General features: G+C 35.0%; 4 protein-coding genes and 1 long non-coding RNA gene across 6 annotated transcripts in view; 1 reads left to right on the forward strand and 4 right to left on the reverse strand.

Moving 5' to 3' along the window:
• Nucleotides 1–1,307: 1,307 nt before the first annotated feature.
• Nucleotides 1,308–4,733, reverse strand: LOC134256671 (endoglucanase-like). Its single transcript, XM_062739351.1, has 3 exons — nucleotides 4,657–4,733; nucleotides 2,274–2,522; nucleotides 1,308–1,726 (listed from the first exon to the last, which is right to left on the reverse strand). Exons 1-3 carry the CDS (start codon nucleotides 4,685–4,687, stop codon nucleotides 1,383–1,385), a joined length of 624 nt encoding a protein of 207 aa, XP_062595335.1. The 5' UTR covers nucleotides 4,688–4,733; the 3' UTR covers nucleotides 1,308–1,382.
• A 21,793-nt stretch (nucleotides 4,734–26,526) lies between these two features.
• Nucleotides 26,527–35,528, reverse strand: LOC134256672 (pro-neuropeptide Y-like). Of its 2 annotated transcripts, none has more exons than XM_062739352.1 (3): nucleotides 35,415–35,528; nucleotides 28,805–28,999; nucleotides 26,527–26,748 (listed from the first exon to the last, which is right to left on the reverse strand). In XM_062739352.1, the coding sequence occupies exons 1-3, from the start codon at nucleotides 35,456–35,458 to the stop codon at nucleotides 26,664–26,666; spliced, it is 324 nt and encodes a 107-aa protein (XP_062595336.1). In that variant the 5' UTR covers nucleotides 35,459–35,528; the 3' UTR covers nucleotides 26,527–26,663. The 2 variants fall into 2 exon arrangements, with proteins under 2 accessions (XP_062595336.1, XP_062595337.1); XM_062739353.1 differs by lacking the exon at nucleotides 35,415–35,528 and adding an exon at nucleotides 34,578–34,677.
• Nucleotides 35,529–39,482: 3,954 nt separating this feature from the next.
• Nucleotides 39,483–43,532, forward strand: LOC134256668 (tripartite motif-containing protein 2-like). The gene is made up of 3 exons (XM_062739350.1): nucleotides 39,483–39,514; nucleotides 42,008–42,520; nucleotides 42,802–43,532. Exons 2-3 carry the CDS (start codon nucleotides 42,018–42,020, stop codon nucleotides 43,286–43,288), a joined length of 990 nt encoding a protein of 329 aa, XP_062595334.1. The 5' UTR covers nucleotides 39,483–39,514; nucleotides 42,008–42,017; the 3' UTR covers nucleotides 43,289–43,532.
• A 4,111-nt stretch (nucleotides 43,533–47,643) lies between these two features.
• Nucleotides 47,644–59,334, reverse strand: LOC134256666 (SAP domain-containing ribonucleoprotein-like). Its single transcript, XM_062739349.1, has 11 exons — nucleotides 59,188–59,334; nucleotides 58,967–59,066; nucleotides 56,052–56,074; nucleotides 55,041–55,108; nucleotides 53,840–53,930; nucleotides 53,413–53,483; nucleotides 52,816–52,861; nucleotides 51,900–51,971; nucleotides 48,718–48,789; nucleotides 48,294–48,374; nucleotides 47,644–47,975 (listed from the first exon to the last, which is right to left on the reverse strand). The coding sequence occupies exons 1-11, from the start codon at nucleotides 59,221–59,223 to the stop codon at nucleotides 47,934–47,936; spliced, it is 702 nt and encodes a 233-aa protein (XP_062595333.1). The 5' UTR covers nucleotides 59,224–59,334; the 3' UTR covers nucleotides 47,644–47,933.
• Nucleotides 59,335–67,646: 8,312 nt separating this feature from the next.
• LOC134256667 (uncharacterized) overlaps nucleotides 67,647–70,871 on the reverse strand; it is a 5,674-nt gene continuing 2,449 nt past the window's right edge. Inside the window, exons 1-2 of the long non-coding RNA XR_009989765.1 lie at nucleotides 70,712–70,871; nucleotides 67,647–69,129 (exon numbers count right to left, since the gene is read on the reverse strand). The exon at nucleotides 70,712–70,871 is cut by the window's right edge and continues 2,449 nt beyond it. This is a non-coding gene — a long non-coding RNA (uncharacterized LOC134256667). The remainder of the gene's footprint in view (nucleotides 69,130–70,711) is intronic.

The raw sequence follows: 70,871 nt of genomic DNA on the forward strand, positions 1-70,871 counted from the left end.
GCCGAAGGCTCAAGTGAGCTTTTCTGATCAACATTTGTCCGTTGTCTGTCGTTGTTGTCGTTGTCGTTGTAGTTGTCGTCGTTGGCGTCGGCATAAACTTTTCACATTTTAATCTTCTCCTTGAGAACCACTGGGCCAATTTCAACCAAACTTGCCACAAAGTATCCTTAGGTAAAGGGGATTCAAGTTTGTTCAAATGAAGGGTCACACCCTCTTTCAAGGGGAGATAATTATGAATTAGTGAAAAATTCGGGTTTACCTGTTGTTCTTGTAGCTCACTTATTATATTTTTAATTCCTTTTTAGCTCACCTGAGCCGAAGGCTCAAGTGAGCTTTTCTGATCAACATTTGTCCGTTGTCTGTCGTTGTTGTCGTTGTCCTTGTAGTTGTCGTCGTTGGCGTCGGCATAAACTTTTCACATTTTAATCTTCTCCTTGAGAACCACTGGGCCAATTTCAACCAAACTTGCCACAAAGTATCCTTAGGTGAAGGGGATTCAAGTTTGTTCAAATGAAGGGTCACACCCTCTTTCAAGGGGAGATAATTATGAATTAGTGAAAAATTAATGTCATCTTTTAAAAATCTTCTTCTCCAGAACCAATGGGCCAGGAAAAATGAAAGTCATGTGGAATCATCCTCAGGTAGTGTAGATTCAAGTTTGTTCAAATCATGACCCCCAGGGCAAGGGTGGGGCCAAAATGGCCGACCCAAGTTTTACATAGGGATATATAGGGAAACCTTTTAAAATCTTCTTTTCAAGTACTTCAAAGCTATGATTAGTGATATTTACTGTAGATCACTAAATTTTTGCGACACCTTATTTTCGCGAGATAATAATTGACTCTTGATTAGCGAGACAAAATTTTCGCGAATTGTGGTAATTTCTCTATATAATCTTTAGAAATACTATTGTACGCGAGAATTAAATTTTCGCGAGCACACTGTCTCACGTAATTACGCGAAAATAAAGGAAGTATATGGAATCATCCTCAGGTAGTGTAGATTCTAGTTTGTTCAAATGATGAACGCCTGGAGGGGGGGGGGTAAATTCAAGCCTGATGTGCTCAGGTGAGCGCTGTGGCCCCTGGGCCTCTTGTTTATATTCTACATCAGTTAAATGGGAATTGTTTAATTTCCAGTACCCACTCCCTTGTGTTTTCTCATCTTATTTAAATGATATTTTTAAAACCCTATGATTGGACATTCTTTTTCCGTTTATTTGTTATCTTTTCTGTAAAATTTTCTTCTCTTTGAAACCATTTGTAACCAGATTAGACAAGTTTTATATATGTCGTTAAAGTGCACGTAAAACGTCCACGCAATATTTTTTTCAGATTTAATTCTTAAAACAAATAACTTATAACAAATTTGATCACTGTGGATTAGTTTTCACTTCCATTGGTAGTTCCATTTAGAGAGCGTTTACCGTGATGTGCACACTCACATGAGTTATACATGCTGTCGCTGGGGGTGTTATATCCATTACATGAAACAATCTCCCACGTCACTTCCGGGTTGTTCCAACCTAAATTTGAAATTTGATTGGCGCCATTTTCCAAGTCGAAATGGGCCACATATCCGTAGTCGTTGTGTCCGTTACCATAGGGACCAGTTCCCTGGTTACACCAGTTCTGGTTGGGGTAAACATTGGGACACAGGTTGGTTACCATGAAAACCTGAGATTGCCCTGAAGGACCTGGTCCTCCCTGGCCGGGCACCCAGCCCCCTTTAAAAATAAAATACACCCCATTATTCAGAGATAGTTCCGCCTCCATAGATTCTCTTTAAATACAAGTGGAGGTATTCTACATTTTAACAGAACTAACTGCTTTTATTTTGATGCCAGGTGTTAAAGTCCACAAATGCACACGAAAAAAATGAAAACAGATTAAATTAAACGAAAAAAGTTTAAGATGGTAATTTAGATTATTAACTGATTTAATTATGGTGCAGTTTTCAACCACCCTTATGATAGATGCATTTGGCGCATTTACTTGTGTTTGTCCTTTTAACCTATGTACCTGTGATTTCAGTTTTGAATTTGAATTACCATATGGATGTCAAACTTGTGGTTGTCAGTTTACCCCAGGTTTGCGATTTGAAGCAATATGTTGAGTTTGTCATTTTGACGCATTTACCTGTGTTTGTCATTTTGATGCATTTACCTGTGTTTGCTATTTTGACGCATTTATCTGTGTTTGTCTTTTTGATGCATTAACCTGTGTTTGTCTTTTTGACGCATTAACCTGTGTTTGCCATTTTGACGCATTTACCTGTGGTTGTAAGTTTTACACATTTTCCACATCTCTGACCACACCATCCGCCGTATCCTTCATCAAAGAACATCTGGTTAGGGGCGGTGACGAAGTGGTCATGGTTCCAGCCAAACTGGCTGTCTCCGTGGCCGCACCCACACGCCCCCTTGTGGTAGTCAGCGTAGCGCGTTGTGGAGGCACACCGCTTCCCATTGTACATTCTGGGAGAACCCTGACATTTCTGGTCACAGCTCACATATGCCAACCCTGAATGATTGAGAAAGTCATTGTATATGATAAGTCAAAAAATATTATGAGATCTTTTGAAAAAAATTGATGAAAGGGATCAAAATTGTTATAATTATTTTAAAAAAAATGTCATTTGAACCGATCAATTTCTGTTACATCAAAATATTTCAAGTACAATTTAAGGGAAATGAATCACCATATGCTAGTAGCTGGTTGCAACCAGCTTGTTTATAAAAGACACACGAATTGGTGCTCCTTCAAACAATATGACATATCTAAAGTAAGTAAGATAACCTGTATATAAGTATCGTTTTTACATGTTGTATATTGAATGTGAAAGTCTATTCTACATTTTACCCTAATATTTAAGATTTATGTATATATTTATTTATTCTAGCATAGCTTTCGATCTTAAGTTAAAAGTACGTGAATATGAATGATTAGATCAAAAAGCGACAAATAAAAAAAAGAGACAAATAAATGGATTGAAACAAAAAAAAAGAAAGAAGAAAATATACAACTGTGATGAAATAGAGTTAAATAAGTAGTTACATGAAATTAAGTAAAATTTTCATTAGTTTTTTGGGAGTTGAACTATGTTCAATCTCCCATGGTTATCACGTATTTTAAAACATGCGCAGTAATTTGTGTTGATTATATAGAGCCGAAAGCGAGGCTACTGTGTCGGCTGATTTACTCCGATGATTCTCAACAGAAAACATGCATAAACATCCGCCACAAATAGTTCATGTCATTTTCTCCTGAATTGATCTAATTTTCATAATTTGAAATGTAAGTGAATGTAATAATGATAAAGTAATCTTATTCTGAATATTAGATTTCGTTCAAAGTAAAACTAAATTATAAAGAACCTCAAAAGTTTTTCGTTATGGAACTCATTTTTTGTGTGGCGTCATACACTGAAAAAGATAAGATCGACAACTCTACATACTAACGGCAAGCGGTAAATCTAGTCGTCCCGACGCCCGACGGTGCAGGATTTTTAGCAATTTCTTTTTTACCCGTGCACAAAATTTATTCAAACTTTTCATGAACATTTTCTTGGTTTAAATGAATTCATTAATGCATAAAAACTTTAGGAAACATGCGTATTTATTACTAAATCAGCAGTATACCTGCCAAAAGCGGTAAATCTAGTACTCTGTTATAAATGTTAAAACCAAACGGACACTGATGTTTTCGTAAAATCATTTCGTAAAAACAACAAAATGATTTTTTTTTAAAGGAAAACCACATTTACATACCAGATAACTCGTACGCGCACAAACTCTCACATATACCACTGTTTTTGTGTTTGATCATTAAATATTTGTTTTAAACTTGGTATTGCTTTTTTCTTCACAATATTAAAAAAGATAAAGTTCTGACGTACTTCATGTATAAAGTTCGTGTAATTGAAATACATTTATATTCACAGAGAAGTTTTACATAACAAACCTGTTAGCTCTTAAAAGGATGCTGTGTTAAAATCCATATTTTATCAACATTGACACTATTCCTGCGAAACTGAAATTTTCATATCTTACAAATTTGAAGACTGTGAGCAGTGAATTATATAAATGATCAACCGCCTCTAATATGAATATAATGCCAATGTCCATGTTTTGCAATGGGAAACCCAAAATATGTGTAGGATGGAAAGTAATAGAAGGTGCACAACGGCAATATGTAATAAAGATTCTATGAAAATTTCTTTCAGTGGTGTAAGAGGAGTTGCTGATAAGAGATGGGTACACCTAAAGCGTTATAAACAGATAGACGGAAATCCAGATTAATAAATACCCTCCCGCTTTTCAAGCAGGGGGTATAAAAAAGGACTAATGTAGGCAGGCAACAATATGGCCCCTGCATTTTTTTGCTATTCAATGTCTCTGAATGTCTTTCTCAAGATTTTTGCAATTCAAAAAATCTGAAACAGTTGTCTGTATTTGAAATAATAATATTGTTCACTCACTTAACCTCCCGATCAAAGATTTTATTTAACACCACGTTCAACTCCCATGAGTGCTTTCAGTACTTTGATTATGTAATTAGCGGTGATATTAACCAAAAATAATTTTAAAAAAAACTGCCATGGGAATTGATCTTTAAAATAATAATTGCAAATTAATATTTCTCTTATTAGACTCACCAAATATTAAAAGGCAGATCAAAGCTCTCATGATGGAAGATAGCGTCGATCAGAATTAAGTAATAGATAATATTTCCTCTAGTGTTCCTTATATATAGAAGTTTTGAATATAGGGCATGACAATAGAATGTCGGTCTTCCAAAAATATATTCGTCCGTTATCTACGACGCCCAGAGAAACAGGCAGAAATACTGAGATTTTAAATCTAAAGAAACATTTACATGTATATTACAATTTGTTAATCACATTTTTTTTCTATTCAGAGAGCAAAATACTGTTAATATCGCATTTAAAATCAAAAATATGTTATCAGGTCATTATGCAAGATACATGTGACACAACATTACAAAAGCAATTGTAAGTACTTCTGAAATATGGCCGAGCATAGGCCTAAATTTGCAGCCCTTCACCGGCAATGGTGAAATATTCTGGAGAGGGATGTTAAACAGTATACAATCAATCAATGTATTGTAAATTGATAAACTGTCTTTGATATATCTGTTAGACTGATGAGTTGAAGACCTCTACAGATCGTGCATTAGGGTATCACGTGACACAGACGGGTACCTGATAGGGAAAACTTTAGGAAAGTAAATGCAAGGCCTGTTTGATCTAATAATATTGGAGTATATTGATTCCATAATATTAGTGAAAAAAATATTAAGGTTCATTGATACTCTGATAAGAGAGATAACTCTTAATGACATTATCCCTTGGTTTATAAATATTGGCCATCTATGTTATAATTATTTGTATTTTACTTATAAATCACATTTCTTTTTCGAAATCATTTCGTTTCAAGCAACATATGAGTGAGCAGAGGGTTTATGAACCTTAATTTAATTCAATTCAATAGTTTATCTGTAGTTTATTCAACGCTTTTGCTGTAAAGTAGGTCAATGTTAGCAGCGTTCAGAACGTATATCTTTATGTTCTATATTTCAGGGGTTAATATATAAAATGTTACCATTCACTGTACAGATAAGTAATACAGAACAATACTCATGCAGAGCGGCGATAAATTTATACTTCTGTCGATCGTCCACGTGTGTCTTTTATGGTGAAAGTTTCTAGTAATAATACATTATAAAGACTTCTTCAATAAATATTGCTGAGTATTTAAATACTACATGTACTAGTATCAAAAACTTTTCGACTACAAGGATGTATAAGAAAGAAAAAATATTAATACGACTTCTCAAGTTATAATTTTTCAAATACAAATATCTCAAAGTCCATAGAACAATACAAAATAAGAGCAGAGCAAACACGAACCCCCTAAACATCAGAGGTGGGATCAGGTGCCATGGAGGAGTGAACATTCCCTGCCCACCGGTCACACCCACCGTGCACTGAAAATTTAAGTTAGTCACAATGACCTAAAAAAATAATCAGATTGATTGTCCTCCAGATGAGGGTGCCTTTAGTCAATTAGACGATGTGTTGAGCTCATTTTGACGACTCGAGAAAAATCATACTGACTGACTCGATAGTGTACCTTGACTAATTGAAAGTCACCATGAGTACACTATAGCGATTTTATTTGACTGTATTCTTGTCATAATGATAGATTCCGATATTCAAAGTGATTATCATTTCATATCAAAATGACTGTAAATTAGTTATATTTCTAGGCATTTTGACGATATTGGAAATCATGATGAAGATCACGCATCAATGCCCTTCAAATAAAAAATATAACAACTATACAACTAAAATTTGAAATATTTATTATAAAATTTCATAAATATGGTTATTTCATGCACCAAATAAACACAAATAATAAACTGATCATCTTAAAAAACATAAGATTTGCATAAAGACATTGTAAAAATTTAAAAGAGACAGACACCTACATATATAGCACACATAGATATTTATATATTTTGAAGCAAATTAGTTTTACTGTTTGTAAATGATTTCTAATCAATCAAAGAAATAACTTCAGGAAACAGTCTCTCGTTGCACCCTTTCAGTTGTTGCTTTGTTTTCCTACCTCAAATATATTTACTGGTTGTTTTCTTCTTTGATCATTTCAAATTCTTTTTCACAGGTCCTGCAATGAAGAATAGTCTTTATAATTTACTAAATTTGCGTATTTAAGTTGCTTGATGGCAAAAGTAAAGTATATGAAAACAAAATTTATTTATAATGAAAGGAAATCAAGATATAAATTTAGTTAAATACTAGTAGCTATTTATGCAGTATTAAGATGAAAATAACGGGTACCTTTAGTCGTTTAATTAAAATGACTAAAAATTACGTTTACCTTAGCAAACATGGCACAAGTGAATGAAATCATCATCAGTTCTGTTTTCTTCTTGTTTGGCTGTTTTTGTCAGAAATGGGTTAACTACAAACCATTGTGATTTTATTTTAAATGCTTTTAACATATACATGTATTATGAATAAAAAAAATGGAATAATACGAATAATATTTGGTGAAGCAGGCCAGTATAGTAAGTGGAGAGTTAGTACATGTACATAAGGGACTAGTCGATTTGTATTTTCTTTTATAAAATAGAATGTTAAAAAATAACAAGTTCTATGTAAATCACCATTATACTGAAAATATAAGCTATCAGTACGTGTAATCCTACCTTATTTCTTTTATTCATGGTAACTTCTTCGTGTACCTAATGTGGTTTTCATCTTGTCTGTATTCCTAACAATGCATTGTATTTTGATATTTTTGTCCATTCAGTGGTAGTTGAGAGTCCATGCCATACTGTGAGTTGTAAAAGAATAATACTTATGTAATAATCGTTGAATTTTAGACCAAGTTCGATTTGAGCTGTTTGCATTACCGTAAATCTGGAAATTTTTACGTCGATTTATTTTTGCGAATTTGGGTCAAGAAGCTATTGATTAATTTTTACGCTTCAAATTTTTGCGAATTGTCACTGGCGCTTAAAATAAAAATCACATAAGATTTTCATATCAGTTTATATATCTATGTTTCAATTTAGTATGCACAGTTAGGATCCCACCAATATATACTCGCAACGTGGCAAGAAATTGCAGAATCGCTCCAAAACAATTTTGAAGATAAAAATACAAAAGGATGTGCAATGAAAATAACTTTTTAATCAATGATTAACACCATTTAGGATTTTGTGTATGCCTTTTTACCTAAAATATAATTTAAATAAAGAAAAAAAATATATTATTAATTTTCTCAACGTTTGGTTTTTTTTCACCTAAAATTTACACGCCGTGTTTACATTTGGAACTCTCTAGTAAGAGCACTGAGTTCGAGTTATCGTCCGTTTTGATACATGGTTGGATAAAATAACTGTCTCAGTGCTTGTCAAATCATCGGACGATATAATGAGGGCAATTTACACGCACGGGTAATTAGCTTGTAGGTACAGTAGAAAAATAAAGAGGTTTCTATTTAAAAATGACCAGTGCTTACCGACACCTTTTCAATGAGTTAAAAATAGATACCAACTTTCAGAAAAAAATCTTTGCATGTTGATTTATTTTTAAGAAATATATTTTTGCGAATGCATTGCACACGCAAATTTGCTAAAAATTTATCTACAGTAAAAATTTCCAGATTTACGGTAATTGAATATGCAAAAATCTGCTTGAACACAATCAACCCATATCCTAACCTACATGTATCATAATAATGTAAAATACAACAATTAGAGGGGGAAATATCGAGTACTTTGTTTATTACAACATCATTTCTCTGTAGAACATTTTTTGAATAAGCTTTCTTTAGAATTATTTGTCTAAAACAAGAAAACAACAAAAAATGACTTACCATCACTTCGTGTTTTCCTGGGAGGAAAATGGCGACCGACGCTATTGTTTCTTCCCGCCAATAAATATAAACAAAATGACCAGTCACAAGTCAAAGTTGACCAGAGACTGGTAATGTTGAGGAAACAGATAGTCAAATTATGTATTGACTAACTGGACGGAAGAAAATGACTTCAAATCTGGTCAACGTGACAAATTTATGTTTTCAGTGTGTGCTTCTTGTCATGATCATGATCGGGAAATAACGGAAAAATCCGTCGTCAATTTAGTGTTTAAATAAGGGACTAACAATTGGGTATGAAAAACGCCAGTCAGCATTTGACTTAATGATAAATTGTATTTGCTGACAAGGTCATTGTATCGAATATAGAACTTACGAAATGATGACTTTAAACGAGACTTTTAGAGTAATGAATCACGTTAATTTTATCAAAGAGCTTGTTTGAGAGATTACCATCAACATCAAATAAAATATCTAAAAATGAAACCGATGTGTCAAACTCTGGTTTAAATAATGATCTCGAGTTATAGCGTTTCCAGTCAGTATTTTTGAAAATCTAAGAACAGAAAATAAACATAAGGGGGATATGAAGAGCTTGCAGGCTAAGGGAGGGAAATATTCTCTTATTTGAACTTTTGGGTTGGGGCATTATCTCTCAACATTGAGAGATCCAAAATATAAGGTTTTACGATTTTTTTTTGTATTGCTGTTTAGATTTCTGCAAACATTTACATATGTTATCTTTTCAGTAACATTTTTTTCTTGAAGACAATTACAAAATGAATTCTTACAGCCCAACTCATTTTTTTGTACTTTGCAAATGCGTGAACTAGATACATTTACTAGAAGGCCATAATAAAAATATTCCTAGATTCTCATCCCCGCCCGCCCCGATTTTAAACCCCCGCCTCGATTTTTTTTATTTCTGTTTTTCTTCGTCTTAATTCTGATCGGGATCGGTATTCATCTATCATTCTACTTTCGTTTTAAATCCCGCGAATGTCAACATGATTTTGACAGCTGAAAAGATGGTAATTGCTGTATTACACGCGTATATATTTTAAACAAGTGTAGTGGTCCTGGAGGAGCTGGGAACGATTTCTCTAGTAACCTCCAGACCACGTGCCCGGCAGTGATGCGGGCTGTGACGTAATCGTCACTCTCTCTGATTGCTGATTGTCGACCCGTTCAGACGTGTTTACCAATCCTCTGTAAGTCACTGTATTATTGTTGATATATTATTGGCGACCACTAATAAACGTGCGGAATTTTACCATAGTGTTTCTGTATCCGCCATCACAGACATGTAAACATAGCAGAAATACTATATTGGCGCTGTGATCCAGGGTTTTATTGTCTGGGCAGCGGGGTGCCGGCCTAACCGGGACATACTAAAACAAGTCCCACGGAGAAAATAAGTCCCACATGAGTCCCACCAAGGAAAATGAGTCCCACCGGTAACTATGATATATTGATGGTATTAAAAATCATTTATTTATAGGATATCACTTTGTATACATAGTTTGTAGAAAAAAAAGGGGGAAAAAATGTTTTAAAGGCATGTTTTGACGGGTTATAAAACCAAGGAAAGATAACTCTTACTTCTGCGTATCACGCGTGAAAGCTCTAAGTCCTGCAAAGAATATTGTAACATTTCAGCTGTTTTAATAAATATTTAAAAAAAAAAAATGTATATATTTTGATTATATTTTAGATTATGTTTGTTGGAATATATATTATGATTAACAAAATATGTTTATAGGAGTAAATTTAGATCCTGAAAATATTGATATTAGGGAGCATATTAAACCATTGTATTATTTTTAGAATTTTGTTTTTAATATATATACTAGTATTTAATATATATTTATAAATATATAAACCATTGTTTTATTTCAGACTTTTTTAAAAAAAAATTTTTTAGTATAAATTTCTTTTAGTATCTATTAATAATTTTTTTTAAAAGTATATATATATATATATATATATATATACAAAAAAAAGGTATCAAAAATTTTAAAAGGATATTTAAATCTTAGTTTCATAAATTGATGAAGTAAAAATTTATAATTTATATTTATTTCCAAAAAATAATTGTATATCAGTAACTTACGAGAACAAATAATGATAATTAAAAAGTAATTTTATAAAAATGATTTTTTTAATTTTGTAGAACTTTTAGCCACATAAATGTGTTTCCAGGACCTACGACGTGGACGTGGTTCTACTTAAGGCCCCCTTTTTTTTTTTTTTTTTTTGATAATAAATAAATAAATTATTTTTAAAGAAACTTACATATTGTTTATAGCATATATAACATAGCATGATTCTAAGTTCTAACCTAACACAACACCAAACAGTATTCACTGGTCTGCACCCGTCTAGCAGGGGAGGAATACTGCCTGATACTAACCCTATTCTAAGTTCTAACCTAACACAACACCAAACAGTATTCACTGGTCTGCACCCGTCTGGCGGGGGAGGAATACTGCCTGATACTAACCCTATTCTAAGTTCTAACCTAACGCAACACCAAACAGTATTCACTGGTCTGCACCCGTCTGGCGGGGGAGGAATACTGCCTGATACTAACCCTATTCTAAGTTCTAACCTAACACAACACCAAACAGTATTCACTGGTCTGCACCCGTCTGGCGGGGGAGGAATACTGCCTGATACTAACCCTATTCTAATTGAGTTTTAACCTAACACAACACCAAACAGTATTCACTGGTCTGCACCCGTCTGGCGGGGGAGGAATACTGCCTGATACTAACCCTATTCTAAGTTCTAACCTAACACAACACCAAACAGTATTCACTGGTCTGCACCCGTCTGGCGGGGGAGGAATACTGCCTGATACTAACCCTATTCTAAGTTCTAACCTAACACAACACCAAACAGTATTCACTGGTCTGCTGCCCGTCTGGCGGGGGAGGAATACTGCCTGATACTAACCCTATTCTAAGTTCTAACCTAACATATAATATAAGAATTCTCAGAAGTTTATCATTAGGATGAGGCTGCAGGAATTTTTGGTTTTTTGTTTGGAATGGAAGTTGTTTTAGCATTTCTGACTCTTTTTACTTGACCGGGTTTTTTTGCAATGCGGGCAGTGGAAGGTATGGTAAGTGTTCCATCTGTTGATGATTCTGTGTTTGAGGGTGGATGAAATTTAAAAAAATTATTCATCCATTTCTTTCTCTGGTCCTCGCTCATTGCAAGCCAAGCCTCATGGGGAACAAAAAGATGTTTGGCTTCAGATGCGAGTTCAAAATTTCCTCTGCCATGGAGTGCCCCTCTGACATCCATTAGTTGACACTCCTGGATTTCCTTTAGGCGTTCAATTAACTGTGGCAATTTTGAAATACGCCAGTCCCCAATTAGCTTTATTTTGCTGTTCATTGCCTCACAGAAATTATTTTTCCAAAGAAGAGGAATTTTTGAATTTTTCAGTCTTGGATGAAAAACTTTCTCTGACAAGGTTGGAAGTAATTTATCTGCCAAGTATTGAAAAGCTGAATTGTCTTGATATTTGTCAAGAATTTCTTGCTCCTTTTCCATGTACATGATTTTTGAATTGGAACAAAGCAGACCAGAACTTGCAAAAATGGAGTTTACGATGGCATTTTTCTGGGTTTCAGGAAGATTAAACTTTGTGAGGTTTCTCACAGCATTCTCTTGCAAGTGTCTTGTACAAAGAATGTGATTTGAGCCTGGAAATGTGGTTTTTATTGCATTTATCAATGCAAGTTCCTCATCAGTACCAAATGTCAAGTTTTCAACTTTCAGATCAAAACCCAAAGCAGAGCGAATTTTTGAAAGGAAGTCACAATAAGTTGTAAATGTTCCGTCCCAATGTAAAAATACTGGCCCTAACATGACAGGGGGGGTATTTTTTCCTTTCCTTACCAAATTTGGGTTTGTGTAAACCATTGTAGTCACATAGCAAGCACCTAAATTAAAAGTTCTGTCTATCCCAATCACTGATCCATTTGAGGCACATTCCTTCATCTCTATCAATTGCTCATCTGAAAAGCAGATAATATTTGGTGGTTTTTGATCATTGTTTGCAATTATTGATCTAATAAATTTCTCTGACTGCAATTGATTTATCAAAACTTGGAAGTCATCTGCATTGTTTTTTTGATGAGCAAATTTTGGTTTTTGACTTCTTTCATACCGATATTTCTCGTTTTGAATGACCTTTAGGTCAACAGGGTTTTCTGGGTCATTTTTATTCACATGCTTGAGAATTTGAATGGGTAGTTTGCCATGCTTAACACCTTCCCTTATAATTTTCTGCTGTTCAACAGTTGTTCGTTTGTAAGGTTGTTGTGTGTTTTTTGCATTGCCATGTGGCAAACAACCTGTCCATTCTCCCAGATATTCTACAATGGCAACATTTTTAAAATTTTGCTCTTCCCCTGGAATATTTGTGAACCATGTTATGCGTCTTTGGTAATCGGGTGACTTTGTTGATTTTGAATAGTACCTCTTCATAACAAAGATATCTGAGGGATGGGGTTGGGGTTCTAGAGGAACTTGCTTTCTCTTTTCACTCTTACAGTAAACTCCTTCCTTTTTGTATAATTTTTCAAAGAAATTGCCTTTCAAAACATACTCTACTGTTTTTAGTGAATTTCCTGACCATGCCCCACAATCATCAACAAACTTTCTCTTTGGGTTTTCACTACCATCCATATTAAAATTGGTTGCCAGAATGAAGAAAACATTTTCCTTCAGTCCATCTGGAATTTTTGATAAGTATTCTGAGTTTTCGGCAGATACCAACTCTAAAAGCTTTTCATTGGAGAGGAATTTCCCTTGCAGAGAATTCTGCTCAGGATTACTGTATGGGGCATCTAAAAGCATGTCACTATCATTCTGATGAATATCAGGCTGATCATTGGGTGAACTGTTGTTGATATCAGAAGAGTCTATTACTTCTGTCTCAATATTGGTTTCGAATGTGTCAGAAGTAGAGATTTTGTTCAAATCTATCCCTGAATGAGCGCTACTATCAAGAGAGGGGAGTGAGTCAGATAATCCAGAAACAATGTATGTCTGGTTAAACTTAGACTCAGGCTTGGTTGGGGACAATTCAGGAGTGGCTTGTGAGTTTTTTTCAGATATAAGTGTTGAAGACAACATCTGTATTGGTTCTGTCTCATTATTTGTGTCAAATGGTTCAATGGAATTATTGAGCAAGGGAAGTGAGTCAGATAATCCAGCGGCAATGTCTGACAATGAGTAATTGTGGTCAAGCTGAGATGCATGATTGGCTGAAGACAAATCTAGTACATTTGTTTGATATGAGTTTGAAAGTGGTGGGAAGTCAGAGTCAGAGGACAAGTCAATAACTTGGGCATTAGAGGAAAGCAACAAGGGAACAAAATGATTTGCCTCAAAATACCTCTTGTTTATTGACATGCAAGACCACAGTATGTGCATGGTGTGTTTGCTCTTCAGAGCACGGGGTTGAAATTCACAGTTTAGGATTGCTATTGAGGGATCTGTAAGCCCTTTGCTGAGGGGTAAAGAGATCTGATGGCTCGTGAGATTACAGTAGCTGCAGCATGCATAGTCCAGGCAGAAGCAAAGTGGTAATTGCGACAGCAGTCTCGAATAGCTTCATCATAAGTTGGGCACACACAAGCTAACTTATCACCCTTGTGATTGTTGATATAGAAGTCCTTATTATAAAACATTTCAATGCAAGTCCTGGCCCTAATTTCTGGCGCAAGCCTTTCATCCCCCTGAATGGCGACTGAAAGGGAATTGAACAGGCAATTCCCATTTCCGCGAACAGAAACTGGAATATAGTCAGACCTACCCAACAATTGAGTGGCTACACTGTCCCTAACCATTGTACCCTTAAAGTTTTGGGATTTCCCTGTCTTAAGTCTTTTGGGTAACTGACGCATGAATATGGTTTCTAACTTTATGCCATTTTCTATGTTACCAGACTTGCTAGCGTTGCCCAACCTTTCTACTGATTTTTCGAAATCGAACACACCATCAGCATTTTCGCAACATTTTAAGCAAACATATGACAAGGGACTCTTTTGTAAATACTTAAAGTCAGCCCTGCTTAATCCTTCACAACTTTGGTGATACCACTTATCACACACATCACAAGCTATGTTTTTGTCACCGTTGCAATTTTGGTGGCAACCACCACAAGGATAATCACCAGACATCTTTAAATAATATTGTACAAAAAAAAAATAAACAAATAAATAAATAAAAAAAAAAAAGGAAAAGATAAAAAAAAAAAAAAATAGCTAGCGACTATTGAATTTTATCTACTATTCAGCTACTATTAAGTTTAGCTACTATTGACTTCTGAGCTACTATTGAAAAAAATATAGATACTTTAATCAAAAAGAAAAAAGGGAATACAATTGTGGGGAAAAAGCACCGTCCATGTTGTACCAATACCTGAAAATAAAAATAAAAATATTAGATTAACAAAGAACAAGGAATAGTTAAACAAAAAACAAGGGACAGTAAAAGAAAACTTTTATAAAAAAAATTAAAAATATTTTAGTTTGTATCCAAAAATGAATTTTAAAGATGTTTAATTTTTGAATTTCTCTTAATGTGTATAATAAATTCTGTCCAGGAAGTACCCTTCAATGAAGTCAAATCAGTGTACTTCAAATAAACTATGCTAGGTCAGGGAAGGGGGCAAGTATGTAATATTACATAAAATTACGCCATAATAGACAGGTAATCAACACAGCAAAACTTGCAAACGCGTGGTTTATATACACACACAAAGATTTAACTGGCCTATTACGATACGTTTGGCTAAAGAATATATTCATGATTTATAATGTAAAGATTACCTATGTAGATAGAAATATTTTAACTTGAGATATGTTAATCAAGTGACAATAATTACATTTTATTTGTTAGCACCCCGAGGGCCTATCAAGTTAGTCTCCTTTCTTTGTAATATCTGGCTGGGAGTTAGGACGTGCAATGGGTGAAAACTTCATATAACATATACAGTTATATTGCAGTTAACCCCGTGTCCAGCATTATCTCCTCCCAGAAGCTCCCGAAGGAACTCAGACACAGATATGAAAGGAGGTGTATGTACATGTAAAAATAAATAAAAACATGTACTTAGTTGTCACCGTTAGGTATCCGTACATGTTATACTATACCTGAGCATATGATTGTTGTTATAGTAATTATTTCATTAAACCAAAATATATTCATTTATTTATCATTCAAACAACAATCAAATGCTTTTTTCCAGAACGATGATATTAAAAAAAAACCTTTTTATACATATCTAATTTATTTATTACCTTTCGCGAAATATGGGTACGCGTGACATAGAGTCTGCTGGAATTAGTTTTTTGGTGATCGATACTCCGAAAAAAGGGTTTTTTAAAGGTAAAAAATAATTATGAGCAAATAATTGACCAGAAATCCCACCCTCTAATAAATGAAAGTACCAACAGAAATTCATTTTCCATCTCATATTACAGATATATCCAATAAAATTTCAGATCACATCTTGACCATAAATTAATTACATTCCACTCGCGCATCTTAATGATAGGTTTCGAGATCCTGGGCATTAAATTAATTATTGAAATTATGTATGTATGAACAAGCAGTTTAAAACAACATGCTAATTAATCAAAGTATGCTTAAAATAGCATGTGGAAGCCAATTACGTGCTCACCCCAAGCCAGCGACGTTTCAAAAAACAAAAGATAAATAAATAAATATATAGAATATACTGACTTTATTTTTGTAAGTTCATTTTTATTTATTTATTTGCATTTTTTTATCATTCGTGTAAAAAACATCAAAAACATAAAAATGTGTTTTTTTGAATTTATTTTAGTGCATGTTGCACGCTTATACAATATGACATGTACGGACATATATTATAAGTATCTATTAATATAAAATTAAAATAAATACATGTACAAATATTTGTAAATACAATTTCGTCAAATTTTAATGTACACTACACAGCCACATGCAGCTAACTTCAATACGTTCACAAAATTTGTACTTGATTGTACGAGACATCTGACAGTGAACCCCGCACCTGTAACAAAAAAATTATTCGATAAAATATGATCTAGAATTGTGTTATTTTGACATTTGATATAACTTTTAAATAACCTCAAGGAAAAAAAAAATTCTATTATTAATTTGTATGAACGAACTTAGATTATTTCCCGATATTACATGTATGCATTTTATAGGACACATAAAAAAGAGGTTAATTATTGTAATGGTACTATTTAATATCATAGTTATAGTGAAATGTAATTTTCTATCTTTAATAATGTGAAATAACCACTATTAATATTATTCTTTTCAATACCCATCTTTTTAAAAATGTTTTATCATGTTTATATAGACGATTAATTGTATACCATTGCCGAGAACAAGCGATTTAGTTGGAGTTATCGTTCTTGAGCGTGGTCTAACATTTAAAATCGTCTATTTATCGTATCAAAGTATTTTTTTTTGAAATTTTTTTGCTAGATGGTAATATAATATCATTATCTTTCATAATATACAACTTTAATATACATTTATATGCCCATTTGCCGTGGGACTCATGTAGGACTCATGTGGGACTTATTTTCCCCGTGGGACTTGTTTTAGTATCAGCGGGCCTAACCACGTGCGTTAGTGCCGTCGCCATCTTGGATTTTTGTAACTTTGTATTTTATTATGTAAGTTTATAGGCTTTAACCTTATAAAAGTCTTTGTGTTTCTAGTTTATTGTTTTGTATACTCTTAGCGGATTAGCCGCGAGAGGTTTTTATGCATTTTGAATAAAGTTTAGTGTACTTTTGAGTGATCCAAGGACCGGTGTTATGGACCGGGAGGTTAGCTCGTTCGGTCTTGGTAGGGGGGCTTTGAGACCCGAGGGGGGTTGGTACGCTCGTTCGCTGGGGGGAGACCGGAGTGGTCTATTAGGTGCCCCGTTAGAGTGCAGCCCAGGGAAAGTCCCGCCTACTAAGAGTGTGAAGTTTGTCCCAGGTGTTGCTAGTACACCTGTGCCCCAGGGGGGAGTGCCCCGGATAATGTCACTCAGTATGGGGAGGGGGACATGTCACTCACACAGGGAGCTATTTCGGAGGGTCCAGGGGAAACACCCGGATGGTCCGCTTTCTATTCCCTTATCCAGGAGCGTCAACAGATATTAGAGGGAGCGGTTGACCGGATGCAGGGGGAAATGGGTCAGATCCACGGTGACCTTGACACTGTTAATAAGAGGGTCGACACCCTAGGTCGGGATATAGGCATGGTGAATGACAGAATGGATGTTTTTGGTCAAGATATGGGGGCCCTGAGAGGGGATATAGATGCCCTGGGGACCAGTGTGTCAAAACAGCTGGGGTCGATGGGATCTAACATAGGTGCCATGGAGACAAGTATGGGGGGCCAGTTAGGTAACATTACTCAGATGTTGGCTGGGTTAATGAAGACCAGTCAGCCCCAGTCACCCCCACCCACGCAGGATAATAGGGTCAGTCAGCCAGTAGTGACTAGTAGCCAGGGGAGTCCTTGGGTCCCTAGCGCACTACCCGGACAGCAGGTGCCTATTAGTAATCCTGTAGTGACCGCACATAGCGGGGGGTATATGCCTGTCTCTGTGGGGGGCCCTAGTGTAACCATGTATCAAGGTCAGTCCCTATCCTCACTTGGCAATGACAGTTTAGTCTCGGGATTGCCGAGCACTATTACTTTGGGTTCATTCGCGTCAGGGGAGACCGATTGCCCAGTGCCTCCTAGCACGGGCCCACCGGTTCCGGGTCAGGTTGCATGGTGCACCCGAGCGGGTACTTCCGCGACATTGCCCTTAGCGTCCGCGCATCCTAGTGTTGCTAACTCGAGTGGTCAGGGCGCTGGCCACTATGGTAGGTTGGTTGGGGAGTCAGTAGCATTAGGGGGTAGTCCGTCGTTTATGCCCAGTCAGGGGGGTCTGCATAATGCAGGACAGGGACATTCCCTGATGACCACCGCGTACCAGAGCCTATTGCCTAGCTTACTTCCCGCGGGTACCCGTAGCTGCATTAGTCGAAATATTCCAGCCGAGGTCAAAGGGGTTAGATATAACGGGGACGTAGAATGGGGTCCGTTTTACTCGAAGTTTTCTACCATTGCCGAGTACCATCAGTGGAGCGACCCCGACTCTCTGTTTGCCCTAAGTCTCACGTTAGAGGGGGCAGCCCTTAAATACTTTGACATCCTCAGGCGACGAGGCGCGCTATTAAGTTTCCGTGAGGTCGTTCTCCGGATGGAGGAGCGATTCGGTAAGACTTCTCTTAGAGCCGCCTCACAGCTGGAATTTAATTCGATCAACCAGCGGGCGGACGAAGCTATTGAGCAATGGGGAGATAGGGTGATGGACACCGCCCAGAAAGCGTTCGGTGGCGGCACCTCGCCAGAGGTCTTCCAGGAGCAAATTATTGTCCGTTTTGCTCTTGGGTGTAATGATGGGGAGGCGGGGCAACAGTTGATCAATAATCCCCCGGGAACTCTCGAGGAGGCAATTAAAAGGGTAAAGACGTATCAACTTAGCCGTAGAGCTTTAGCCCGCCGTCCGCGGGCAGTCAGATCGCTTTCTAGAGACCGGAGTAAGTCACCAAGTTCAGGCTTTTATCGCGCCAGGTCAGACTCTGAGAACCAAGACTTTTTCGTGGCACGCAGAGAGCGCTCGGAATCTAGGGACCGCTCTAATCGTGCCAGCGGAGACCGTCCTTATCGTGCCAGCAGGGACCGTCCTTATCGTGCCAGCGAGGACCGTTCCCCAGATCGTGCCAGCGGAGAGTCCGTCCGCTGAGGGGGGTAGTTGTGGTTCATCTACCCTTCGTCAGGCCATTGTTTCTAGTCCTTGGGAGGATACCCCTTTGTCTGTAAGTGCGTCTGCACTACCCAGTTTCCAGATTAATGTCAGTGGGGTGTCGAGTTTAGATCCCAAGATTGAGACAGTTAGTCCTCAAGTCTGTCAGGTAACAGGTGACACTGCGGGAATTTCCTTATCTTCATACAGTCCCGCAGACCTAGCTCAGAAACAGAAGCATGACAAAGCTATAGTGTACCTAAGACAGTACTTAGAGTCTGGGGACCTACCTACCGAAAGTGACTTAATTATCTGTAGTCCGGAAGAGAAGTGCTATCTTCTGGAGCGAGACTGCTTTTATCTCGACGAGACAGCAGTTGTTTGGCGAGAACCGGATGACTCGGATGCGCCCCGTCGGCTCCTAGTGCCGCGGAGTCTCAGATCCGAGATTATGCACTTATGTCATGACATACCGTCCTCTGGTCACCAGGGAATCCAGAGAACTAAAGAACGCCTTAAACAACAGTTCTACTGGTGGCGGATGACAAAAGACATTAAATTATATGTCAAGACCTGCGACGTATGTGCCAGGAATAAGCGTGGTTCGTTGCCAAACAGGTCAGAGCTCAAGAGCTACCAAGCTGGAAGCCCGATGGAGAGGGTACATTTAGACTTTCTCGGGCCGCTTCCCCGAACTGATAGCGGGAACGAATACATACTCATGATGGTAGATAACTTTACCAAGTGGGTAGAGTGTATTCCGCTTCCGTCTCAGACAGCGGAAGTCACCGCCCGTTCCGCTATCAATGACTTCTTTTCTCGATTTGGCTATCCTTACGAAATCTTTACAGATCAGGGCCGCAATTTTGAGAGCGAGCTGTTCTGTAAGATTTGTGCCATGTTAGGGATCCATAAAGCCAGGACCACACCCTACCGTCCGTCAGGGAATGGCCAGGTAGAGCGCTACAACCGCACTCTAATGGACGCGGTTCGTTGCTACGTAGATGGCCAGCCCAAGTCATGGGATAAGTACTTAGGCCCATTGGCTGGAGCGTTGCGGTCCGCGGTAAACCACCATACTGGATACACTCCAAATCGTCTCATGCTGGGTAGAGAAGTAAATATACCAGCAACCTTGATGTTCGCCCCACCGCCTTCCACGTCTTTTCAAAATGGGGAGGAGGGTGAGGTAGACAAGTATGTACGTGATCTAGAAGAAAATGTTCAGAGCGCGCACGACATTGCCCGCGGTAAATTAAAAGTCGCGCAAAAGGCAATGAAAAGGTCTCATGACATTAAGGTCCGTACCAGTAAGTTCAAGGTCGGAGACTTGGTCTACTGGCGCCGCAATGCGGGAAAAAAGGTAGAATCAGTATGGAGGGGTCCTGGGATAATAACCGAAGCCAAATCGGACACAATATTTGTGGTTAAATCTCGGCGCGAGGTCAAGGTCATGCACCATGACAAACTGAAAAGGTGCGAGTCCAGGCAACTCCCCAAATGGTTAGTAAACTATAGGAATAAGTTGCCCGGACAGTCAGTAGCCCGAGATGGGGATAGTTCTCCTATACATGAAGTGGTTGCACCGCTGGGCACCGTAGACCCAGGAATTAGTCCTGAGAGCCCGGGGAGTGGGGGTCACTCAAAAGTTAGCCCCAAACCAGCGGAGTCATTAGGTCCATATATGGGTACTCGTAAACGGGTTAGGGAAAGAGTAGAGCAATCTAAACAACCCCCATCGCCCAAAAGACCTAAAGCCACTAGGGGGACTAGAGCCAAGAAATATTGTGTTTGTCTACAGTCTAATCCCAAGGGGATGATGGTGCAGTGCGACAACTGTCGGGACTGGTTTCACCCAGGGTGTGTGGGTATAAGGGAGGATTATGCCAAATCTGTACCTCAATATATCTGCCCCGAATGTAGTCCCGTCGGAGTCGACACTGGGTAGTTAGAGTAGTTAGGTTTCCGCAATGATGTGGAAGCGTGTGCAAGTTTTAGTAGGTTAACATCAGGTTTAGGTAGACTTGTACATGAATTAGTTAGTAAACCTATGTCTAACGGGTTTGATAAACTTACATGTCTTTGTAGGTTCGTAAGTGATGTCTAAGGAAGTTGATGAGTTTGTCTTCGAGGGCGGAAGCTCCGCCGAGGAAGAGATGCGGGACCGCAGTGACGCGGATTCCGAAGTGGCCGCACCGGCGAGCGACGCAGAGACGCCGGAGGGAGACAACGGGAGGCCCAGAGGTCGAGGAATCATTACAGGGATTCCAGATGTGCCGCCTCCATTGCCGCCGGCTGGACGCGGAGCGCCTATCCGACCAGAGCCCTCTTGGTCGGAGATTGTTGAGCTGAGCCTTGGGAGTCAGGAGCCTGCGAAGGCGCAGGAACCCAGCGCACCCCGACCCCTGGGAGTTGGGCGTGCGGGGTTGACCAGTTATGCCAGGTTAAGGTTATTACCCGCAGGTGCGGAGGGGGCGGGAGCCCGCCGTATCAGAGCCAGAGGTACCCGCAGGTGTGCGGTCCATGCTTGTGGAATGAAGTTTTCGGGGGCAACCCCGATGTTGGCTCACATTTGGGAGTACCACACTAGGGGGGTGGATGACCCCCAGGTGTTCAGGGATTTTCTCCTGCAGTTAGCTCGTTTGCTCAGGGTGTCCCCTGAGGGTACCAGCGACTTTGGGATGCTGGGTCATCTCCGCCAGTGGGCGGTCTGGCGAATGGGAGAAGTCGAATGGGGGTTTTCCGGTAGTGTCAGAGATCTGATGATCCGTTTCTCTGCTCATCTGGGTATTGTGCCGCCCCTAGAGTCGGAGATCCGCAGGGTGCGGATGGGGGAGTTGCCCCATGTTGCAATGCTCATACACCCCCGGGTGATAGCTATTATGTTAAACGGTGCCAACATTATGGGGACTTGGAACTGTATGGAACGATCCCGCTCTAATATAGCGGAGTCTTGGGAAGACGAGTTATTGCCGGAGGCCCTTGGTCAGCAGCGAGGTGGTTCTTGTACCGGACAGCCTTCCGAGCTCCAGGGAGAGCTTGGTGACCACGACTGTGGTAGCGGAGAGCCCGCAACCACCAGTTGTTGTTGTGGTTCCGCCGGAGGAAGGCGCCAGCGGCGGAGCGCCGCGGCCTTCTTGGTCAGCGGACCCCCAGGTCCCTCTGATACAGGTTGTTGACTGTTTGTGGTTCCCCCGGAGGATCCCGGGTGGTGAGGGACAGTCGGTGGGGGAGTTGTTGCGCGCAGACCACCGCCCCGTCGATGTACGAGTGGAGCTGGTGGGTGGTTGCGTAGCGTATGGTTTCCGAGAGGAGCCCCTCTCGGACTTAGGCAATCCGCAGTGGGTGGTAGCTCAGGGGATTTCCCCTGGGTCTGCGGACTTTGTTCTGCAGTCCGATGTAGCCCGCGTTGTGGGAGTGTGTAGAAGCAGGAACTTTGTGTTAGGAGAGATTGGACTGGATTATTCCGGTCCAGCCACTCAGAGGTGCCAGAGGTTTGTGCTGGCGGAGTTCTTCCGCCAGGCCACGTTCAGTACCGGGATGATACTGGTTTTGAGGGGGACAGCGGACGACCCTTTGGGCCGCGTTCCTACTCAAGATTGCCTTACTCTTATGGACGGGATGTTTGTTCCCATCCTAGTACCTATCTTTATCCGTGGTTTCACTGGTGGACAGAGCAGGTGAAGCTCTGGGTGGAGTCTGGCAGACCCGTATTCTTTGGAATCGGAGGTCAGATCGCGGATATGTCCGCGACCCAGTTGTCGGGAGTCAGAGCTATTCCTACCGACCGACTGCTAGTCGAGTCGGATAGTCCTGAGTTTCCTTGTGGAGTTGAAGCGCCGATGGGCCCCGGGCACATCGGAGAAGTGTACCGCAGAGTAGCCGCAGCGAGAGGACAGGACGTCGCCTTGCTAGCGGGCCTGGTTTTTAGGAACTTCAGGGTGTTCTTTGGGCCTCAGTTGAGGGGGTCGTTATAAATACTTGCGCTGTAGCCGGGAAATGATGCCCGGATGTACTTACCTGAGTTTGCCTGCATCGGGAGCAGATAGTCCTGATGGCCGGAACCAGCCGCACTATAGATGTCGCCTTTGATGTACTGAGCAGAGCCTATCCAGATGTATCAGCGATGGACCACTTGGTGGATGTTAACAACGATGGACCTCGTGGTGTTCCGAGACGACGCGGAGGATGAGTGACTGTGTGATAGGAACTGTTAAATCTGTGATTTTTATTATTATAGAGACATTAATGTTTAAAGTTTCATTATTGTGTGAATGCATGTGTATGTATGTAAGATAGGCCCTGCTAGGTGTTAATTATTACTATTGTTTGTATATTATAGTTTGTCCCATTGTAATTACTTTGCGGGCTGGGACGCCCTCTTTCAAAATGGGGAGGAGTGTAGTGGTCCTGGAGGAGCTGGGAACGATTTCTCTAGTAACCTCCAGACCACGTGCCCGGCAGTGATGCGGGCTGTGACGTAATCGTCACTCTCTCTGATTGCTGATTGTCGACCCGTTCAGACGTGTTTACCAATCCTCTGTAAGTCACTGTATTATTGTTGATATATTATTGGCGACCACTAATAAACGTGCGGAATTTTACCATAGTGTTTCTGTATCCGCCATCACAGACATGTAAACATAGCAGAAATACTATACAAGGGTCATTGGTTGAAAAGATTGGTGATGATGTGAAGTAAGAGATAATGGAACCTTTACTATGTCTTTTATTCTGGTATTGTAGATAAAATTTCACCGATTGACTAGGTCAATAAAAAATCTGCAAAAATAAAAAATATAAAATAAAATCCGCCCGCCCGCCCCGATTTTTAAAAAAATTCGGATGAGAATCTAGCAATTTATTTATTATGGCCTAATGTTATCTACACTAAACTTTCCTTCGGCTAACATTAATGCATACATGCTTTATCGCCTTAGACTGTGTTTGAAAATAATTTTATCTCCTCTTTTTGAGTAGCTTGATCAATTTATTCTGAGTATGTCGTATAGTTAATCTTATTGCTCCTCATTCAGTAAATATGGTATTCTATATTCTAGCACTCGTCTTGAATCTTAGGTCTCTAGTTGGAGTTAATTTATGTACTATATTAAAGCGAAATACCATTCTTCTCTCTTAATCAATCCTTCGATTTTAGCAAGATTCTTCTGCATTGATAACTGTTTTAGGTCTCCAAGATCTTGCATCATCTTACACACAAGGTACTTTATTTACCATCTTTCAATATATCAAATTTCTGGGCATTGCTATGGTTGCTGGTCTTTCTCTTTTTATGACGACTTCCTTGAACGTTTTTGCTTTTTTTTTTTGTTGATTTTGTTTAGAGTTAAACACAACTTTTTTGTCGTTTCTCATTTTTCCTGTTAACTTTGGACTTATTTCATAACGAAAAGAATGTAGGGCATAATTTTGTTAAGTGCCTCCTTAAATCTAAAATTTCGATCAAACCTTTTTGTTCTGCAAAGAGAAATCAGTAGCCCAGTAAATAAGAAATTCAATGTACTGTAACAAGTATATTTAAAGTGATCTACAATCAATGGACAATAGCAGGTGTATTTGAAGTGATCTACATTCAATGAGCCATAAGAAGTGTGTTCGAAGTGATCTACATTCAATGAACCATATCAAGGGTATTTAAATAAATTAATCTACATTCAATGAACCATAACAAATATTTGAAATTATCCACATTCAATGAGCCATAACAAATATATTTGAAGTGATCCACATTCAATGAACCATAACTTGTGTGTTTGAAGTCATCTACTTTCAATGAACCATAAAAAGTGTGTTTGAAGTGATCTGCACTCAATTTACCAAAATTAGTGGGTTGGAAGCTATCTGCATTCAATTTTTAATCGTGGATAGGGGATGACAATATCATTTGAATAACCTTTGAGTGAAGTTTGTACATGAATTGTATCCAACTTAGAAATCGCCTTATGTTAGGCAAGCTTTTTTATAAAAATTTAGTTGCCCTCACCCTATCGACAATTCAAAAGTTATTTAATCCTCCGAAAAGCAATGCAATTTATACATTCCGGAACAATTTTTTTTTTTTTAGAAAATTCGACATTTAATTTTAAATTTTATCGATAGAAATATTCTCACCTATCTTTTGACTTCTTTTTTCATCCTGGGGTGGACGAAGCCAAATATGATTGATTGTATTATGTTTTACGCCGAGTCGGCAATTTTTCAGCCATGTTTCGGCGGAAGTAGCCAAATATACATTTACCTGTTTAAATAACTTGCAAATGCAAATCCTTGCCACAAGGTCAACTTTAAAATAATGTTTATAAAGAAGCCAAATAAACATTATTTTAAACTTGGCCTTGTGGCAGGGATTTGAATTTGAAAGTTATTTTAACATGTATCTTTACCCGTTTTTTTAAATATGAACCATGCAGAAAAAGTGAATCAAATTCATTTAGATACTTGATATATCCAAATGTCCAGTTTTATACACAGTATGGTGGGGAGTGGGCTGTTCGTGAAATTTGCTATGTAATAAATTATCTTTTCTTGTCTTTTTCTTTTTAAAATTTCTTTGAATACAATAAAAATTTGAATTTATGAATTTATTTTATGATGTTTTTATTCATTTAGATACTAACTTACATAATAATATATCAATATTATTTTATACGGCCAACCGATTAATTGGTCTGAGAGTAGTGCGCTTTTTGCATTGGATGGTCACATGATGCCTTATATTTTATCTGATTAAGGTCACGTTGTGTGCCTTTTCCACTTATCTTCATTTCAAAGGTTGATAAATGGCACATTTCAAGTATTGTGGGATCTATCTAGAGTAATTACAGAATGGTATAAATAGCATAACATGTGAACGTAAGCGACTGACAACCTTCTAGTTGTATGTATCTTTCCTGAAGGATATGGGAAAGAGATCGACTTGTTTAAAGACTTTTGGTTCATCCAAAAACTTTCATTAAATTTAACTATCGAAATATACGATACTGTACTTTCATTTTTTTCTGGTAAAGTAAAATTATTTGTGAATAATCATACAGCACCAAAGATAAGCTGAGGTTAAGACGACATGACTTCAGAACGAAATACACACATATGCAATTATAATTTGCTGCAATAGAAATATACTATGAAATAAAAAACTTATGTTTCAAAACTCAAATCTAACAGATTCAAATAATAAGAAGATAAGATAGTTTATTTCAACATTTTATACTTCTGTTCTGTATACATTTAAGTGTTAATTTGCTACTTGAATAGTGCGCGTGTTCGAAAAGTATATGCAGTCGCCATTTTATAAAACAATTAGAAATGTAAACAAGTCATTGTCCTTTACTGTAACATGGATGTTACTGAATATAGACTCAAACTCCTGTCTTAAACCACTGGATTCAATAACTGATGAAGGATTTCCTGCATTTTCTTCGTTTTTGAGCTTAAGTGACTAACATCTCTCCCATATCTGGAAAGAAAATAATCACAAATCAAACGGTAGTACAGTGAAACCTGTATAATCAGACATGCACTGGAAGACAAATTTTGTGTTGGAATATACTGATTACACAGTGTAAAGAAACACGAGAAGCAGTAAAATGGAAACGTAATTAAATGTCGTAATTCATAGTGTGTCGGATTATTCAGGTGTCGGATTAAGCAGTTTTCACTTTGTTTACATCATCTTAACTATTTCCCTCCTTCACTTTTTATTAACACAAAATGTGTATGTGACGCACTTATACCCAAAGTATGGAATAAGCTCCATGCTACGGTTAAGGTATTTAAAATATAAAGGTAAATTTTGGGGTCAAGAAATGGAGTTTCCCAAAGACAGGTATATCGAGAGAAATATATGAAGAGTGAAATACAAGTATGAAAAAAAAAGCAATAGCAACCTTTTAATGTTCCTGTCAAGGTTAAGTTTTTCAAAAGTAGTTCAAACTTCAACGTAATGGACATAGGTCAACATTAACAGTACTGCAAGGAAAAGGTCTTTTACCAAGAAATGAATGTGTGAATTATACAAGCCCTTGCACCAACCATTCAAATGTAAGACCCAAGATTAGTTTATCAGTGTATATGTTTACGCATGATAATTCATATGCATGAAAATGGTAAAAAAATCAATTACCCAGTTCGCTTAGTATATAAACACAGGAAATATATAAATGTTATCAAAGAAATACAGGTTCCGCAAACGTCATAAATTTTCAATGTATTTATCAATGACGTCATTAAATTATTTATTAAATGTTACATGGATGTTTACACTCACATGGTTTCAGATGTCATTTGACAGAGTGCGTGTTATGTTTATACTGACCTAGTGTCCGTCAAGAAAATGTTTGTCATAATTATACTGGCATAGAGCCAGATGTCCCTTGACAAAAATTATTGCCATGTTTATACTTAGGTAATGCCAATGTCAGCTGACATAATGTGAGTGCCAGCGTTTACACCAATACGTCACATTAAACTTAAAAGCATTCGTTATCTGAACACCAAAAATATGTGAATCTGTCTCAGTCCTATATATATCAATACACTTGTAACTTTTTTTGACGTCAGTTTTGACAGTGTATACTTATATGAATATTGATTTGTGGTGATTGATTTTCGTGCTTTAAAAGTGTCGATTAATATAATTATTTCAAATCCAATTTTTTCGCGGCGAGCTCAAATTTTGATGCTCTACATACATGTAACACAGAATCAACTAATATGAAACATTTAAGAAAATAAGCTAATTATAAGTGTTAAAAAAACCATTGAAGAATAAAGTTTACCGAGACTTACCTCAGACGTGACATCATCATGATCATGTGATTTAAGTTTGCTGTGACTTCTGACGTGACATCATGTGATATGAGTTTTATGTTACTTGTCTTTGACGTGACATCATTTGATATAAGTTTGTTGTTACGTATCTTTGACGTGACATTATGTGATGTAAGTTTGATGTTACCCATCTTTGTCGTGACGTCATGTGATATAAGTTTTTTTGTTACGTATCTTTGACCTGACATCATATGATATAAGTTTGATGTTAGTCACCTTTGACGTGACGTCATGTGATATATGTTTATTGTTACTTATCTTTGACGTGACATCGTGTGATATAAGTTTGATGTGATTTATCTTGGACTCAACATCATGTGATACAAATTTGCTGAGACAAACTTCGGGCAAGACATCATATGAGATAAGATTATTATTATTTATCTTTGACAGGACCTGACACTATGTCATACAAGTTTGCTTCGACCTATTTTTGACGTGACATCTACTGATATAGGTTTGCTGCGACACACCCCGGGCTTGACATCTACTGATGTAAGTTTGCTGTGACTTATCTTTGGTGTGACATTATTTATAAGTTTGCTGTAACTAAAGTAAGTCTAGACATCATGTGATATAAAGTTTGCTGTGACACACGGAAGTCGTGACATCGTCTGAAATAAGTTTGCTGTGACTAAAGTAAATCGTGACATCATGTGATACAGTGTTTTGCTATGACTTACCTTGGACGTGACATCATGTGATAAAAATTATTTAATTCCATCAGATAGCGCTGCATTTCTTGGAAATTTTGGAAGGAATTTGGACGAGAAGGAGGGACTAGGGCCATTAAATCGAGGTCCGTATCTAAGGGTGCGGCGTAAGCCACGCCTACCAACAACAAAAACACGGCGGCAAATCTCGTCACCGTCTTTATCCTATTAAAAAAAGAAAACAATGAACGTGAATAAAGAGGCTGTTGCAGAAACTCGCGATTTTTCCCTAAATTTCGAGAAAGACATTTCAATTCCCTTGTTATGTCTAAATATAGATACGGCTACGTAAAGGAATATGTTTACTGCGGGTATTTTCTGCTTGATACAGCAATACTCTTTCGTCATTTGCTCGAAAAAAGGTTGGAACAACAAAAAGGACAATGGCTTAGGCAGCATTTTGAAAGATATACTGTCGACATCGTGCAAAAATATCTTTTTTGTGATATAAAACTGCGTCTCATAATCACACTGTTGGAGCTACGTCCAAGACATTTCATTTGTTTCTAGGGATGGGTATCGCCAAAAATTTCGTATCGCGATATATCACGATTTTTTCCCACTTTTATGCTAGAAAAACAAATTTTACTTTCTTTAAATTTCTATGTTTATAAAATCAATCGTGTTTGGACGGTAAGATGCCGTTCTTTTCACTTTTTACACCATTTTCTTTATACTTTCTGTTATTGTAATTTGAAAGATTGAACAAATAAAAGAATAATTTCTGGACTTTATAATATGTACTTAAAGACCGGTATTAAGGTATCCGTATCAATACGTATCACGCAACAAAAAATTGCGATATACCGGTATATCGATAAAATCGCACATCCCTATTTGTTTCAAATTAAATCTTGCCTGCTAACTAAGAGACGAAAATCATTCAAAATTGTTTTAACTACAGTATGTAAAAAATTAACTAAACAATACAGTAACTTTATTTTCCAAGACATGCAAAAATAAATGAATTATTATTTTTAAGACACAGCATATCAAGGAAAACAATTTTATCCTGCATAAATTTATTACTCAAAAATCTTCTTTACATTCTCTCTCTTTTTCAAAAAAAATATATAATTCCCTTGCCCTACCATTTCATATGGGGAAAAAAGTTAGAAAAAAATATATATGCAAAAAATGATCCATTCCAGGACTCTAACTTATTCTCTGGTAAACGTACGAGTTGGTAACAAACCAGCATATCCACTAGACGATTTCGGAAAGGATCGTTTTTCAGACTTATTTAAAGTACAGAGTTTACATTTCGTTTGTAGAATAATTTTTATTCAATTTTTGCGTTTTTCAAAAATGTGCCTCTTTGAAACAAAAATCGGAAATGGCAGTTTTGAAGAAAATTCCTGCCCGTTTGCGTATACATGTATATTAAAATTATATAGTTTCCAAGAAGGCACTTTTTCTGAACAATGGGGATTCCCTATTCAAATCAAAGTACTGAAATCACTCATGGGAGTTGAACATAGTGTTAAATAAAATCTTTGATCGGGAGGTTAAGTGAGTTAAAATTATAGATTTTAAGAAATTAAATTCTTCGTACTTGAAATATAATTTCACGTTTATGGTTTGATGTGAAATGTTGCAATTTTTAGTAATTTAAAATCGAGACAAGAAATTTACTTTTTCCTTTAACTTCTCTTTTTGTGTCAAAGTTTAGTGGCTGGATTTCATTTCCGGAATTTTTCAAAATAATCAACTTTTCACTTCCACTGTTTTAAAAAGTCTTCATTTCCGATATCTCCAACAAAATACTGTATACAGCTTGGAAAGTTTCTGCCCCTGTTTTATTTATTTATACCCTACCTTCTCTTCGGCGGACATAAAACAGGGCGAATTCAAAGAATACTCAGTTTACAATATTACATATAAAATTTTCAGCAATCACAAAAAAAAAAAAAAAATTGAGCAAACCTGATAAATAAATCATTGATATTTAAAAACTTTATCAGTAATTATGTTCCCCAAACGAAGTTGGGGAACATATTGTTTTTACTCTGTTTCTTATTATTATTAAGGTCTTCCGTCTTCACGGAAGACCTTATAGTGATTGTATTGTTTCTTATTATTATTATTATTATTATTATTATTCTTTTTTTGACAAAATTTTGTGCACGCGATTTCTCGAAAACTATTCAGTGGTTTTCAACGAAACTTTCACAAAAAATGCGTCATTACATGAAGTTGTGCAGTCTATAATTGTTTTTGGAAAATTCGCTTCCGGTGCCAAGTTATGGACAATTTTCTGATTTTAAAATGCGATTTTGTCGCGCACTTTTATCGAAAATGGCTAAAGATATGAACTGGAGACTTATTGGAGACAATAGCTCGTGACTTTCTGGTTTGCAGAATCACCTTTTTGTGCGTCGTCAATACTTCCGGTCGTTACGAGATGCAAATTTAAAAAATCGTATTTTTCTAACTTTTTTGTTTTTCAATATTTTTTATTTATATTTAGTATGTTAATAGAAACCCTTCTTATAATGCTCACTATATAATTTGTTTGAATATTGATAAATCGAAACTCTAGATATTAGCATTTAAAAAGCTGAAGCGAGTCCAAGATGGCGGCTGTCCCTGTCGACTCCGACATTTCGCAATAGGGGTTTACGGAGTCAGCCGAGCGTTTGCTTGAACGAAAGTAACACAAGGAAAAATGAAATGTAAAGGAATACTTGGATTGTCACGTCGTAGTTACGTTGCAATTCTTTGTCAAACTATGTCCCTCTTAAACGTCATCTATAATTAGATTTGGCTGGTTCTCAAAGTAGAAAAAGAAAAGACTAAATGTGCAAATGAAATTCGATACCTAATACCTTCTGATTTGCAACACGTGAAAACAGATCTTAAATCATAGTTATAAGTAATAGTTTTTCTAGAAACAATGTCAATGAATATAGTAAGTATAGAAATGACAAACTGATTTTCCAATGCACACTTTTGTCATATTAAAGTAATAGAAAAGACAAAATAAGATAACAATTTTATCAAAGATCGCTAAATGGAGTTTATGTTAACATTCTTCTCTCAAAGATCTGATTCAAGTTATTGAGCATAAATGGTATCCGATTCCTTGATTGTCTTCGGGCAACACATGTTTTTCGGCAAAACATTTCAACCTTTTCATAAAAGCTTAACTAATCGGGATAGTTCACTTAGGGGATAAACAGGAAATTTAAAAAAAAGTTAAATTCAATAACTGTTTCATTGCTTTAGTGTTACTTGCTTATATACAATATGAAATTTGTAAAATGTGTTAAATATACTTTCTTCACCTTGATATTTTAGCTATAAGAACGTTCTTTTTTCTTTCCATCGAAGCGATCACACCTATTAAATGGAATATTCTAAAGAAAAGGCGCGAAGATTTACTCGAGGCGTTTGACGCAAAATTATGAATAGTGATTCGCCTTTCATTATTCCAAGACAGATGTACTGTTGCAGAAATATATACAAATACATTTAGAGCTGTGGTCCCAATAGCGTAATAGTAAGCGCATTGGATTTTCACTCTGGCAAATCGGGTTTAATCCCCTTGTTTCCATAAAAATTTTGATTACTTTTTTCAGCTCGAGTTTGCGGGGTTTTTTTTCAGAATCAGACGGAAGACCTCTCGTTGCTCGCAACGAGTTTCTTTTCTAGTTATTATTATTATTATTATTATTATTATTCTTCTTCTTCCTGGGTACTTTTTTGTCCGGGAATGATCTTGTAAACTGTTCGTCCGATGTAGGTAAAACCTTTTTAGGGTCAGTAGACATGTTATGTAGATTTGCGGAATCAAGGTCATTTTGCGCGCACGTGCTTGCAAGAGCGCGCACGTGCAACACGAGAAATGACCAATATAATAGATATAGCCGCAACTTTTCTATTTTTTCATGAAATGCTTTGAAACTCATAATGTGAGGATATATTAGTAGCATATACATGATGACATGATCAAAATAGCAAGATCTCACGCGCATGCACGTGCGCTGCGCTCTGATTGGCTGAAACTAAAGTCTCAATATCTTTCTTGTTTTTTGACAAAATCCTTTGAAATTTTGAACATAGCCATGCATTAAGATATCCTACAACTTGATGTATAACAATTATCATAAAAGCACGTGCATGCACGTGCGCTGCAATCTGATTGGCTTAAACTTTAGATAGCTATAACTCCCTTGGTTTTCAACCAATCAGGATGGGATTTGGAACATAGATAGATATAATGGATTCCTACAAGAAGGCATGTCACCATGCACATGCATACACGTGCGTGTATGCGCTGCAATCTGATTGGCTGAAACTTTAAACAGCTATAACTCCCTTGGTTTTCAGCCAAACGGAGTGGGATTTACATAGATAGATGTAACAGACTTCTACAAGAAGGTATGGTCATCATGCTCAAATATGCACGTGCATGCACGTGAAATTAAAAATCAAAAATACACTTGAATGAGCATATTTTTTAATACTTTTGGATGAAATATTTTAATATATAGTATATTTAATATATAGATTGTGTAGACAAGATGATATAGTCATTATGCACATGCATTAACATGCGCACGCGTGTAATGCTAAAATTTGAATGAACTTGGTACACTTCTGGGTAAATGTTGTTAAAGTCTCAAATGCATAGAGTTAAGTGCACATTTAATAATGAAGCTTACAGGAAATATTGCATATTCCAAAAGGGAAATAGATTTTGTTTTTGTTGTCAGATGGAGGTTGAAGATACAATTATCATAGTTTTTTTAAAATGTCACTATAACATTTAATTCGGTGGATATCAAATTTTTGTTTATCTAAAAATTACCTGAAAATTATTCGATTTAACTTAGTGCATGTATTAAGTATATACAATTATCAACTGAAAATGTGAATGAATTTTGTAATATGTTTTATTGGTTGAATTAAAAGGATTAGAAACAATTTCTGTACAACTATTTTTCCATGTTTTGTTGGAAATATTATAAATAACAAATATGTCCTGCAAAAAAAGTAAAAATATTTCATTGATATGGAAAAAAAAAATTGTGTCAATACAATGCAATATAGCAATTGTAGAAAATTATATATTTTTGATAAGTCATATGACTTAAATAAACAAACAAACTATTATACTTTTTATAATTTAAGATTTAATGCATATTAATTGTATTTTTTTTAAATTTCCAGATGGACTTACAACATGACACGAAATGGTCGGAGAGATAATCACCAAAAAAAAAAAAAAGAAAAAAGAAAAAGGAAATTAAAATAAAAAAAAATATGTCAGAAATGAAATTATTTTAGATATCAGAAATGTATTGCAAATTTCGGGAAATGAAATTCAACGCAAAAATTATACTCCCTTCTTTTGATTTTGGTTGTTTCTAAAATTCTTTTTTAAGAGTAGACTTTTAAAAGAGTTATTGCAAGTTTCCGTTTTAAATAACTGTTTACCCATCACAAGTCCGTAATTGAAACGAAATCAGACTGCATGCCCGTTGGAATTAATTCTTAAATTAGAATTATGTATTAATGACTTGAACTACTAAGTACTAGTAATTTACGCAGGTATTTAAAAATAAATAAAAGTAACTGGGAGCTATCCGTTTTCTTTCTTTCTATGTTTTTTTTTTCTTTTTTTCGTTCTTTTTTATATTTACAAGTATTAGTTTCATTCTACACTCATAAAAAGACAATATTAAAATGATCATAGACACAAGTAAAAATTTACTCACATGCTACAAATTTTACTTACATACTACAGACATTCATTCCTAGGCGAACTTTCCAAAAAAGGAGGTAGAAATAGTGGTCACAGTGTTTTAAAGGCGTCTCTTCTTTTACATAACCCTTCAAATAATTCTTAAGAAACCCATATCACACTGAAAATTCTGGTTAGGCATGCGCAGTTCATGAGATGCATGTACTTTTATTATGGCCATTTTGCGTCTAAACATGCAGGCCAACAGAATTTAATTCATTGTTGGTTTCTTTCGGAACTACTAAAAGTTAATTCTTTTAATTATATGTCTCTTAAATATAAATATTTTTCATTTTTGAAAATATCGCGGATTTTTGAGCGTATGTATTATTTTATTTCTGTGGTATCTTGTCATCTACCTTCTTTTTTAAGACTACGAAATGCATACCTATGCGAATCTGAAAGTCTTCAAAATATAATTCCAAAATGATTTGCCTTGGTAAAAACTAAGAATAAGCCTTATTTTTCTTCACAGAAACGAAAGAGAGAGAGAGAGAGAACAGTTTTAGGAAATGAAAAAAATAAACCAATCATTTAGCACACTCGGCCTAACGTTAACGAAATTTGAAAACATGTCAGGAACCAACCAAAGCTGGGTCTTAAAATCTTTCCGTTTAACCAAATTAATTAACTTCTGTGGACTGCATGAATAGACGAAACGAAGAAAACGGCTCGTAACATCTAGACAGCTAATCGTCCACATTACACGCTCAATACCAGCCGATCGGAAATCGAACAAGGATAGCCAACTGGCATCAAAGCGTGATTTTCTTGTATTCAATGCAATAATTGATTACAATCAACAATATTTTTCTACATAACTGCAATTACTTAGAATTTTTTCCTCTCCCAATATTTAGCCTCGCGTTCGTCATCAATGTCGTGTGCTTAAGTGTCGATGCTTTTTTTTTTCTTCCGCAGGGGTTGTGAAGGTCAATTTTTGACCCGGTGCTGAAAGAAAGATTTGAAACTATTTAATGTCAAAGATAAAATGTCCATTGAAAGCATTTTAGAAAAAAAAAATACTGCTGAAAAAAATGGAAGAATATCACGGGCGGATTTGGAGAGGGTGCACTCTTAAAATTCAAAACTCAAAAAAATTAGTTACATTTGCATATATTATATATAATTTTAAAAAAGGACTGTAATGACATTAAAATGTGCAAAAAAAAAAAAAGAAAGGAAAAAAAAAAAGATTATAGGTACTCATGCAAAACAGCATCAAATGGTTTTTCTCCAATTAAAAAAAAATTCCATTTTTCTTTGTAATTTCAATAAATATGCCATTTAACTTGTCTCTAGGGGATTCTTGACAGACATCCTCGCAATGCCAGGGTTCCTGAGTCAACTCGTGGACATTGGACCCCTGCATTATTTTTCTTTCATAGTTTGGGTTTTGCTGAAGAGACAATCTTGACTGTTTTCCTAACGTTCAACAAATCACATTTAGTCATAAGATTCTACGATAAACAATTTGTACACTGTAACGTGCATTTGAGGTGTCAACTGAATCATTTTTTTTTACATTACTGTTTACGAGAGCTTTAATTTGATTGGTGCTTCTCAGTAAGAAAAGAAAAGCCTAAATTATCTTATAAAATATGCCAAGGGGCCAACAGCAACGTGTTGGCTAAAGAACCCTAGACTTGACAGGCTCAAATCCAAGATCAAACCTCGTGAGCGAAAATGTACATCTAAGTTTGTCTAAAAGGAATTTCATTAATTATTGTCTAAATATGTTTGTAAGAGGCAATGTTACAACAGATATTTATGGCACGCCAAATTCACAAAAATGAGATAAACCTAGTTTCACAATTGATAAACTAGGTTAATGGTCCCACTGTAAACTGAAGAAGTTTACAAACCGTAAACTATAGTTATGGATTGTCCTCCTGAATATTAATTGAATTTCATCTGTAAAACTATATTTGCAACTAAAGAGTTGTTAACTGTAGTTTTATGCAGATGATAATCTATGTTTAAAGAAATTGTTCTTTAATAAAGATTTGTAATAAAAAAGATTTTGCATTATATAAACATAGATTAAGAAATTTAATAAATTGTTTTCATTAATTTTCACAATGTAATTAAAACAGTATTTAGTCACAAATAGTTGTTAACATTTTTCACAAATAAGGCAAGTACTATATTTATTAATTAACAGTTAACATATATTTATATGGTAGTAAAAAAACAGTTTACAAATAGTGTTAAACTGTATTTATCAAATGATATAATCTATGTTTTGCACATCGCAAATGATTGTTTTCGGTGTTAAGTAAAGTTTACGGTTGTGAAACATAGATTATGTGTTAACTTCAAATGGTTTACAACGTAAAATTCTTAAATATAAATGTCGTTATGACTATAGTTTATCAATGCCAATCTGTAATATATAGTATATACAAGTCGATAAACCTAGTTTATCGACTGTGAAACAGTTTCAACAATCATTTTTGTGAATTTGGCGTGCCAAAATAACCAAATCGACATGATTTTACATTTTACGTATGAAATGTCATGACCAGATACAGGTGGCCGGTTACGCCCACAACTAATCTTAATAACGTGATTGCCTTCTGGATATGTGCGTGTATAATTAGCTAAATTTCTGTCACTGCTCACTTCAATCAATCAATCCTGACAAATTTCATCATTGTTCGTTTGAATTGGAAAATACTATGATATTTCATAATAATAAGGATCCGCCTCCTGAATATTAATTGAATTGCTCTGTAAGAATTGCCGAGCGAATTAAGGACGTTCTAAACACTGCACACTAAAGAGCTCTTTTTATGGGATAGTTTTATGCAGATAGAGTGATCTGCCCTTAGGTGTAAGATTAAAGAAATTGTTATTTACAGTTACTTACATGATTTGTAATAGATTAAAAATATTTTAGCATTATATAAGACCAAGATTAAGAAATTTAATTAATTGTTTTCATTAATTTTCCTAATGTAATTAAAGAACAGTGATTTCTGCTCACAAATAGTCCATTGTCTTGGAACATTTTTCCTGCGCAAATTAGGCAAGTACCCTATGTTCTAATTAATGAAAAGTCTCAATATGCATATATTTATATGGTCCAAAAAACAGTTTCTGTTAGTGTTTAGTGCTTCCTTAAACCAAATGATATATAAAGAATGCGTTATACATGTACATTAAATGTTGGTCCTCATAAACGAACAGAATAATAAAGCAATCGGGGGCGAATTGATTGATGTGTTCACTTCAAATAATTCTACAACATTTCATGAAATTCTTAAATATAAATGTCTGTATATGACATATGACCTCCTTCTATCAATGCCAATCTTACCATATATAGCGTATATAGGTCAAGTCATTAACTAGCCCTGAATTATGAACAGTTTCAACAATGAATTCCCATATAATGTAGATCAACTCAAAATAACCAAATCAACATGATTTTACATTTTACGTATGAAATGCCATGGCCAGATACAACTGGCCCGGTTACGCCCCCAACAAATCAGTTTACTAGGGTTAGTACACGTGATTGCGTGTCAATCGTCAGGTGATATGTGCTTGTAATTAGCTAAATTTCTGTCACTGCTCACTTCAATCAATCGATCCTAACTAGAATCTATCATCGTGCTTTTGAATTGGAAAATACTATGATATTTCATAATAATAAGTAATCTCCAATCCTGTATCAAATGCATTGCCGCTGTAACCTTGACCTGAAAATAAATGAAGAACGCGTTTGCTATTTACTCTATATTTATCCATTAAATCAGGACATGATTACTTTTTGTAGAACTTTTGCTAAATTCTACGAGAACATAGCTTTAACGTAGCTTAAACAAGTGATGCATTGTGGGTCCAAAATAAGGCATCAAAAAATTCTATCGAATGAATGTGCAGTAGTCCGAATTTTCTCTTCGCACAGGCGTTGCTTTAAGAGCTCGCAGTGTCTGTTGTTGTCAACTTTAACCTAGCTTCGTCATAACTTTTGAACCATAAGAGATAGAGACTTCATATTTGTATGCATACTCCACTTATTAGCTCCTTCAAATGACATCAAGGTCAATGATTTTGTGACATTGACTGTTACCTATATGGTATAATAGCGCTTTTGAACTCTGATGACGCCTGGCGCCTAGTGTTTCACAAACACATCGTCATCTTAATTATTCCACGACAGCAAAAATCTTATAGAATCATCAAACAGAGTGAATTGGTTCCCTCAAATGATTTCGACGACAAATTGAAATTTTGAGCGACTTCAGGCGATCAGTTTCATTACATATGTTGATTAAAAAAATGAAATATTAATATACATTATATTTCAAATTCTTAAACTACTTAACAATATTTGTCATTACACTTATGGAAAATCATTCTTCCAAAATGCAGTGTATATATGTAATGTATTGGGTATAAATTTAATTTAATAAAGGTTTTTGCAAAAACCTATGACATCACAGGAGGGTGGAATTACCTTAAGGACCTTCTCTACACTGCACCTTAACTTCAGGGTACTTTTGTGTAGTTATGCTGACCCACCAATTGACATAAAAAAGAGTAAATTGCTATCTGGCACTCTATGTCAAAATTTCATATGAATAAATGTATTGTAATAATTATGTTAGACCAAGATAGAATAATTGAAAACTTTATTTGTATGTATTTTTTTCCATTTGAATAATCAAAAGCAACCTTTCTTTGTCTTCACTTCACTGTCTTTAAAAGATTTTTCCTGGATAAAAAAGGCACGCTCCTTATATTAGAAATGAATTAGTTTATTTCATAATAATCTCCTTTACACTGTATAATTTTCTCAAAGTCCAAAAAACATTTTTCGTCAATGTATAGAGGGTTCTTAATATGCTATATATGTATTATGACCGGAGTGTCCTTTCATACGTGTCATTGTCACCATAAGTGATAAACTGTTATTGATAGTGAGTATATTTCTCGTATCTTTTTCTATAATTTCAAAATGTCTAGGAAGAGGGGCGGGGTGGGGGTGAGTAGAACTTGAAAAATAGAAAAAATATATAGAAAGAGAGAAATGTGAGCGTTCATTTATTTTCATTCTATGTAATGGAAATATTGATAATCATAAGAGTGGGATAAGGATTTCCAAGGAAAATTGTTAATTGTCTCATACATTAATTATATACCATATATTCGGCCTCACACCCAGAATAGTGTAGCTAATTTTACAAAGGAAAATACCAAATATAGAAACAGAAATAGAGCTAAAGAAAGCGGTCAGTTTACAAGATGTGGCTAAGCGCAAATTAAACAATCCATTGAACAACGTATCTATATACGGAAGTATTACAAATGAATATTTAAGCATTGAATTATCATTTTTTGAAAGATGCAGTCTCATATAACTGCAATGGTGTGTGCAAACAAATTGAGTATCGCGCGTTAGCGAGTTATGAAAATTTTTATTATATTAATGCTTATATTTACATTTTTTAGCCCCTGTATTTTCCGCAATTTTGATTTTTTTTAATTAAAATTCCCGTCTTATCCTTCATGTAAGTTACAATTGATAGAACAGCTTTTGGAACAGCTTTATCCAAGTTTCCCGCCAGAATTTGTTTGCACACAAACCAAAATACGCAAACGAAAATAGTGCACAATAAAACAGATAACAATAATAAAAGTTTTCTTTATTTTTCAATCTAAAATGATAAACTATATTTTGCAACAAAAAATACAAATGAATGGTATAAAAAAAAAAACATGAAGTTTTCGCTTTGTTTAAACTGTAATGGCGTATTCCCTGTATTCATACTCAGACAGACTTCAGTGATTCGGTCTTGTGTGTTATGTGTATTTATCACTTATAATTCTATAATGCTTTTTATTAGGGTCAAACAAAGTAAATGTAAATATACATGTATGGCGGTGTAGAATTGTCTTAAGGAATCACTGTCTAGTTTTGAGGGTATGCAAGGGCATCAACAATAGTGGGAAACATGGGATAATTTGCATAACGGGCGAAGCCTCAAAACTAGACAGTGATTCCTTATATTTCCATTTTTACTTGAAATAACCATCATAAAATAAATCGAAATACCGTCTAATTGAGTAGATTTGAAATGCACAAGGCCCCATGACGTCAAATTTTACTATAAAAAATAGTCCCAAAAAAACGAAACAAATTTATTGACTATTTATATTTACCGTAGTCAAATATCAACATTTATAAAATAAACAACAAAAAAATTTTAAATAATGGTCAAAGTAATCTTGTTGACTTTAATTATATATGTGACCTAGATTTAGGTTGTCGGAAGCACGAACATTTGGCATTATGTCACTTCTGCGCCGCCATATTGAATGCAATGTTGCTGAAACGGGAGCTGGTCAGCATGGTCAGGGAACCGATTTGTATGGATGTTATAATAACAGAAGAAGTTTTATTAAGAAGTCGGATGGTAATGACTAAGGGAATTTTGTATCAGATGATGGAGTACGTGCAGGTCCATGTGGCAATGTCAATTTCTCCACGTGGCTGTTACGGAAGTGGTGTCGGACTTAGGCCTCGGTCATAAAAGCGTTGCACAAGTGACTTGCTTTAGCCGAAGATAATTCATTAATTATTTTGTTTTGTTAAAAAAATATATATCATATCAAATTACTTAGTAAACAATTAAAACATCTTTTTTTTTCTTGAGTATATTTATACGTCAGTGATATACATGCAGGTTGACACCTGACCTTTCAGTAATAGAGAAATATACATACCACAGGGTATTATCATGAAATAAACAAGAAACACTTTTGTAGTGTTTATCATAGAGAAAACAATTGGAAATGGAAATATTTTAAATTTTATTAAATTAAGGAAGCTCTAAACACTGCGAACTAAACAGCTGTATATAAAGGGTAGTTTTATGCAGTAAGAGTGATCTGCCTTTAGAAGTAAGATGTTATTTTCAGTTAATTACACGTTTTGTAATAAATTAAAAATATTTTTATAGCATTAAACATGTTATATCAGACCAAGAATAATTAGCTCGAGTAATTGAATTAATGAAAAACAGATTGTGTTTCAATTGTAAAAAGTAGTTCTAATTTATATGCTTTTAAATCACCAAATTAAGTAAGAAAAATTAAATCAAGTCTAGAAAAAAAGATTGAATAAAATACGTGAAGGAGTCGATCTCTCAATGACAAGAATGACTGTCAACACAAAAAAGAAATAAAAATCATGCGATATTAAGAATACGAGGAGAGAGAGAGAGAGAGAGAGAGAGAGAGAGAGAGACCATCGTCGGAACCCACGGATTTTCTCTCCGTTAAAATACGTAGTATAACAGAAAAAAAAAAACCTGTGGATACCGACAATGCGAACATACTTGTTATGAAAGAAGCACTCGCGAGATTGCATGTGTATATAATGTTCTCAACATTATGTTTTATCATTTCAGGGAATCCACAATGAGCCATGATCACCAAATGGCTCAGCATTTTGTACAATGCCAACTCTGTACAAACAACGTTCAATTTCTATGTAAACCTTGTAATATAAAACTGTGTGAGAACTGTGTGGGTGGGCATCTTCAAAATAAAACCCCGGAAGCTCATCAATTTATTCATTATCACAAGTTCCGGGGTCAAAAGTCAGTAATGGACGATCCGGAAGTTGTTGCGGTGATCACGTGTCCCTATAACAATATGTTAGATATTGCACGACAAGGAGACAGTTATTTTTATGTTTGTAGTTCTCTCAGTCGGCACATTTCTAAACACGATTTCAAGCAAAATCTGGCAATAGACAGCAAACTTGCAGCTTTTTGGCCCCAACGGCTGGCACACGTTGGAAATACTATTTTATATACAGAACGAAATAATAATGTTGTGAACAGAGTTACTGACAAGGGTGAAACGCAGATTCTCTTTAGTACTGGTGATTGGAATGCTCATGGTATTGCATGTACTGCAGGCACGTAGCATCGTTTTTGAAAGTGGGGGGGGGGGCCAACCAGAGAAAATTTTTTTTTTACTAACCTCAAAAAGTTGACAACCAAAAAAAAAAAAAAAAAACCAAACAAAATAAAAGGGGGGGGGGGGGGCAACTTTTTCAAAGCCAACTTACTATCACTTCCAAGTATCCTTGCTATCACTATATATGGTTATAAAAGCATTCTATCAATGAACATTTACTATAGTAAAGGTAATGTGGCCCCCCCTGGCCCCCCCGGATACTACGTCCCTGTACTGGATCTGGAAATATTCTTCTAGGTTTACACAAAATAAAAGTCGGAAAGCTCGCAGTATTTGATATGAAAGGAAACGTGGTCAAAGAAGTCGAATCGAACAACGGCAACCCCTTATATACAAATCCTTATTACGTCACAGAAAATACAAATGGCGACTTGTGTGCAGCAGATATTGTACTTGCTTCCGTGATCGTCGTAGACAGCACTGGCTTGTTCCGGTTCTCCTATACCGGAAATCCGTCAATTGCTAAAGGATTCGATCCACATGGTGTCGCTGCTGACAGCCAATCAAATCTCGTCGTTGCCGATTGGGCAACGCGAAAGTTGCATCTTATTAACGAAACAGGAAATTTCTTGCGTTATTTGGATTTCTTTGTAAATGAGTATATGGCGGAGATGCCCACTGGTGTTTGCATTGATCCAGATGATTTGCTTTTTGTCTGTGGACATGATAGTGTAAAGGTCAAGGTCATGAAATATTTGCAATAAAAGTGGGTGCGTTCGCATTCAGTGGCGGATCCAGAAATGTACATAGATATGCCATCCTAGTTCTTACAGTGATGGACATCATTAACAGTGTATCTGACTTTTTTAATTTGGCTTGCCACTCGAACTGTAGATTATGCATTTATTAAAGTATTATGACTTACAACCACACTTTTTAAAATCAAGATTGTTTATTTATTATAGAATTATACTGAAAATTTAAAAAAAGAAAGCAAGGGGGACTAAGGCTCTCAGATTGCTTAACTTGAACCATGCAATCTCTCCCTTGCCTATAATTGGTTTTATTCATCATCTATGTGGTATTATTTCAGTATAATTGGTTTTATTCATTATCAATGTGGTTTATTTCAGCTGCTTACTTCTTATTCAGAGCAGACTACGTATTTAATTAAGAAATTCTGTAAATCTTTACGTAAAGGTGGCGCTGTAATTCTGTAGAGGTACAACATGAATACAAAATTTGTCCTCGCTTAAGACACTTCCTTGAAGGAATAGATAAACTAACTGGCAATGTATAAATTCATGATATCACTAACTTGAACATATCCCGTGTATAAATGTTGAATATTGACTGGTGTTGGGTTTAATATTGACCCAGGGTTCATTTAATTTTCATGAATGCTGCATTTTGAACCGCTTATGCTTGAAATTTGAGACAAAAGTCAGGGATGGATATCAGGTTAATATCTAACACCTATTTTCTTATCCCCCCCCCAACAAAGTTGAAAATTGACCCTGTTGGATATTGACCCCAACTTCATGGCAGTGAAATGTCTTTGCAATGGAGATAATTTGTGGTCGTGCAATAAAATTTCAGGTTCAAAAATTTTTCAATTTCATTTTTTTTTGGGGGGGGGGGGGGGGGGGCTTTTTAAGTGTGAGGAGCACTGAAAACTCCTTAGCAAAATCGCCATTTTTTTTTTCGGGAGGAGGGGGGGGGGGTGAGGTGGGGTAGGGTACGTCCTGGATATCCTATAATCATGCATTATAAATCCTGAAGGAATACTGGACTTCTGTAAACTGTGAAAAAATAAACTAATTTATAATCAATATTTGTCTACTGGCAATATTTACAAACTAACACGTTTTAAAACTTGATCATTTGCCACAAAATGGCTGGCATCAGCCCATGTAAATAAAATGAAAATAAAATAGCATTTAGAGAGAACCAACGGTTTTATTGAGCAAATGCCCCGCAGTCGTACAGTATAAAGGAAATAAATGCAATAAAATGCAGGGATTTGAATTGCTTTGGGTTTTAAAATGATAACTAGCATTTATCAAAACAGAGGTCGAGACAACTTTGTTTGTATCTAAAATTATTGCTTTGTATGAAATAAAAGGATATGGGGATTCTAGGTGATGATTAATTAGTTTGAAAGGATAGGAAAATAGTTTATATCATATAACCTCATGTGGGTCTTTGGATCGCTTAAAAAATGTGTGTGTTAAAAAAGATATTTTTTAACACCTCAATTTTTTTCTCTAATTTATCTGAAGACCTGTGCATATAAGCTAAGTTTCCTACGTATCAATCAGCTCCTCGATGCAGACCACGGCCTAAAATATACAATCCACTCTTTAAGTGCAGACTCCGGACATGATTATGCCGCCGTAAATGAAGTTTCGGGGGGTACTACATGTAGCATATAGTTTTTGTCGTATCCGTCTGTCTAGCTGTCTGTTTCTCCGCAAAAACTTGAACCTTGTCTATAACTTTTGATTTAGTGGAGCTTTGACTATCATATTTTACATGTTTAATCCCTAATTGTGACAATTTTTAAAAGACCTTTCTATCGACACCACCAAATTTTACACAAAACTTCCAAACTTTTACTTTGGCCATATCTTTGAACATAAGATACCAGGACATTTATACTTCGAAATGTATTCTTTGTTGAAAGACCTTTCAATGGATAACAACAATCTTGATCTTTTGACCTTGTAGATTTCCGTACTTGTGAAAAACCTTAGCCATAACTTTAAAACGGTAAGGGATAGGGCTTTCATACTTCATATATGTAATCCGTGTGAGAAGACCTTTTGTTGGATACCAAAAACCTCGACCTTTTGACCTTGGATTTTGACCTACTTTAAAAAAAACAGACCTTTACTTTTAAAGGGTAATCTGAGCTAGTACGGTCCGTGTAACACTTAACAAATCAAATCTCTAAAGCAATTTAGAGTTTTGGAATGTTGATATATAAGTTCAAATTTCTAACTCAAACTGATTTATTATATTGGAATTTAACATTTTGCTTAAAAAATCTAAATTTCCATATTTCCAAACAGGTTTTAGAAATTTAATATTTTAGATTTCTACTTTAAATATTGAAAATGCAAATTTCCAAAAACACATTTTGTATTTTAAACTTTTGAGTTTTTATATACCGATTCTTAAGAAAGTTCACGCTTAACAATCTAAAATTCAATAACATTTTACATCTTTGATTATTTAGACTTCCAACTTTCAAACGTTTTCGATTTTTAGAAATTTAGAATTTTGATTAAAACTCTCAACTTTTTAATAACCAAATCACTTTTTACATTTTGAGTTTTTAGAGGTTTACTTCAAATATCTAAAATATCAAATTCAATACCTGGTGTACATTTTGGATATTTAAGCAAAGTTCTACATACTGAAGGTGTTTAGGTTATTTCAAACTGGAGTATTTGACTCAAAATTCTAAATTTCTAAAAATCTAAAAGGTTTCAAAGTTGGATTTTAAAAGTTTGAAGCTAATATCAAATACATGTAATATGTTAATATTCTAAAACTCTAAATCGTTTTAGAAATTTAAATTGTTAAGTGTTACACGGACCCTAGTACTTTCATACTTCTCATATTGAATTCTTGTGACAATTAAGACCTATCATTTTATAACAAGGACTTTGACCTTGGAGTTTGACCTTATTTTTTTTTTTTTTTTTTTTTTTTTAATAAATTTTTAACCTTGGCCATAACTTCTGAACGGTTATGACCAGGGCCTCCATATTCTACTGGATGTACCAATTACCTTGACCTTAGGAATTTTTGTACTTATGAAAAAACTTTAATCATGGCCATAACTTTTGAACGCTAAGGACCAGCGATATCATACATGTACTTTACTTATGTAATCTTTGTAAGAGGACCCTTCATTCGATACCAAGAATTTTGGCCCTTTGACCTTGAGCTTGGGGTTTGACTATCTTTTACAAAGTAAACCTTGACCATTACTTTTAAAGGGATAGGGCTAGTGCTTTCATACTTTACGTAACTTTAAGGTAATCCCAGTATAACTTGAGCAGCTTTTAAATCCATTCCTTATTAACAAGAAAGGTCAGAGAAAATGAGATGGACTATACCAAAACTGGGCCTAGGGTTAATAGGTTATGTGAACAAGGACCGAAAACTTACCTACCCACTACCCAAAATACATGTACAGTGGAGCCTCATTTATTCGGACGCTTTGGTTCCCAGTCAATTTGTCTGGATATGTGAAGCGTCCGGATACCTGAATCACCAGTTAAACAAGACAAATTTACAAATTTCGTTCTGATGAAAAGTCTTCCGGATACTGAAGCATCCGAATATCTGAAGGTCCACTGTACCTCAATATCATTGGAGAAGATTGCTTGTTTGTTGTTCAATGTCCTTCTTGAGAATTTTTCACTAGAAAGAAGATGGGGGAAGAGTGGAAATAAGGTGGAAGAAATGTCTATAGTGCGACGGACATGATTCAGAAGTGAAAAATTAAATCTCAATTATATCCTAACTTTATTTGATTTTTCTTCGAATCTTAAAGTTTACTTAATGTATGATCTCTACAATTTACAAAAATACCACAGAGATTGAAATTATTTGCCAAATATAATGAAAAAACTTCTTTCTTTCAGAAAATGTTTGTTTCTCATAATTTCAATTTTGAGAACTGAATTTAAATACTCAATTCACATACTGAATATGATTTCTTAATGTCTGAAGCTGTAGGCATTCTGTACACCTTGTTCCCCCATCTTTTTACTTGGCACTCAGGGCCTTTATGAAGTGAGAGATCTTATTTCTGCCAGCACCTACTGTGACATGAGACCTCAGTTTTAACAGTCTCATTTGAAGGACTGGTCTCCATGTCAACAGTAAGATCTGAACTTTGAACTCCCTCACTGTACAACATGGGCAACCACTGGAGAGAATTGATACAAACTCTCTATTGTATGCATGTACTAGGTTATTAGAACAGATATATATAATTCTACACATCATAAGTAAACAAATCTATTTATTTTAAAACATGAACTAAAATTTTTCTGTAATTCATTGCATTATTGATGATCATTTCATATTAATGATATGATTACACAAGTGAAACTTTATTAAAAAGAAGGCATATACACAAATAAAAAATTAATTTTCTCTTTATAAAACATCTATACAATGGGCCAATCTCCGTGTATTTCTGACTTACGAAAAGTCACGATGATGAAAAATGAAAAGAAGACAAATATGATCATCCCTATTTGTAAATGACTTAAGAAGATATGACTAAAAGTTCATTCAAATTTCCCATGACCCCTCTCGTTCACACCATGATTTGATGGTACATGTACTGCCTATATAGAGAACACAGATGTGGTAAAGAACCAGCTACGTCAGTCCGAACCTCTCCGCTCTCTTTTGCTTCTTAGCCTGCAAAAGATTCACTCAGATTAAAAACAACGTTAGAATACAGAATGAAGTCAAATCATTCAGTGAAAAACAATTTTTCTTCTGTGAAATCTAAATAAAGATAAATTGAAATACAAATAAAATCTGTGATTGATCAAATAAAATCAAGTGTGTTTTAAGAAAGATAAATATCATCTCCTGTAACAAATTTTCTCAATTTTGAATGACAAGATAATCTAGGTCAACCTTTTACTATAGCAACGTAATCTAGGTCATTTATGACAGATAATGGATGCTAAGGTCAAAAGGTCAAGCTTTAACAGGACACTGCTTACTGACCTCTGCGCTGTCCGATGACCCTGACCCCCCGCTGACCCCAAATCTAGCCTTTCTCTTCAGTAGCTGTTCTTGTTCCGCTGACTGGAATAAAAAACTGTTTGATTTAATTCACATGTATGTTGTGAGGGGATCAGAAAAGATTTAAGTTCAAGATAACAAAGTTATACTGTATGTTAGAATTTTTTGAGTCTCAGGACATTTTAAAAATGTTTTTAGAACAAGTTTTACTCACCTTAGATAAGAAAATAAAAAAAAATGATTTATGACAAGTTTGACTCACCTTGGATAAGGACATTATAACTAAATGATTTATGACAAGTTTGACTCACCTTAGATAAGGACATTATAACTAAATGATTTATGACAAGTTTGACACACCTTAGATAAGACATAACTATATGATTTTATGACAAGTTTGATTCACCTTAGATAAGGCTGGTGCTACCACTGTCCCAAACCTCTCGGCCCTCTCCTTTAATTTGTCTGTGTTTGTTACCTACAGAAAGATTCTCAGATAAATCAAGTCATCAGTCACTAACTCACTTTTACATGTATAGAGTGTTGGTGTTTATTTGTATCACTTTGTCTAATTCTTTTCACACACAACAAATCAAATCATAATTTTTTAAAACTCTTTTTATCCCTCTATTTAAATCTGTAGTTTATAATTCAGATTCTATGCATGTCTAAACATGCAGGGTTGTCCTAAGACCTGAGGAATTCCCCTGTCTATATCCAACATCAATATCTTGAATATCATGGATACATGAAAGTCAATGGGATTCTTTGTATTACATTGAATAATTAAATATCTTTAAGTTTTTATCTTGGATTTTTCTTGATCCAGTTGGTTTCAAGATAACACAAAGACTGTTTTTGTTTTGTAAATTATACACTGAATTTCAAGTAAATGTATATGAACCTATACTAGTTCTTATTTAAACATAACATTACTAACAGTAAAAAAAAATATGATTAAGGTCTTAAATGCAACAGCATGAACTAGAAAACTGACCAGTCAGCAACGGCCCCACCATGGGGTAGAATTATGAGGGTGCAGCTTACGGAATGATTGAAAAATGTACGAAGAATAAGCAACAGCAACTGTATTCTTAAAATTTCAAGATAATTCCTGAATATTCAAAAACCTGAAAATAATATCCTTGTATTTACATTAGGCAGTAAAGAATAACTTAACACTGAATGTATATTTAAACAATTATGAAGCTTGTGTTATATAGAATGCCAGCCTTCAATGAATGCAAATATCATGAAGGCTTGACCTTAACTTCAAACAAACAGCAGTTGCAGATAAAGGTTTTCATTAATCTTAAAGATAAAGAAAAGCCTACTAAATTTTCTGCAGCAGGCTAGATAATTAATCCCAAAGGATTAATTGTACCTCTCTCATCATTTTCTTCTAAAGTTACAATAAGAACTTTTTCAGTATTAATGATAGAATGGGGGTTTTATACAACTACCTTTAAAATCAATTAACATAAAGTGAAAAAAAGTAAATCAAAAAATCTTCTTTAATCTATTTCTTGTTTTTAGAATTTAATGAAATCATAACTATTAAACAAAAATAAATTATAAAAATTTATATTTAAATCCACATTTCAGAGTGTTCATAGCATTCCAAATTGATTTAACTTCAAAACAAACTTCATTTGCAGACAGAGATGGTAATTAATCTCAAAGTGACAGATAAAGATGATGCTCTGGATTTTCTTCAGGAGGAAAGCTAATTAATCCCAAGGGACTCATAGCCAGCATTCAGTTTACAATGGGAACATCTTCAGCAGTTATCTCTCTTTGCCAATGCATTCTTATATAAAGTTACGGAATCTACCCCACCACCCCAGCTCCAAACCATGGGACATAGAGAACCAAACTTAGCATCAAAATATGTATTTCTGCCTACTGAACTACCATACCAAATTTGTACTTGATGGGACAACCATACAAAAAGTTGTCCATTCATTCTTATGCATAGTTAAGGAATCTACCCCACCACCCCAGCTCCAAACCAGAAGACATAGAGAACCAAACTTAGCATCAAAATATGTATTTCTGCCTACTGAACTACCATACCAAATTTGAACTTGATTGGGCAACCATAAAAAAAGTTATTAGAAACAAGAGATGTTTGTAAAATCTTTATCTGGACTACAGCCATCAAGAACTCTTAATTAACACAAGCAACTATGAGGCCATTTCTTTTTGCCTAACTCCCAAGAGATAAATTAAGCAGCTGCATGATCAGATCTAGAGACTACGAGTTAGCTCCTGATGATAAACTCATTAATTTCTCTCTAATTTGACATGCACATTTCTGCTATCAAAATTCTTCTTGACCAGTGCTTGATAATTATGCCCATGGGACAAACTGAATTCCTCTAAACACATTGACATTTGTTACAGATTGCTATAAAGTATATGATGAAAAAATATGTTTTTACTGAATTTAACATTTTTTAATAAGGATACAACTATATCTTTACATTTTTTAGGATTATGAAATTTAAAATTTTAAAGACTTAAATTTTTTTTTTAAATTCACTTAAATTAAAGGTCACAGTGACCTTGAAATAGGCCGCGACACACTTACTACCTTAGATGTATACTTTTGCCAAGTTTGAAAGCTCGAGGTCTAATAGTTTTCTAGTTATGAGCTGGACAGGATTTTTCCATATTCGGCTATAGCATCTTTATTAAAGGTCAAAGCGACCTACTTTTTGTGTGCGACACACCGTCTACCCAAGAAGTATAAGTTGACAAAGTTTGATAATCCTAATCTTTTATTACATTGAAAATATGAATTTGAACTGTTTGTCATCTTTGTGCAACATGACACTGTAAATTGACTGTTAAGAAAAAAACATATAAATACAATATAATATAAAAAAACAAATTAATTTTACAATTAACTATCACACTCTTTTTTTTTTTTTTTTTTAAAAGGCTGGTAAATAAATGTTTTGAGAGGCAATAAATTACAATTAAGAAAATTAGAGAAGAGAGATCTTTCCTTCTGTTGTCGAATTCTCAGGAGATATAGATAACACATAATCAGAGATGCCCAACTTCCCACACTAAGCTCATTAATTATCTTTAACTGGATACATGTCCACTCAAATCTCCTTAAGGACAAATGGATAGATTATAATTAGAATTTTTCTAAGTCCAAAGGGCATAACTCTGTAAAAAATGGCACGATCATACCCAAAACAGAACTTGGCCTAGATATTCTTCTGATAAATCGGTATACCAAATTTCATTTCAGTATGTGCAACGGTTGTGAAGAAAATGAACGGAAACTAAGTGGACCGACAGACCGACGGACAGCAGCAAAGCAATATGCCCTCCCTTCTTCGAAGGGGGGCATAAAAAACAGAAAATTTGTGGACGGAAGAGTGACAGACAGACAGACGGACAGACAGAGTGATTACTATAGGGCACCCGCAAATCCTTGCGGGGCCATAATAAAACGAAGAACAGCAAATGCACGAATTACAGCAATACATAGGATATTGTGAAGTAAAGTGTAAAGAGAAAGGCCTTCCCTAAATAGAGTGTTAACAAGGCATAAGTAGAGTTGTCTACCTTAGATAAGACAGGGGCTACCACCGCCCCAAATCTCTCGGCCCTCTGCTTTAACTTATCTACATCAGTGGCCTGTAAAATAAAATCAAAATTTTAATTCTGTTATAATGCATCGCTTGTGAAATTTTAGTGAAGCTATAGACCTATGCTATTGTCTCAGAGGTGTGTTTGCTTCATGTAACATATAGTAGTTTGGTCACTTGGGTGAATACATACGTCAAACAATCAATCTGAAAGCTTGAATTCAAAAGGAATCCTTAAAATTTAAATTTGCGTTTTCTTATTTTTTTTTTAAAACAACAATACTATATAAAATGGATTTTTGATCATATTTTCATGACAGAAAAACTCAGATATAACGAAGTCGTTGGGACCTATGAAATTTTTTCGCTATATCCGTAATTCGTTATAACCGTATAAGAAATTCAATAAATATATATAGCTGGAGTTCCAAGATGACTTCACTATATCCTGAATTCTTAATATCCATGTTCGTAATAAATGAGTTCTACTGTAGAAATACATGCATACAGTGTCACATAGAAGCTCATACTAAACTGTTGACATCAAGACTGGGTGACAAAAACAGTAACATAAACATAACAACGTAGAGGAACAACAATTCAATATTCTAGTGTACTTTTGTTAATGACTTTTTCCTGAGAGAAATGTAGGGGGGGATCTTTTATTTTTAAACCCCCACCCATATAATTTAGCCTTCTCTGTAAGGAATGGTTTTTTGGTTTATGATTGTAACTGCTGTGTAAATCACACAAAATTGCACACATGCATATTTTTTCATGTGGTGAGCTTCTTCAAACATACAAGCTATGTGACAGACCTGGGTGATCTTCATTTGTGAACTGTAAATTGAAAAATACAGTCACTGGGAGGCAATTATAATCAGACTACTTACAACATTTGATGTGATCTTTCCATTACTGGGCTTCGAGGTACCAAATCTACAAAATAAGAAATTGACTACATATCAACCAGCATTATCTACAAAATTAATGTGAAGGTGTATTAGCTGCTTAATTAATTACACTTCAGTGACCCTTGTGTGGCCCCAAAATATCCTGAGGGGTTATGATACATGTAAGAACTAAATTGAATCTATAGTACGTAAGAAGTTTTCATACAAGTTTCATCTTTTCTTGCCCTGTGGTTTTTGAGAAGATTAAAAGAGATGCCAAATATTCTTTTACAAACTTCTTTTAATTACAACGTGTACCGCCCTTTGAGAGAAAGCATAACACTTTCTGTGAACAAATTTAAATCCCCACAGATGTTTTGTTGCATGTCTGGTTGAAATTTGGCAAAGTACTTCTTATGAAGAAGTTGAAAATTTGAACACATAATTGTTGAAGTTAAATTTACAGACAACAGGCAACACATGACAGATTGACTCCTGCTGTTCCTTTTTTTCTTTTAGTTTACTATTTCCATGTCACTGAATTAAATAATGAAATGTAAAACATTTTAAATATTTTTATAATAGATGATCTCTCACCTCTCAGCTCGAGCTTTCTTCTTCAGCTCTTCACTCAGCGCCCCGAACCTCTCTGCTCGTTTCTTTAACCTCTAAAGATATCAATTAACAAAAAGAAAATATCGTAACTTTTCATATTTAAGACATACATTAAAACTCTACCTTCTTGTATAGTGTTTAGAGGATTCCATTATAACAAAAACACAACATACATGTATCCCCTACATTACATATTACCAAAAATAAAATCTATTAAATGATGTCTTGGTAAAAAATATGCTTTTACTTTTCTAAATGAGAGCCAATGTACCAAGTTTAAAATTTGTCAACGAAAAAGTTCTGAAGATATTGGGAAGTCAGGATTTTCCTGTGTCCAGTTTGACTCATGCCCTTTGACCTAAAGTTCATGACCTTGACAGTTGTAGTTCTCCTATGACCTTTTACTCACATCTTCCTCCGACACACTGGTGGAGATGACACTGGTTGCTGGCTTCACATTCTCTACCTCCTCTTTTGCTTCTTCTTTTGACTCTGACTTGCTGTAAAACACAAAGCCAAGTATTCTGATTGGCACAATACAAACAAGTTAAATTGATGCAAAGCATCAAATCGGCCGCAAACAAAATTTAGCAGTAAAAAATTATTCCACATGCAAGGAAAGCACGTCAAGATATTCAAAGGAGAAATGGTTGAATTCTTTTTTTTTTGCTATCTTCAAAGCAAAGTAATTTTAAAAAATTGATAAATAGACATTTTACAGCATTTGCTTATAAATAGTTTTATCGCCGTAAAAAAAAAAAACGTCAATGATGAATGATGAGAATTTATTGAAAATGATGTAGGCCTCTCAAGATAAACCACGTGCTGATATACCCTGGATCTTTGTCACGTGATAATGCCCATGGCTTCTGCAGAGTTCTAAGTCTCTGCTGCAAGCCGAGATGCAAAATGTAGGGAAATGTCTTTGCATTATTTGCAGCTTTAGAGCATATTCAAAACAATATTTTTACTGTGTTGATTTTCACCATGCACTTTCATCACGTCAATATTTTCCGGAAAATCATGGCGATTTCCTTTCATATCTTACACACTCCCAAACCGCGGAGTATTTATTGTACATTCTTTTTATATAACCATAAATTATCAATCATCTGACGAGAAATGATAATGAAATTGAAATATAATAACAACAATTAATGCTAATATTAAATCAAGTTTTTTAAAAAATATTTTACTCATGATTTTTAATTTTTATCAATCAAGAATTATTTAACTGAACTAATGAAAAATAAGTCTCATTTCCCCATGTTCACTTTCTAACACAACCACAAATAGATCGGCCGCTGCTGCGGCCGATAACAAGAGAAATGTACAGGAATCATTCCGAGCATTCTGATTGGCTGTCGCAACACACACTAGAGAAATACAAAAATCATTCCGAGTATTCTGATTGGCTGCTCAATCTTTGTTTTGAAGACTAATTAACTGATACTTGAGGACATTCTAGATATTTGTTTGAGGAGTACCTATTTATATTTCAGCTGAGGACATTTAACTGAGATTTGAGGACATGTAGCTGATATTTGAGGACATTTAAAATTAAATTCCATTTGATATTTGAGGACATAAAGCTGATAATTGAGGAGTACCTTTCTGACAAAAGATCCTGGTCTCCAGATAGAATAATTTCCTCTTCATCCTGCAGAACATCATCTCCCTAAAAACAGCAGTTACAAAGCAATGGCAATAGAAAAAAAGTAGAAATTATTATTAAGTAAGACAACATTATTACTCAATTACAAAACAATGGCAACAGAAATAAGTAGAAATTAATATTAAGCAAGACAACATTTTACTTTTAGGCATGAAAATGTGAAAAAAACAATGACAAGTTCACTTCCCAAGCTCATCATTAAATTTTTTTTTTGGTCTGTATGACTTACATTTTCAAGGTGGGTAGATAGGTACGTGACTTCTTCTTTGATAAATACCTTTTAGTTTTGATAATAATAAGAAAAATCAAAATCTAGAAACAAATTTTTTTAAATATACATAAGACATCTAAACATATTCAAAATATTCACTGCTTTAAAGGACAGGTTCAATTTAAGTGTATCTTAGAGAAATAATAAAACCTTAACTTTTGAATTGATTTTTATACTGATTTGTATTTACTGTAAACCAACTTTTATTCCCGAGCGAAACATTTTAGTGAGGTTCGTGAGATTGTTATGCTCATTCCATTACTGTAGAAAGTACACAGGACAAAAATACATTGCTCAGGAGGCTCTCTTACAACAATTAAGTTGTTCTCTCTGGACTCAGGGTAAGTTTAATGTGGGGATAAGTCAACTGAAAAATCTATTCCCCCAAAATTTCAACATATTTGCTGACAGGATATCCATGAGAGGAATAAAAAGAAGAAAAAAATATTGTGTCCTGGAATGTAACAAATAAAGTTTTGGGTCATCTATTCTTAGTCAGTCCGTCAGGAGAGAGCAACCAAACAATTATTTTAAGATGGCCTGACTGTGAACTTTGATTAAAATCAATCCCACCACTTCAACTCTTCTCCGGTAAGTAATTTTTTTTCTCTTTGGCAGCCTCTCTCTCTCTCCCCCCCCCCCCCACGCTAAAAAATATTGCAGCTATTGCCATACCTCTTCTTCAGGCTCAATGTCATCTGAAAGAGAAAAACGTTGTGTTACTTTGAAGGGAATAGCACATCTGATCCTTCTTATCACTTATCTGTAGACTTATGACTTCTACACAAATATCAGGGTTTGAAATTAACAGTCACCCAGTCAGTTTGCACTAAGATTCCATGTGGGTGACTTAAAATTATGTTCAAGTAGCCCGCATGGCGATTAGAAAATTTACGATAATAAATATTTGTTTTTCAATTTTGTCTGAATGTTCAGTATTTGTCCCTTGAAAAATTTCGCAATCAGTAAAGTGCGTAAATATTTATCAGTGAGAAATACTTATACATAAAGCGTTTGAGTGATTGTGACAGACACAATGTGGCATTGAGTCAGACACATCAATGAGCCAAACAAACCAAAAAGTATCCTTGTTATCTGTGAAAAAACCAGCCATGTGCTTGAATATGTGATGTTTAATAACCAAATCAATCTTCAGTCAAGGGCATCATGGAAACAAGTTATTTTTTAAATGATTTGTTTAAGTTATTAAATGTCAACATTTGGGTTATTTTTCCCTGATTATGCTTTTCATCAGTATCTTACACCAGTTATTGATACTTTACTTCTCATTATTGTAAACTTACTGGTATCTGAAAAAAACTTAATTTATGCTGTTCTTGGCTTATTAAGTAGAACATGTAGAAGAAAAGCATTCATGACAGTAAAAGTAATCTATCTTTTATGAAATGTTCAGGGGTCAATTCGTAATGGAGTTTGTACATACTTCAGGCAAATTTTGTTGTGAAATATTCCCAGAAATCTTTTACTACCCAATGTCCTTTGTATGAATAAATAAATTAAATAATAATGTAAAGCATATAAGGCTTTCAGTTTGTAGAAATTTATCAAAGTTCTAAACAAAAAATAACTCTGCAATTTGTTTTTCGACCATAATTGCATAAGATCCAAAGCTTTAACCGACGCTCGGCTTTCTCCGTTAGCTCCGACAAGCTCTGTGACGTCACATGACGTCGCAGCTAGTCAAGATTTCTCGTGCGGTTTGATGGTTGAAGTGGCTCAGGGCTCTCGATTCTCTAAATCTGGGGCCGATATTCGGCCCCGTTCCCAATGCAAAAAAGGTACCTTTTCCCCAAAAGAAAGGTGTAAATTTCCCAATTTCTATTCGAAATATTAATTTAAAAAAGTTCATGAAACTCAATTGCATAAAACCCTAAACAAAATACACTTGCAAATGAAAGTGAAACAAACAAGTTTTAGGTACGATTATGAATTAGTTCGCGCCAAATGCATTCGTAAACTGGTTCAGGGATCCAGGTTATTGTTTTTATAAAAAATGTGTAACTATAAGTGCAGAGTATCTTGTCATGAAAATCGACAAAAACATCATTTTGGTTTCAAAAATAGACATTTCATTTAAACATTAGTAAGCTACACCTAGAAAAATACCCATGGCCGCTTGGGCATGTTCAGGCTCTATTGGTAAGCAACAATGTCCATGTGCTCAAGGAAATTCGGGACTATGTGACTAGCGACGATCACTCAGAAAGACATATAATAAAAAGTTTGAACTGTTTAACTGTGTATTCAAAACCAGAATTAAATTGATGACAAAATTCTAGAAAAGCAAAATTTGAGTATTTTTTCAAGAATGTTGGTTATCCAACTTTTCCCAAAATGACGATAATTTTCCAAATTTGAACAGCCCCGACCCAGTCCAAAATAGTGGTGTGAGAAAACCCTGTGGCTGATCAATATTTTTTAAGTGTTTTGATGTTACAACTGCGCTCGCCCCAACGGTCACACCGTAAAACATATTAAGAATAGTTCGGTTATCTTTGTTCTAAAGATTAAATTTTCAAAAGGAACTAGTAAAATGTTTACCATACAACAGGTCCAGTACAATCTCTTGATTTAGCTATATAGCTATATAGCTTTATTATGCAATTCAGTATAGCTTAATTTAGCTATTTTACTCTACTTTTTTCTCAAAGGTGTAATTTTCTCAGTATGTACAAAAAAGCGCACCTTGGTGCAGTGATGATATACAACTTTGAACTCTTCTTAAAATAATGCATGTAAAATTCACTCATCAAATTACGTCTCCTTGAGAGACTTTGTACTCAAAATTTTACAAGTTTTGGGGCTATATAAAGCAATTGATGCAGTTACTTCTGCAATGATATTATAATGGAGACCAATTATGTTCAACAAGATAATAGATTGGTAACAGTTCAGCACAATAAGAAGCAATATTGCCTAAAGGCACCCAAGGTAGTGGATTGTTAGTCTAACAATAGAAATTCTCTTTTGCTTAAGGACAGATGATACAAACAAACTTTTGTCAAAGAATTTGAAAATAACAACTTAGGTCATGTTAAAATGAGCAAAATGAATAACTTTCGCCGCGTAGTTTTTATTTTTTTATTCGAATTTGCACAAAAATTGAATTTGAAGTCAAAAATATTTGTATAGATTAATAAGGATGGTTTCAGAAGGGCAGACTTTTGAACATCACAGAAAGTTTACAACTTCTTTATATTCTAGATATTTATTTTTTGCATCATTTGCAATGACATTAGGCCACAAAATATATACCAATCCAGGCATCCATTTTTTGTTTGTATCATCTGTCCTTAAAAGTATTCAAAAGCTGCAAAGGTAGAACTATCTTTGATTTTGGTTGTTGTTTTGATAGCCCATAGTACAAATATGAAGAGTCAAATACATGCGACTTTTTGTTTATTTTCAGCAAAAAACACTTTTGTGAAAAGCTGTATAAAAATAGCTAAATAAAGCTATTTTGAATAGCTTAATAAAGCTATATAGCTATTTAAAGCTATATAGCTAAATCCGGAGATAGTACTGGACCTGTACAATATGAGGTAACTTAATTTGTCGGTTTCCCCTACCAGTTGTCTGTATGGCTTCTCTCAGTCTAGTTACCAACTCCGTCTTTTGTCCCGTTGTTGGCAACCCAAGCTTCTTTAGTTCCGTTTTCAGTTCAGCAACCTATACACATAAAATAAAAATTATTTTTATCCGAGGAAATTCTAAATGGAAACGAGCACATATATGAATACAATAAACGTGCCAGCTTGCAAATGAGGAAATGAATACAATTGATATCAACCTTCATTTTTGAAATATCTGCCTCGGCAAGCGACATTTTAAAGTTATTTATAGGTAAGTAAATGCAAAATTCTTAAAATAATCGCGGCTACAGTTTTAATATTTGATAAACTATTTTTAACTTCAAACATTGAAGAGCTTCTCTTTGGAGGGGCTCGGTAAATGTAGTACCAGCGACAATTCAATGGATTTAGTCTAAATTGCCAATTTTAAATACACTAGACAAAATTGCTCAGTGACACAACACCTAGGTCAATTGACATTTTACTTTTAAAAACATGTTGATGATGTGTTTGATATATAAACATGTTACTTTAATAATGCCAACCTACAATGTTTACGAAAGTGTGACCAATCTAAAGAAAAAATGAAAACCGTGTCTATTCCATTTTCGATGAAAAAAAAAATCATTTTTTCCCCTTTGTAATTGTGTGATTTAATTTGAACGAGTTAACAAGAGGCCCATGGGCCACATCGCTTACCCGAGCACTGTGGCTCGGAAAAGTAGAAATTGATTTATTATTGAAAAGTTTAATTCCAAAAGTAGTCCAATGACCAATCATGGCCTTGCTATTCTTGATAAGAAGATTTTTAAAGAATTTTACTATATATGTCTTTGCAAAACTTCGATATGCCATTGTCACGGGCATGATTTGAACAAACTTGAATCAACACAACCTGAGGATGCTTCCATATGAATAAGATGAATAATGGATTTGCTATAATTCCTGAGAAGAAGATTCTTAAAAATTAAAGTGTTCCTTTATATTTCAAGGTAAATAAACTTTTTTTCGGCCATTGTGGCCATTGTGGCCCCGCCCTACCCCCGGGGGCCATGAATTAAACAAAATGGAATCTACACTACCTGGGGATGCTTCCATATAATTATGATGAATTATGGCTTTGTCATTCTTGAGTAGAAGATTTTTAAAGAATTTTCCTATATATTTCTTTGTAAAACTTTGGTCGGTCATTTTTGGCCCCGCCCAACCCCCGGGGGTCATGTTTTGAACAAACTTGAATCTACACTACCTGAGGATGCTTCCCATAAGTTTCACCTTTCCTGGCCCAATTGTTCTTGAGAAGAAGATTTTTAAAACATCCCACCAAATGTTCCTTAATTCCCAATTATCTCCCCTTAAATGAGGGCGTGGCCCTTCAATTGAACAAACTTGAATCCCCTCCACCCAAGGATGCTTTGTGGCAAGTTTAGTTGTAATTGGCCCAGCGGTTCTTGAGAAGAACTCGAAAATGTGAAAAGTTCAGGTAAGCTAAAAACTCAGAAAAAAGTAATAGCGCATGCGGCGTTTGACGCTAGAAGAGCGTGTTAAAACAGCCAGTACGGCGTCTGTAGAGAGTCCCTTTAGAGAAATCTGTAAAAAAAAAAATAAAAAATGACAACAACAAAGAGCTTATGAATTCCACTCATGAAAAATTGTTGCAAATAGATTAAAAAACAAAACAAGATGTGTTTGTGAAACACTATGCACCCGGCGTCAACGTTCGTCAAAGTTCAAAAAAGCTATTTTTGGTATATTGGTCACAGTCAAGGTCACAAGGTCATTGACCTTGATGTCATTTGAAAGAACTTTATTAGTGGAGTATGCATGCTAAATATGAAGTCACTATCTCCTAAGGTTCAAAAGTTATGGCAGAAAGTAGAAAAAGCTATTTTTACCATATAGGTCACAGTCAAGGTCACAAGGTCATTGTCCTTGATGATATTTGAAAGAACTTTATTAGTGGAGTATGAATAGCAAATATGAAGTCCCTATCTCTTATGGTTCAAAAGTTATGACAAACAGTTTGTTTGTAGCATGTTGGTCACAGTCAAGGTCAGAAGGTCTTTGTACTTGATGTCATTTGAAAGAACTTTATTAGTGGAGTATGCATACCAAATATGAAGTCTCTATCTCTTATGGTTCAAAAGTTTTGACGAAGGTTAAAGTTGACAACAGACAGAAAGACAAACAGACAAACAGATAAACAGACAAACAGACAGGACAAAAACAATATACGCCCCGGATCTATCGATCCAGGCTCATAAAAAATGTTAACTATAATAGATAACCACGGCATTAAGTTAGCAGCTTACAATAATTAAGCAGGATGAGTTGAAATTTGTACGACAAAACTGGTCAACCGGAAGTCAAGTGGATTTGTTATGGTCTCACACAAAGGTGCCGAATGAGTAAAATGCTATATGGGAGTCAACGACTGTTTTTATGCGCCCGGATATTGTTTTTGTCCTGCCTGTTTACATGTATCTGTTTGTCTGTCTGCTAAAAACTTAATTGAACCTTCGCAATAACTTTTGAATCTTGAGATATAGAGACTTCATATTTGATATGCATACTCCACTAATAAAGTTCTTTCAAAAGACACCAAGGTTAATGACCTTGTGACCCTGACTGTGACCTACATGCTAAAAATAGCTTTTTCAAACTTTTGCCATAACTTTCGAAGCATTGAAGATAGAGACTTTGATCATATTTGGTATTCATACTTTACTAATAAATATCATGCAAAAGACAATATAGTCATTGACCTTGTGACCTTGACTGTGACCTTAATGCTAAAAATAGCTATTTTCGAAGCTTTGCCACAAACTTTGAACCATACGAGATATAGACTTCATATTTGATATGAATACACCACTACTAAAGCTCTTTCAAATAACACCAATATAAATGATCTTGTGTCCTTGAGTGTGACCTATATGCTAAAAATAGTTTTTAGTAACTTTATTCCCTGTAAGCTTCGTTAAATAAGACAAACTCTGTGCATTTTTTACTTTAGCAACGTCTTCCCAAAAGGATACCAATTATATTCATATTTTAGCATTGCACCCAAGCGCATGTACGTGAATGCATGTGCGTTATGACCATATCATCTTGTCTACACTATCTATACATCTTAATATACTATATATTAAAGCTTTCCAAAAGAAATAAAAATCACTCATTTTATTTTTAATTATACTCGTTCTTCAACGTGCGTGCACGTGCATGATGACATACCTTCTTGTAGGAGTCCTGTACATCTATCTCTGTTCTAATTCCCATCCGGTTTGGTTGAAAAACAAGAGAGTTATAGCCATTTCAAGTTTCAGCCAATAAAAATTGCAGCACACCGTGTGATTTATGAATATTTTTCTATACCATATTGTCCAGGTTATCCTAATGCATGACTATATTTTAAATTTCAAAGAATTTCTCAAAAAACAAAGGATATATAAATTTAAAGTTTCAGCCAATCAGATTTTACAGCACGCGCACATGCGCATGCTTTCATGAAAATTCTTTTATATCATGCTGTAGATATTCATAATGTAGGACTATGTTCAAAATTTCAAAGGATTTGACAAGAAACAAGAAAGATTTGAGACTTTAGTTTCAGCCAATGTGCATGCGCGTGAGATCTTGCTATTTTGAAATGCTATCTTGTGTGTACTTCTAATGTATCCTTACATTATGAGTTTCAAAAAATTTCACACAGAAAAGTTACTACAATATCCATTATTTTCATTTCACGTGTTGCACGTGCACGCTCTTGCAAGCATGCGCGCAAAATGACCTTGATTCCGCAACTCTACATCACATGTCTACTGACCCTAAAAAGGTTTTACCTACATCGGACGAACAGTTTAGATATTAGGCCCAGGAAGAAAAAAGAAGAAGAAAAAAATAATAATAATAAGAAACAGATGAAATTTTCCCCAACTTCGTTTTGATCTTGTGTCCTTGAGTGTGATCAATATGCTAAGAATAGTTTTTAGTAACTTTGTTGCCACCGGGCGCATAGTGTTTCACAAACACATCTTGTTTATTTAATCTTTAACCGTGGGACTACTCCCTTGGCAACCTCGAGCTCACAGACCACCTTTAGTGATCAAGAATTTTATATCTGTGCAAAAATGGTGCGCAGTGCACATGTAGCTTGAAATTGGCCTTCGGACAAGAAAGTCATTCAAGGGTCTTTTATTTGTGGAATATGGAGTTTAACTTTAGCCATGATAGTTAGGCCATACCAATAAAAATTTTGTTCGTCGGACCCGCGAGCTCGTATTTAAACAAAACTATTAATTAAAAATCCCCGCACCATGGGAATTCTGTGCTCTTTTCTTTCCCATTTCCGCTCTATTTATCGTACTTTTAATCTTCAGAAATCAGAAAAAATATAATTCTCCGCTCAATTTTTTACACGTCCCGCCTAAAAATTCTGCCTACAATAAAGTAATAATATTATTATTTGACAGCTAGCCCGTTGGTACTTTTTTCATCAAATGTCCGACGAACAAGAAATTACATTGGAGTGGCCTTAGTAATGTTCTATAACGTAAAAGGTGAAGAAAACACACAGTGAACGATCTAAAATCGTAATTTATTAGAGGCAACTATTATCAGTCTTTGTGAGATCTTAGTAAATTAAAAGGGTTTTACATTAAGAATTCTTTAATATTAGGCCTAGATGAAAAATAAAAAAAAAATATGGGTATAATTGAGATGAAATTTTCCACTTCTTATCTGTCGTAATATATACATGATATAGGCACTTCGTCAGGCTTATCCCCCCATCTTCTTTTCAAAATATTAACTGATATAAATTATTTATCATAAGGCATCTGAATGTTTAGATATGTAGATACGTTTGATGTACTTAGTTTACACAACTTATTTGATTTCTATAAGTTCAATAAGCATAACAAATACACTGTATATAATATTTATAATAAAGACAGAGAAGGGCAACAAACAAAATTAAAGTGCAGTCAAACTTGTTTTAAGAGGCCACCTTTGGGAAGTCTGGAAACTGGCCACTTAGAAGGTGGCCTTTTATTCCATTGCCCTCGAAAAGGACATTTGGTCAATAAATAAACAACATTAAACACTACAGTTAAATTAATTAATCATAATTAAACAGTTTAATTTCTTGAAAGCTTTTTATGTGTATATATAATAATTCAAGCTCATTTAAAAAGAATATTAAAGGATTCGAAATGTTTAAGGTTTTGTGCATGTTTCTGTTCCTACATATTAGTTAAACATAACTTGCATTCATAAGTGTGCAATTGTTACATTGAATTATTAAATAAATTCTTTAAATTTTCATTTGAATAAATACATACAGTGGCTGACTATTATCCTTTTTTATAAAGAAAAAAATACACAAAAATACAGTTTAATGGAAAATAAAATAAAGCATAGGAATTTAAGTAAAACAATGTCAATAAAAATTTTACTTACATATATGTTAAAAGATAGTCAGCAGTGTAACCCCCCCCTCTCAACTTAATTAATCGGTAATTAACTTACTTGCTGAAGTTTATGAAGTCTGATTAATTTTATTGGTTATAAAGCTGTCAGAATTTCTATTTAACATACACAGACACACAAATAAAATTAACCAGTTGACCAGAGAGATGTATTTACGCAGTTGAAAATCATTCCATAACACAGGTGTCAAATGCAGTAGAGCGTGACTAATCTCTATCGATCCTCTCTTGTTGGTGAAATTTACGAGATAATCATGTCATATGAAGCACTTTGTTTTTACAAGAATAGCAATAAGGGTTTCTACATGGAATCAAAATCTAAAAGGTGTGAATTTCTTTAGCTAGAGAAAAGTATCAATTGTAGCAATTAAATTCTTTTAATTTTTCAATCGGCGATCTTGAAAAATAATTACAAATTGATCTAACAGGAAAAATATTTTTTTTTTCATAAACACAAACAGAGTTCAACGTATCTAAAAGCAATTTGTTTAATTGCATTAATAGGTTAAATTGACTATCGAGGATATCATTACCCAAGCCAACACGTTTAAAAAATGTGATAGAATCGCAACAAGTGACGAAATGGCCGCCTATTACAGTGTCAATAAGACTGTTGGGGGAGGATTTGAGTGGCCGCTGGCCGCGTTACACAGGTGGCCGTTTATTCCAGTTAAAATATATAGGAAAAATCATCGGGGGGAACTGAAAGTGGCCGCTGACCGCGAGTGGCCGTTGATTTCGGGTGGCCGCTAAGACAAGTTTGACTGTATCTTCAATATATATTAAATAATAATAAATAAATAAGCTGACAATGAACTACGAACTCTAACTTTTGATTCCCGCGTACATTTTGCACCCATTAAATTCAATATAAATGGCAATTTAGCCATTAAATCTTTGTTTAATATAAAGAACAGTTCTATGGTTATTGATAAATCATTTAAATTTCAGCGCTAGATTATAAATTATCATTAATTCCAGCTCTTGAAAAAAAGGGGTAGACGATATTTTCTAGTGAAATCGAACTTTCAAGAATCACCATATTTTGAAATAGTCTTGAATATGATAAAATTTATCTCATATCTTTTCTTATGTTTTACGCAAATAAATAAAACATATATGAATTCATTAAATACAATTATTTATTTGTAAATAGCTTTAAAATTGGTGAAAAATCATTTTTTTTTTTTTGTTTTTTTTTGTTTTGTGGTTTTTTTTTTTTTTTTTTACGTTTTTTGTATATAAACATATGTACGGAAGCCCTGGAGGGACATTGACTTACTTGTTATGACTTATTTGTTATAACTTTTTTGTTTTGACTTATTTGTTGTGAATGTTTCGTAGCTAGTTATAACTAAGTGTAAAAAAGCTATTGAAATCCTGCTGCTTGGCTTACTTTTATGATAAAAATGATATTTAGTCCTATTTTAACTGTGGTTTTTTATTAACAAATTGTGGTTTAACGTCCAGTACAGTTGTGATTTCTAAAGTAAATATTATTTTTGATATAACTTAATTCTTATTTTCGAAAAGTTATTACGTAATTCTTAAATGTAACTTCCAGTTTGCATAATAACTGAAGACAAGAACATGACAGTCACTACTATTTTATCTTGTCTTTAGCAATAAATTCAAGGTCATTTTTTTTTCTTTTTTCTGAAACTACACGTTCCCTCCATCTTTCACGCCACTTTTTGTAAACTAAACTTGCCATAACAAATTCAAAATAACAAGAATTCAAAGTTAAGTCATAAGAACTAAGTCAAAACATAATTATAAGAAATAAATCAAAACACATAAGAAATAAGTCAAAACACACAACAAAAAAGTTAATATACCCTCAAGGGCGTTCGTAATTAACAGATAAAAATTTAGTAATCACATCAGTTCTGTACGTTTTACTACAAAACTACAATTAATTGTTCTCTATAGCTTACTCACACTTAGTTAAAACTAACAAAAAAATCTCAAAACAAATAAGTCTAAACAAAAAAAGTTATAAGAAATAAGTCATAACAAGTAAGTCAATGTCCCTCCAGGGCTTCCGTACATATGTTCCAAAAAGCTTTGGCATAAATTTGTAAAATGACAGTCCATATTACCTGTAAAAAGGAATTTTTGTTTCACGGGGGGATGTTTGAAATTTTTTTTCCGTTTTCCGTTGAATTATAAGTGAAAAACACAAGTTTTACCAAAATTATATCTCTCTTTGGTATCCCAAATTAGTAATGTTTTATGAAAATTCATATAAATATCTATAACAGTTTTGAAAATCATTCGAATATGTTAATTTTGAGAATTGGTAGGCGGGAGAACAATACTATCGTATAGTTCTTTATAACAAATCTTCCCTGATCCGTTTTAAAAACGCTTTATCAAAGAAATTTAATTATTTTCCTAGAATCGTTTTAAAAATGCTTTATCAAACAAATTTAAATTAATTACAAAATTAAAATTACAAAATGTTTCTTTTTATATATAATAATGATTAATTACACATTCAATCGGTTTCGGAGTTTTCCATATGTCAGTCACCAAAATGTCAAACTCGATTAACTTTCAGCAGTCTCAGCAGTCTTATAATGCACCACATGATACATTATCCCATCAGTAACTATCGGAAAGTAATCCATTTTAAATGCACAAGGATAATTTTAGGTACACGTCACGGTTTCAGGCTGTATAAGGATTATTATTTGCAAGATCCGAAACTATATGCGATTATACCAAGAGAGCTAGATGATTTATATTGGAACTCTTTACCTGCATTTTTAAAATAAACAGTTTTCAGAAAAAGAACGATATTACTAAATGCAAAATACTGCAGTATTATTTTTTTTTTACTCTTTATACACTGAGCAGATTATTCAATGTGATTCACCGTTCACCGTTTCAACATGTCCGTGTATCCCCTTTACTCCATTTCTACACCACTGGATCTGTCTATTTATATTTTATAAAAGTGGTGAATCGCTCTTTTCGCGCCAAATGCAAGTAAGCTATCTTTGCGCCTTTTTCTTGGATTGTTTTATTGTATGATTTTATTGTATGATTGGTCATGGAATAAAATAAAGTTTGTCCTTCTAATTCCTCCTTAGGAAGTAGGAGCCATGAAGGATTAAACATCCCCTGCTGAAGGGTTAGATCAGCCGTGTGCTTCTTGTCATGATTTGGAAAACAATGGAAACATTCGTCGACAATTTAATGTGGAAATAATTACAATTAATGATAAATTGTACATGTACATGTATATGCTGGCGAAGTCTTTGTATCGTCTATATATAGAACTAACAAAATGTGGACTTTATAAACAAGACTGTTGATAATCTTTTCTACCTCGTTTTAGAAATTGTTTACACGTAGAGCACACTAGCTCTTCTGTATTGAATCAACCCCTTATGCAGTTGATGAAAGTATACATGTATTGCTGCATAAGTAAGGAAAGTTGACGATTGAAACGTATTTTATCAAACGAGGTCCCGTGTCTCAGTAGGTGCTAGCACTGAAAAGATTATTCTCTGATTTTACCTTTCAGTGTCGAATATTGGACACCATTTGAAGCTCTCCATTAACACGTGTTGTCGTCTCCATACATGTATATAAGTAATAAAATTCTCGAGGGGTACACATGTACGGTAAACAAGAAGCCCATGGGACCATTGTGCCACTCCCACACAAAAAGGGGCCATGCTTTGAACAATTTAGAATCTACCCTACCCAAAGATGCTTTCATATAAATTCTAGCTTTTTTGGCCAGTACTTATTGCAAACAAGAGGCCCATAAGCCACACTGCCCACTTGAGTAACTTTGGTGATGTAGTTCTTTGCTTAATTTCCCCTCTTTTTATACCTTTTGTGGACCCCTACCCCTTCCATGTCATAATTTAAAATCTTTAGAACCTACACAACCCAATGAAGCTTCCATGTAAGTATCAGCTTTCCTGACCCAGTGGATCTTGAGAAGAAGATTTTAAAGATTTTTTTCTATATATTTCATGCAAAACGTATACATGTGTATTCCATATTGCGGCCTGCCCTATCTCCAGGGGTTGTAATTTTAACAATTTAAACCTTCACTACCCTAGGACGCTTACGTATGGGTTTCGGATTTTTTGACCTAATGGTCCTTGAGGAGAAGATTTTTAAAGGTGTTTTCCATATATATTTTAATGTAAAACTTGGATTCCCTATTGTGACCCCGCCCTACCCCCCGGGGGTTAACTTTCTAACATTTTAGAATTTTCGCTATCCCAGGATGCTTCATCATAAGTGTAACCGGTTCTGTTTAATATAAAATAACAAGATCGATTGCTCAGGGTGTGGATCCAAATTGGTCAGGTGTTTGAGATTCCGAAAATGTTCAATATTCCCGCCAATTCTACCTTAGAACCAATCAACTACACTGACCAATAGAAATCAATGTACCACTGAATAATGGAATAACCCATTCACAACATTACCTGGTAGTCTACCTGGAATGCAACGTTTAACTAAATAGGGGTGTTTAGGTTTATAATAGACACTGAACAAGACAACGTAGAGTGTTAGTAAATCGGATTGCGCAACGCTGAATAAATGAATGAATGACCGAATGAATAAAATGAAGAATGAGAATAATGTGTACAATTTTAAATACATATCCTAAAAATTAACAAGAGGCCCAAGGGCCTTATAGGTCACCTGAGCATCATGCAACAACTTTCAAATGATTGAATTTGTTTCATGTTTTAAGCTAGATGCTAAGGCATTCACAATTCTGGAAGAGGCACTCTTGCTCAACATAACTATGTTCTTAGTTAGTTTATTTAAAACCTAGGAGCAGAGAAGAAGATTTTCAAAGATTTAATACATTTTCACTATATAATCAATAGAGCCCCGCCCTAACACCAGAACCCCTGACCCTGGGGCCATGAGTTTCACAATTTTGGTAGAGACACTCTTGTTTATCATAACTATTTACTTAGTTAGTTTATTCAAAAATTAGGAGCAGAGAAGAAGATTTTCAAAGATTTAATACATTTTCACTATATAAACAATAGAGCCCCGACCTAACACAGAACCCTTGACCCTGGGGCCATAAAATTCACAATTTTGGTAGAGGCACTCTTATTCATCATAACTATGTACTTAGTTAATTTAAAACCTAGGAGCAGAGAAGAAGATTTTCAAAGATTTAATGCATTTTCACTATATAATCAATAGAGCCCCGCCCTAACACCAGAACCCCTCACCCTGGGGCCATGAGTTTCACAATTTTGGTAGAGGCACTCTTATTCATCATAACTATGTACTTAGTTAGTTTATTTAAAACCTAGGAGCAGAGAAGAAATTTTCAAAGATTTATTACATTTTCACTATATAAACAATAGAGCTCTGCCCTAACACCGGAACCCCTCACCCTGGGGCCATGAATTTCACAATTTTGGTAGAGGCACTCTTGCTCACCATAATTATTTACTGAATTAGTGTATTTAATACCTAGGAGCAGAGAAGAAGATTTTCAAAGATTTAATGCATTTTCATTATATAATCAATATAGAGCCCCGTCTTAACACCAGAACCCTACCCTGGAGCCATAAAATTCACAATTTATGAATACACACTCTAGCTCATCATAACTATGTGCTTAATTTGTTCATTTAATACTCAGGAACAGAGAACAAAATTTTCAAAGAAATAATGCATTTTCACTATATAATCAATAGAGCCCCGCCCTAACACCAGAACCCCTGACCCTGGGGCCATAAAATTTGGTAGAGCCACTGTTGCCCATTATAACTATGAACTTAATTTGTTTATTTAATACCCAGGAGCAGAGAAGAAAATTTTTAAAGACTTACTGCATTTTCACTATATAATCAATAGAGCCCCGCCCTAACACCAGAACCCCTGACCCTGGGGCCATGAATTTTACAATTTTGGTAGAGGACTCAATGCTGATTACAATCATACCAACAGTTTGACTGCTTGATGTCTGGGAGTAAAGAAGAAGATTTTAGAGATTGCACTATTTTTAGTTGTTTTTGCCCCACCCCCAGGCCCCAGGGGGGCAGGGACCATGAAATTCACAATTTTTGTTTCCCTTCACCCATAGATGCTTTATGCCAAATTTGGTTGAAATTGGTTCAGTGGTTTCAGAGAAGAAGCTGAAAATGTTTAAATGTTAACGCACGACGGACGACGACGGACAAAAACGGATAGCAATAGGTCACCTGAGTTTACTCAGGTGACCTAAAAAAAGTACAACTACCACATAAGTTTCAGCTTTCCTGGCTCAGTTGTTCATGAAAAGAAGATTTTGATTCCCCCAATGTATTTCTATTTAAATTTTTGATACCCTATGGTGGCCTTGCCCTACCTTCAAGGTCATAAATTTAACAAATGTACATTCATCAGGATGCTTCGATATT

The sequence above is a fragment of the Saccostrea cucullata genome, unplaced genomic scaffold (genome assembly GCF_032062105.1).
Source record: "Saccostrea cucullata isolate Sc308-1 unplaced genomic scaffold, CSIRO_AGI_Scuc_v1 ctg1776, whole genome shotgun sequence".
Lineage (NCBI taxonomy): Eukaryota > Metazoa > Mollusca > Bivalvia > Ostreida > Ostreidae > Saccostrea > Saccostrea cuccullata.

What these genes read in the sequence shown, in the direction of transcription:
- LOC134256671 (XM_062739351.1), bottom strand. Translation starts at nt 4,687, where the DNA reads ATGAGAGCTTTGATCTGCCTTTTAATATTTG. An exon ending in GATCTGCCTTTTAATATTTG is followed by an intron (nt 2,523 to 4,656) that starts GTGAGTCTAATA and finishes TCAATCATTCAG; the next exon opens with GGTTGGCATATGTGAGCTGT. An exon ending in TGTAAAACTTACAACCACAG is followed by an intron (nt 1,727 to 2,273) that starts GTAAATGCGTCA and finishes TTATTTTTAAAG; the next exon opens with GGGGCTGGGTGCCCGGCCAG.
- LOC134256672 (XM_062739352.1), bottom strand. Translation starts at nt 35,458, where the DNA reads ATGACGAACGCGAGGCTAAATATTGGGAGAGGAAAAAATTCTAA. An exon ending in GGGAGAGGAAAAAATTCTAA is followed by an intron (nt 29,000 to 35,414) that starts GTAATTGCAGTT and finishes TTTTTTTAATAG; the next exon opens with GATAAAGACGGTGACGAGAT. An exon ending in CACATGATGTCACGTCCAAG is followed by an intron (nt 26,749 to 28,804) that starts GTAAGTCATAGC and finishes TTTTCTTTCCAG; the next exon opens with ATATGGGAGAGATGTTAGTC.
- LOC134256668 (XM_062739350.1), top strand. Translation starts at nt 42,018, where the DNA reads ATGAGCCATGATCACCAAATGGCTCAGCATTTTGTACAATGCCAACTC. An exon ending in CATGGTATTGCATGTACTGC is followed by an intron (nt 42,521 to 42,801) that starts AGGCACGTAGCA and finishes TCCCTGTACTGG; the next exon opens with ATCTGGAAATATTCTTCTAG.
- LOC134256666 (XM_062739349.1), bottom strand. Translation starts at nt 59,223, where the DNA reads ATGTCGCTTGCCGAGGCAGATATTTCAAAAATGAAG. An exon ending in TAGCCCCTGTCTTATCTAAG is followed by an intron (nt 48,790 to 51,899) that starts GTAGACAACTCT and finishes ATCTTTCTGTAG; the next exon opens with GTAACAAACACAGACAAATT. An exon ending in GGTCATCGGACAGCGCAGAG is followed by an intron (nt 47,976 to 48,293) that starts GTCAGTAAGCAG and finishes AATCTTTTGCAG; the next exon opens with GCTAAGAAGCAAAAGAGAGC.